General features: G+C 45.7%; 1 pseudogene; it reads left to right on the top strand.

Annotated features, from left to right (window-relative positions):
• The first annotated feature begins 11,804 nt into the window (after positions 1-11,804).
• LOC125517025 lies at positions 11,805-56,594 on the top strand (annotated as a pseudogene).
• Positions 56,595-72,089: the final 15,495 nt, after the last annotated feature.

The following is a 72,089-nucleotide window of genomic DNA, read 5'->3' as shown; positions in this document are numbered from 1 at the left end:
TTTGGGTCGTCTTCTTGGCGGCTATGGCGGCGGCTCTAGCCTTCTTGGCAGCTTCATGATCGTATTTTGCCTTCCAAAAGTCAGACTTGGCCTGTAGGCAAATAACGGGTTAAAGGTCAAGCAAGTACTTAATTACTGAAGAAAAAAAGGGAGTCAAGGGGACTTACCTCTGGTGCCGGGTTAAGCTTGCAGAAAGGATTCAATCCAACTTTACTGCAGTCCTCGTATTTACTGTTTACAAGGGTTGTTGACATTTCAACAATGGCCTCTTCCGTCAGTTGTGCAGAGCTATGACGCAGAGGGTCATCTGGGCCTCCGCCATATTTGTACATCAAGTTGGACCAGCGGCTTAGAGGAATGACCCGCCATGCGATCCAACAACGGATCAGATCAACTCCGGTTAGGCCGTTTCCCAATAAGGCTTGAATCCTTTTGATGGAGGGGATAAGCTTCTTACGCTCAGCAGCAGTCAGCTTGTCAGGGAGCACAAACTTAGAGTCAAGACGCTCCACGCGATAACCTGGCAGTGGTCTTTCGTCAGCTGGCGACGTGTCTTTGCAGTAAAATCAAGTTTGGTTCCAGTCCTTGGGATGGCTTGGTAAGACTACTAAGGGAAAGACAGCGCCCTGTCGACGCTGAATCGAAATTCCACCAAGTTCCAAGCTAGGGCCGTTGGTGCATTCATTCTGGCGGTTCAGATAGAAATACTCTCTGAAGAGTTCAACGGTCGGTTCTTCTTGAAGATAAACCTCACAGAGAACTTGAAAATTGCAGATGTTGGATATGGAGTTGGGTCCAAGATCTTGTGGATGAAGCTTGAAAAAATGCAGAACGTCTCTGAAGAACTTTCAGCCGGGTGGTGAAAAACCCCGATTCATGTGATCAGTAAAAATGATGACTTCACCGTCTTTGGGCTGAGGCCGTTCTTCAGCCGGGTCAGGAGCACGATAGGACATAATATTCTTCTCCGGCAAATATCCGATGGTGAAAAAATCTTTCAAAGTATAATCAGTAACTGTGGAAGGGACCCAGTTGCAGACTGTTGGCGCTTTCGAGGGCATGATGAAAAAGGACAAGCTGAAAAGAAAGCAATTTGCCGGTTCAAATTAATTGGTGGAGTTACAGGTTAATGATTATAGTACAGCTGAATAATGGCGGCTTAAGTAAGGGCTAATTATATATGAAAGAAAAAATGAGCCGGCATGATAAGCCGCCATGGTTAAAGATATTCAAAAGTTGCCAGGGACAGAATTGACTAAGTACTAGGATAAACAGGTTTCATAAGCTGTTGCTATTATTTTGGATCAAGATGGTTCGAAAAAGAAAAATAAATCTAGACCTAAAAAACTAGTGCAGAGGAGTTCATCAGTCTGGGGAGGCCCTTGTGCAAGAAAAGAAGATCAACTAGTATCCGAAATGGATGCAAAACAACTACCGCAGGAGTTCCATATTTCTTTTGGATCGAACGAGGATGCGGTGGAGAAACTGCAAGGAATCTGCGATGAACAACGAAGAACACAAGAAAGAAACTCGCGAGCCCTAATGCAGATCTAAGGTGTGAGAAAGCGAGATCTTACAGATGCAGATCTACTGCGGAGGATCACCGTCGTTCTCTGGACGAGCTCAGGATGATGCAGCGGCCAAAGTTGAGGACGACGGTGAGCGCTGCGGCGGCGGCGGAGCTCGAACGACAGAGAGGTGGCGAGAGAAGGAAGAAGAAGAAAGAGGAAGGACCGGTCGTGCCTTTTTATAAGGAGATAGGTGAACAGACAGGCGCGAAAATCGAGAAAGGCTAAAAGTAATGATTATTCAGCTAAATGGACGCCTCGATTCTCGGAAACCATTTAAGATAAGGATCCGTTACAGATGACGTCGTGGCGGGTTCCAAAGCTTTTGTAAAACAGCGGAAGATGGATTTTATCTAAGTGTTGAAGATTGACAAGAACAAAGTTCAAATCAATCTGGGGCCTAATGTTGGGGATATGATTACCAGGAATGACCCGCCCAGGAGGGGCCGGGTCAATAGCAATGGCGGGTTAACTAAAGGAAGCCCGAAGAGTACACAAGGTGACGGTTTATGATAAGGTTTGTAGTAGGCTGAAGCCCAGAGGCAGCTTAAGGCTCATGAGTATAAACCGCCATGTATGATAAGACTTGTAAAGTAAGGCATGTAAAAGACGTCACCGAGCCGGATACGTTGTATGAGCCGGCCGGGACTCTGTAGGCCGCAGGGCGTCAACCCGTGTATATAAGGGGACGACCCGGCGGCGGCTTAGGGCAAGAGACAACAGATCGAGAGCCAAGCTAGCGTATTTCGCTCCTTGGTCATCGAAACCTAGCAATACCACAACAACTGGACTAGGCTTTACCTTCACCGCAAGGGGCCGAATCAGTATAAACCTCTCGTGTCCTTTGTCCCGATTAACATCTTTAATCTTCCTAGTTACGATGGCTCCACGACTAAGTCCTTTTACTAGGACATCTTCCGTGTCAATTCTACGACAAAAGTGTTTATGGCGGAAAACAACAGAGAGACGTCTTCATCTCATGTCATAGATGAGGGAGGTTGAACCCACGCAGAAGCGCCGGCTCTCCATGCATCCACTGACTTGATCCGCCGACAACGACTCCCCGACATTGAGGAAGAGATTGGAGACGTTGGCGGCGACCCAGGAGGCCAGGACATGTCCGGCTGCGCTGACGGTGAGCGGGAAGAGTGTCTTTGAGTGTCAGGTGGTGAGCATGCCAGCCCGTGGCGACGCATTGTCGGTGGCTATCTCTCTCTGACAGCAGCTCCTTCTTGGAGACGCGTGGCGAGTTTTGGCGAATCTTCATTTTTCTTCTTTTGTTTTGATTGAAGAACACGATAAGATTTTCTTTCGTGCCCCCACACACACACGTGCGCTGGCGATCTGCATGCGGCAACCAGGAGCGAGAGAAGGGAAGCGACCAACGCCACAAAAAGAGTGTGAGCTTGAGGGCCGCGGGCCTTGTTTCGGCGGCTACCCATAGCCATAGGACAGGAGGTCTTCACCATGGCCGGCGCCGGCGACCAGGCAGGCAGCCGATGGAGGAGAACAAGAGTAAGAGAAGACGAGAGATGGCAACCCGTCAGGGTTAGGCTGTATGCCGCAGTTGAGGTGCCCTTGAATACGGGCGTCCGTCGCCGGCGAGGCTCGTCCGCTTGCATCGTGGGCGTGGTATATCGATTCTTTTTCATTTTCCAAAAACAAAAGTTTCTTCATTTTTTTTTGCGGGGTCAAAAACAAAAGTTTCTTCATTTCTTTAGAGAACAAGAAGAAGGAAGGAAGGAGAGAGAACAAAGTGTTTGTGGGCGCACACGGCCGGCCGGAGTGGAGGAAACAAAAACAGGGACGTCCTCATCTCATCTCATCCCATCTCATCTCATGGATGAGGGAGGTTGAACCCACCCAGGAGCTAGCTAGGATCCATACGTACGACTCCAATCCAAGACAGACGTGTGCCGGCGTGACGGTCGCCGACAACGACCCCGGCCGGACATGGAGGAAGAGACATGGAGATCTTGGCGCTGAGAGAGAGAGAGAGAGAGAGAGAGAGAGAGAGAGAGCGCAGAGCATGCGTGCGAGCTCAGGGGCGCGGATTCTCAGGGGATTGTATTTGTGCGAGTAATCCATCGGAGAAAGGCCGCTGCTTTGCATGCATGTTGGTCGTAGGTGGGGAAGACAAGACAGTAGCAACACCGGCGATTCCTCGGCTGGCTTGGCTTGGTCGCCGGGGAAGGATAAGAGTTGCGGAGCCTCCGGTGGAACGCCGAACGCATGCATGTTGGGTGGCATGCAGTTGGGAGCAGGAGGTTCTGTCTGTCTCCCGTACGTGCGTTGCCTCCGTGGATGCGCGGCCGCACGCCGGCGAGCTGCAGTACCCAGGAGCGCGGGCGGACGCCGCACACAAAAGAGGTTCGTCGGCGGCGACGACCGAAAGGATCCTTCTCTTCATGCATCCACTGACTTGATCCGTACAACCCCAAGACGCGTGCCGGTGCGACTGTCGCCGACAAGACTCCCGGTCCCGGACGGACATGGAGGAAGAGATGGGAGACCTTGGCGGCTAGGCAGGTCGCAGGACATCTCCGGCTGCGCCGACGGTGAGCGGGGAGGAGTGTCTTTGAGTGTCCGGTGGTGAGCACGCCCGTCAGGGTGCATGCCGCAGTTGAGGTGCCCCCGAATACGGGCGCCGGCGAGGCTCCTCCGCTTTCATGCATGCATGCATCGTGGACGTGACTGGTATATCATCGATTCGTTTTCGTTTTCGTTTTCCAAAAACAATTATTTTCTTCATTTCTGTTGAGAACTAAGAGAGATCTCCAATTGTGCATGTGCGCGCGCACGGAGCGGAGGAAACAAGACGCCACGAGCGCCGGCCGGCCGGTTCTCCAATCTCCATGCACGATGCACTTGACCTGATCCATGCCATGCGTACGTACGAGTACGACCCCAAGGCGGGGCGGGGCGTAGGTGTGCCGGCGGTGGGCTGCCCAACACCAAACCAACAGAGGAAGGAGAGGAGGACGCCGGCGAACGAGCCGTCTGTCTCCGGGGACGGACAACTCCCGGTGCCGGCCGGCAATGAATTTGGATGGCTTCGGCCTGGAGAGGCAGGCACGGCAGGGGATGGTATTTGTGCGAGAAAGGCCGGTGCTTTGCTTTTCTTGCCGGCCGTCCATGGCCATGGCCATGCATGCATTCATGTTGGTCGGAGGCGGCCGGGGAAGACGCACAGCAGAAAATCGATCGGGTGGTTGGGTCGGAATCGGAAAAGCATTCGCCGGCGACGGGGTCTTGGGGTGGAAATTGGAGGACGTACGGCTTTGGGAGCGGAGCGGAGGTGAATGAGTGAATGGAGGCAACGAACGTCGCGGGGGGATGAGGAGGGATGAGGTGCGCCGTTGGTGGGCGGAGCGGGAGGCTCCGTCTTCCGTCGTCTCTGTGCTGTGGCACGCCGGCGACCTACAGCAGTGAGGACGCCGCACGCAAAAGAGCGAAATTAAAGGAGGATGGATCTCGTGAGTCCATGGGCGACGGCGGCGAGGAACTGAGGAAGACGGTCAGACGGGAGGCGGGCGATGGAGGAGATGGAGAAGAGGAGGAAGAGATGGTCGGGCTGCATGCCGCAGGTGAGGTTCTCTTCTCCCGAAGGACGTCGCCGGAGTGGAAAGGAGGAGGAGAGGGAAGGAGATAGAGGTCGCCGGCGTGGAAAGAATAGGATAGGAAATAATATATTCTTTTCCAATCCAATCCAAATTCAAAAAGAAAGAAAGAAAGAAAGAAAAGTCGTGCGGAGAAAGAAAAGACGGGTCGAAGGAAACGTTTTTTTTCTGAGGTAAATACGCCGGTGGTCATAGAACTTTCATTGGACGGTTAGTTTGGTGTATAAACTTGTAAAATACATGTTTAAAGTCATTTAACTTGAGCCGGCGTGCAAATACGGTCACAAATTATGTATCCAGACGTATCTCACGCTTGTGTGACATGCTAGTGTTGTTGGAAATATGAGCAAGTTACTATGAGATTTAATCCGAATAATTAGAAGATAAATCATGACTACAGTAGCAGAGATTAAACTAATCATACGAACTAGCATAACAGATGAACAGATCACATCTAGGGCACATACTAAAAACATGAATTCTATCACGATCTCGAACAGGAAGGATAGAATCACATACGGTGCAGCGGGAGCAGCACCGGCGGCGTTGACGTTGTCGCCCATGTTGTCGAGGATGAGGTTGCCGAGGTCGGGGAAGAAGTCGTCGTTCGCGAAGTCGTCGCTGCCAGTAGTCGCGCGAGTGCGCTCCCCAAAAACCTGATCGCCCCTCTCCCGTATAGGATCACGAAAGGCGGGGTTCCGGAGGCCTGCTGTCCCTTCTCCCGGTGCACGCCGAAAGGAGGGATGGAGAAGACTTGCTTGGCGGCGCAATGATCTGGAACGGTGGTGAGAAACCATACGAAGCGGCGGCGGCTAGGGTAGACGTCTGCCTGACTATATAGTGCGGGCCGGGTAGGTCGTGGGAGTAAACCCCATGTCCGAATCATCACGATAACACGTCCGTTAATTATTAATTAATGACTCATTAATTTTTTTCGAGCAGCAAAAATATAGACAACGTACATAGCTCTGTCCTCGGCTCGGCTCAATCCCGCGGCGCGTGTGGCGAGGCGAGCAAGGAGGAGGAGCGCGCGTGTAGGTCTCCTCTTCTCATGCTCATACAAGTGGTAGAAAAGCTCACCTTATAAAGAGGTGCAACTCTCTCTCAACTCCGGGATGGGACTAAACTTTAGCCTAACTCACTCCACTCACATGTGTGCATGAATAGGCCAAGAGAATTTCAAAATTTTAGTTGGGCTTTGGGCCAAAGGCCTACTAGCAAAATTCCAACATGGCACATCTCATCATTTAGTTTCAAAACATTGTTCATATACCGATACTTAGTGGAGACTGTGAAATTGAACTTCCACTTAGAGATCTATACTACATTAGATCACAACTTGAATAGTGGACTATGCCTTGAACTACAAGTTTTCTGCGAGACTAGTTTCACACAAATTCTTGACCGATACTGGGCTGCCGCAAGGCTTCCTCGCGGGTGGAGCGTATACGTCATACTCCAGGGCCTTTTCATGAATTTATTAGAGAACACCCAATTCTCACAGACTGCGACGTTAACAGTCAAATTCATATATGTGTGTTCCTCAGAAGATGTTCTGCAGGACAACATCTCTACTTACCCAAATAAGCCACTTGGAACACATTAAGATAAGTATCAACCTGCCATGCAGATCAGGAGAGTATTGCATCTTCTGGAGTGAGATAGGTAATATAGGGATACTCTCCTCCCAGCTGACCAACATCTTCTCTCCCACTTCTACTTCATGGGATCTCCGATCACATAGAGTGGGTTACCATTATGGACAACTCATGCGGTGGGTCTCAGACCCATCTCCATCGATGCATTATCTATCACATTACGTGATAGACCCTTTGTGAAGGGATCTGTCAAATTTTTCGATGTTTGGATATAATCCAACGTAATAACTCCGGAGTTCCTCAAATTTTTCACAGATTTCAGTTTCCTTTTAATGTCTCATTAATTTTTTCCGAGCAAAAAAAATATAGACAACATTGGCTCAGCTCAATCCCGCAACCCGCGGCGCGGCGAGCGAGGAGGAGGAGGAGCACGCATGTAGGTCTCCTCTTCTCATGCTCATACAAGTGATAGAAGAGCTCACTTTATAAAGAGGTGCAACTCTCTCTCAACTTCGGGGGTGGGACTAAACTTTAGCCTCACTCACTCCACTCACATGTGTGCATGAATGGACCAAGAAAATTTCAAAATTTTAGTTGGGTTTTGGGCCAAAGACCTACTAGCAAAATTCCAACAAGTGTGGCTATGGTTCATTGGCAGTGACTAGAACAGGCCGGAGTGATGCGCACATGTTATTTTTGGCAGAAACACCCTCATTTTCAATTTAGTTATGTAAAAGCCTGCGTTGCCTATTTTTTCCGCACGTGTTGGGACGGGAGAAATTGTGAAACATAAAAGAGGGCCTTGTGGATTCGCACTATGATGCTTGAGCATTAAGACGCAGAGCTTGCCACTACACCACATGCATGTTCCAGTATGCAGATAAACTGAAGTATTTACTTTGACAACAATTCCGATTAGTGTACAATGAAGATATGTTGGTTTTGTTCCTGCCGTCATGAAATTTATTTCCTCCAACCCAATAGTTAGAGATCGGCACAGTGCAATTCAATTCAAATATCCTCTAGAACGAGCGGCGTGACATCCCTATTAAAAAAATGTCCATGACCTGCGCGCTAAAGATGATGCCAAAATGTCGCTCACCCACAAAATGGTCCAATTTTCATAATTTTTTAGAGACAAATCAACAAATATTTTTTTGAACTCTAATAAATTTAAAATTTTATAGTATAGATAAAAATAAATAGTGTTGAGTTAATGTACATAAATTCTTCTAGGCAAATCACTGAATGTTTTCCTTTTTGCGGCTCACTGAATGTTTTGTTTGAATTCAAATAATCTTAAATCTAAAAATCTAGATAAAAGTAAATAGTTCAGAATGATGGTACGTAAATTCTTTTAGACAAATCAACTAAATTTTTGTTTGAATTCGAATAATTATAAATTTATAAATGTAGATAAAAATAGATGGTTTGAATCAATGTACGTAAATTATTTCGGACAAATGAATGGATTTTTTGTTTGAATATGAATATTTAAAATTTAAAAATATAGATAAAAATATATGTACATTCTTTCAAAAAAAAATTGTTGCTTGAATTCAAAGAATTTTCAGTGTAAAAATCTAGATGCAAAAATAGGTTTGAATGAATGAACATAAATTCTTTCGGACAAATCAACCAAATTTTTGTTTGAATTCGAATAATTTAAAGTTGAAATATCTAGATAAAAATATATGTGCATTCTTTCGGACAAATCAACCAAACAATCCCCCGTCATTTTTGCAGTTTTCTGAAGGCCGGCCCGAGGCCCGAGGCCCGGCGGGCTTTTGCATGTTCGGGCCGGGCTTGGACCCAAAAACTAGGCCCAATGGCCGGGCCGGGCCGGGCTAGGGCCCAGGTTTTTTGGCTCGGGCTTGGCTAGGCCCGGCCCGAGGTTTGGCCAGGTATAGCGGCCCTGTTTGGTTCATAAGTTCTAGACTTTTTTTAGTCCCAACTTATAAGTCCCAAGTCCCTAAAAAGTCTCTACCTGTTTGGTTCCTGGGACTTATAAGTCTCTATAAAACCATATTACAACTATAAGTCCCTATAAGTCCCTCCTTGAGAGTCTTATTTAATAAGTCTCAAATGCCCACTTTAAGTCTCTATAAGTCCCTTCTATTTGGTTTAGATGGGACTTATAGGGACTTATTTAAGTTCCTAGACCAATAAGTTCCTGGAAACAAACACCCTCTTAACAGCTCATCTCATAACCTGTCTCTCGTACAAATCGTCCGTAGGTGTAGCGTTGTCCGTAGGTTTGCAGCATCAAGGCCATGTAGGTCAACACGCACCGGCGTCAGCAAGTCAGCGTCAGCGCTCGCCATACTGGCTCGGCGAAGCGAAGCTGCTTCCTCCATGACCGACCCCCTCGTCTCTCTGTTTCGCTTGGTTGCCCCCTCGGCCCCTCCATCTCCATGGACGTGCCACAGTCTGCTCCCGCCACTGCCTACCAGTGCTGCCGTGAACCTTGTCAGCCCGTGCCTGCCATCGTTTTCCAGTTCCTATCGGTCAACAGTCATTGCAGAAACCGATACGGCACCGTATAACAACTTGTGTACACCGGGGCTGGCCGACCAGCCGGAACAAGCTGGCGGGCGGCAACCTCTCGGTCGGTGCACGTACGAGACGTCGCGGCCTCGCGTGCAATGCATGCCTTCGCCGTACTATCTAAGTGTGCCTTCTCCTTGGGCGGCTATCAACTTATCATGATAATGCAGTGCACTTAGTAGTGGTTGGTCCTTGTGTATGCGCGCGCTTCTTTCCGTGCAATCGCACTATACATTTCTATATGGAGCTAGATATTAATTCCAACTTTGCTTCACTACACCTCCTAGAAAAGTTTACAAATTTTGATGCACATCAAAGGTGAAGATTAGAATTTAGAGCGTCTTCAACGCCAACCCGCAAAAAACCTCCCGCGTCTGTCCGCGGACACGGATGCGGGAGGCCGACATCCAACCATAGCCGCATACATCCGGCCTTTCTCATTTTTTTTTCAAGTCCGCACGATCAAATAGCCGCATGCAAAGGGTACATATGTTCAAATAGCCGCATGCAGCACAAGTTCAAATATTACATCCCAACATTGTTGTCCCCTTTCACCGTCCATTGATACTCACTCAAATCTTCCTTCAGCTGCTCGTGAGTTGGTCGATGCCGAATTTGTTGACGCATTTGAATAAACTCAAATGTGGCTAGATTCTGGTCCGGAAGTTGGATAGGATCGCCATGTTCTGAAATTCCAGAGTTGCTACAACATTGTCACGCTCATCCTCGACGATCATGTTGTGCATGATCACACAACATGTCATCACCCCCCACAAGGTCTCCGAGTCCCATTATTTTGCAGGTCCACAAACAATTGCAAAACTGGCCTGAAGAACTTCAAATGCCCTCTCAACATCCTTTCTAGCTGCTTATTGTCTTTGCGCAAAGTGAGTCTTTTTCTGGCCAACTGGGTTTGAGATGGTGCTGACAAAGGTACCCATGGAGGATAGATACCATCAACCAGATAGTAGCCCATGTTGTTCATGTCCATTGACGGTATAGTGGCAAGGACGAGCTTTTCCTTCAGTCAGCCTCGCAAACAATGACGATCGTTGCAACACATTGATGTCATTGTGAAAACCGGGCATGCCAAAGAAAGTGTGCCAAATACAAAGATCCTGTGATGCAACTGCTTCAAGAATGATGGTGGGCTTCTTAACATGACCATGATATTGCCCTTGTAAAGTCTTCGGGCAGTTCTTCCATTTTCAATGCATGCAGTCAAGAGATCCAAGCAAAACTGGCCACCCACTTTCTTCTCAGATTGCCAGGAGCCTCTCCGTGTCTGCCACAGTTGGTTCTCTCTGGTACTGATGTCCGAACACCTCGACCACGGCAGTTCCAAACCTGACCATGACATCTCCACATGTGCTCTCAGACATCCGTAGGTACTCGTCCCACGAATCAGCGGACGTGCCATATGCAAGCATCCGGAGTGCAGCCGTGCACTTCTGGTAACCAGAGAAGTCAATCGTTCCCACGTCGTCCTTCTTCAAGATGAAGTAGTCATCGTAGGACCAGATGCCATGGTACAAACGACCAAAGACAGTTTTGCGCATCCGAAAACGCCGGCGAAAATGGTCAGCAAATAGTGCATCAGGGGCAAAGTAGTTGGCCATTAGTGTCAAATGCCCGCATGCTCTGTTCCTGTTGAGCACTCGATGACCCTTGATCAAGCCCTTGAAATTGACAACATGCTTCTACGCATGCTCCACGTTTTGAAGGACCACCTACATCATCGCAGTCTCATCGGAGTACTCCTCGTCCAACGAGCCGTCAGACGACTCAACATACTACTCATATATGTACTCCAAATCAGCATCCATTGCTACAAAGAAGAAGGGACAACTGTTTTCAGCTCCGGCAATTCATCAATCAGTTGTCGGGCACGGTAGAGGATGGTACCTGGAGGGGCGGTCGGAGGACAGGGGGTTGAACGGAGACATACAAGAAGCGGCGGGGAGCCCTGTTGGATCGTCGGAGGTGACGGAGACGCAGATTTCCGACAGGGGTGTGGCATGGTTGCTGGGGTGGTGGAGTGGCGGCGACGGCAAGAGAGAAAGAAGGAAGGAGAGAAAATAGGAAGGATGGAGTCGCAGGGTCGGGGAAGGGTTTTGGGTGGGCCTTGGGTGTCGGATTCGTACGTTTCGCGCGTTTGGACTCCCACAAACCTCCCCCACTTTTTGTCTCCGTTTTGCGGGAGAAATCGCGTCCATACAGCCCCGCAGACCGATACATAACCGCGTTGAATGGCTTCGGCGGTCCGGGCAGCGTGATACAGACGGTTGCGGGAGGTTTACGGGTCCATCTTGGAGATGCCCTTAGGCCTTCAATAAAACAGGATAATATTATGTTTTATATCCAAATCCATATACTCAATACATTTGATCTGGAGGCTAATATGGTGATAATCCTTTTAAGTTACTTCAAGATTCCTGCAAACTTTGAAGGGGTACGTCCAAGCTAATAAGATGCCCAACCGGCATAGTTCTGTGACTTCTGTCCATAAGATGGAAAAGAAGGGGAAAGGACCAGCAAATGCAAAGGAAAGAGGAGGAAGAGGTATATTTATCATGTCCGCTTGGGTAAATTAAGGAAGATGTGTTATATTTAGTGATAGATCTTCAAAAGTATTTCTCTTGCTAAAATGAAGGAAGATTTTCAGAAGGAGGGTAGGGCATCGCCATTGCCTGGGTCTTCTGGACGCCATTATAAGCTTCATTATCGGTACATTTTAGGTTGTTTTCCTATTGAAACATGTCTACATTTTCATTGTATTTTGTTATTCATTTGTAGTGTGCATTGTTAATGTGTATTGACTCCTTTGATTCGCATAAAAAAAATCTTAGTGAGACTTCGCCCAACCTTAATTTTTTTTCGTGGTCCGCCTCTGAGTAGAGTCATACTACAGGTCTGTAGTACAATCTCGAGCTCATTAATGGCACATCAATGAGTGATTTGCAAAGATCTTAGCATTACACACAATCATTTATGAGAAGATTTTTCGTTAAACGTTCGGTTGAATGAACCCATCCAAGAAATCCGAAAGGGGAGAGGAACAATATAGTACAGTCATACTATAGGTGTGTACTACAATCTTGAGCTAATAAATGACATAACTAGCCATGAGTGATTTGCAAAGATCTTTGCATTACACAATCATTTATAACAAGATTTTTGGTTAAACATTCAATTGGATGAACACGTCCAATAAAACCGGACGAAGAGTATTTTCAAAAAAAGAACGGATGGAGAGTCTATGGCAGTAGTAGTACTGTCGTACTTCTGGTGTGTAGTACAAAAATCTTGAGTTAATAAATATTGGCTTTCCTCGAAAGAAATAAATTCAAACTTATATCCATCCATTCACTCGCCAGGGACAATACAAGAAATACCACTTCTGCCAAGGGACCAACACGCAAGATTCCCTTGAGCAGAAAACCTCACTTTCGGAACCTGCCTTGTGCCTTTCGCCTGCCCCACGACCCCTTGCTTATGTGTGGGCCCCACAACATGCTCTCTCGCACGGCCACACGACCACCGTGTATATAGGGGACTGGCCTCGCCCCCACCTGCAAACCCACACCTATTGCCATGCTTCATAAAAACCTCTACCCATTTACCAATTCCGGCGGGCCCCTCCCCCTGGCGATAACTGTGACAAGGTACTAGTGGCCATCTTGTACGGCGGAGCGGCAGTCGCGGACGTCGAGGTTCCCACGGTGACTCAGAAGGTGATGAAGGTTTGGTCCGAGAAGAAGAAGCCTCAGCGGGGCGGCGGCGAAGGTTGGCGCTTCACGGGGCAAGGCGGGCACAGAGGACTCGGGCTGGACAACGATGAGGAGGACTTCAAGAAGTTTGAGGCCGACTCCGTGGGCTATGACGTGGAGCCCAGGCACGATAGGGTGACTGAGAAGGATGAGGACGATGAGGTCATCGAGATCAAGCCCTTTGCCGCTGTCAAGAGGTCCCTCTCTCAAGGTATCGACACTAGTGCAGAATCGAGCAATAGCACCGGTTCGTAAGGCCCTTTAGTGCCGGTTCCATAACCGGCACTAAAGTGTGGTCACTAAAGCCCCCCTCCCCTTAGTACCGGTTCAGCACGAACCGGTGCTAAAGGGCAACCACGTGGCACGAGCCAGCTCCGGGGGTCGGGAGCCCTTTAGTACCGGTTGGTAACACCAACCGGTACTAAAATGTTTGGGGTTTTTTTGGTTTTATGATTTCTTTTTCATTTAATTTTGTGTTTTCCATTTTAATTCTTTTTCGTTTGCTGGTATTTTACGATACTACGCATTGTACACGTTATGCATATATATATATATATATATATATAATTTCTAGTAGAACCAATCATATATATATCATCAATGTCTCACAAACCACCATATTAATTCACACATACACACATGTATATATAGCTATATACAATTTCTCCTACATATGCATGTTGCCTTTGGAGCCAGTGGCATTAGCCTAATTGGTGCCTTCGGAGCACGATGACAATTGGAAGTGGTTCATGACCTGGTCGATGGGGGCGGTAGCGGGTAATAGTATTCTCCCTTCGGATTTATGACCTGGTCGAGCAAAAATCCCGCTATTTCCTCTTGAAGTGCTTCTACGCGCTCCGTTTCTAGGAGCTTGTCCCGCACCTCTGTGAACTGTTAAGAAGGAGATCAATATGCATGTGTATTAGTTGTGTGACTAGATATCGATAATGGTGTAAAAATTGTGAATAGTGTTCTGACAAGCGTACCCATTCCTGTCTTTGAGATCTGCTCCTTTCGGACGCCATCATGCGAATGTTCTCGCAAACGCAGAATGCACACAGATTAGTCCCCTGCGCCTGCTTCAGGGCCTTTATTACGAGAATGGAATTTAATTTGATCAGATAATAATTAATCAAGCATGATAATTAAAGAGATGGCAGCTAGCTAGCTAGCTAGTACTACTTAATTACTTACCTTGGGTCGAAACCATTTCAGCTGTGGTTTCCATTCGCCTTCCGTGACGCTGATGAACCTTGCCCAAGCCCTGCCCGCCGACAAAGAAAATGAATAAAGGGGTTATTAAATAGTTCATATCATGAAATGACGAACTAAATAGGCCGAGATATATAGTTAATAATGATTGAAATTACCTGTTGACTATCCCAAACAAGATGTTATAGTCACTATTTGCTTTGAGTAGTGAGTCCAGTATTTTAACTGTTCCGGCGTCAACTTTAATGATACACAAGATCCAGTGAAATCTGCATGCACACACGTTTGCATGTCTTAATTAAGCGGGCATATGTAAGCAAAAACATGTAGCTAGCTACTAGGCAAAAACAGAGAATTTGTAGTACAAGAAAGTGTGACTCACTGGAAGTTATAAGGAAGTAGTATATCTTCATTGTATTTGAGGCACTTCAAGAACTCTAGCATGCTGTCCTCTACCTGCTTTTCGTGATGCTTGTTTATTTCCCATGTGTATTCATTAACGGTGTTTGGGTCAATGAACCCAATGCCATAGCGTCCACCTTTTCTCATTTCATACATCTTCATCCTGCATAATACCACAGAAAAGAATATAGTGAGGATAATTACATGTAATGATTGATCAAAAGGATCACTACAGCTAGCTTGAGACTTAAATTACAGAAAGAAATCACTTACAGACAATAGCAAGTGACGATAGATTTGTCGAGTGCGTCTTGATTGTATAACTGAAACAGTTCATAATACTCAACGGTCACAGGTTTCTCATGGTAGTAATGATCCTTCTTGACTTGCACCACGAGGGACTCTCGATCGGATCTCTTAGTAATGTCCATGTACCATTGATGCAATTCATACATTCTCGTTGGGAGCTTCTTGACCTCTTCTGGCTTGACCAAAGGTTGGCCCCGGGCATATTTTCGTTTTATTTCCTCCTCTGTAAGCACAGGCATGTCCTCGATCTTGAGGAGTTGTCCAACAGTGATGTTGAGAGTTTCAGCCTGCATTATATGCTCCTGGGTTATTACCACATCGCCCACCTCTGCAATGTAAACTGTTTGCCCACAATAATATTGGGCGCGCGTACTGTCACGTGTTGTTGGCGGCACAACAAACGGGGGGATCTATTGCGCCGCCTATTCTCCCAGCTGGGCAATGGTTTTCCCGCATTTTTTGACAGCTGCTTGTTGTTTGCTCGAGCTCGAGCTCGCCTCCTTCTGTAGACGTTGTCGATGTAACTTCCTGATGTGGCGCTCATAGTCTGTGTCAACAGGCTTAGGAGCTGGTGGTTGAGCCATACGAATGAAGTGGTCAACTACTTCCACAGGCACTTTCTCCCTTGGCGGCGGTGGCGGTTTCGGTCCAAAATGGGCGTCGACTTCTGCCCGCACTATGGCATTGGTTTGCTCCTCGGTCCTGTCGTAAGCCCTCTCAGGAAGAGGAGTAGTGAGGTTTGGACCATACTTATATCGCTTGCCTCCGCCTGTACTTCCTGTACTATGACCTCGACTCGTACCGCTACGCACCATAGCTGCGGGGTGTCTCTTCTGCGATTGCTGAGGCGGCGGAGACGGCTGACGGGGCTGAGTTGGACGAGGAGGAGTGGCCTGAAGCTGTGCCGAACTTGGAGGAGGGGTGGCCTGAGATTGTGCCGGACTTGGAGGAGGAGTGGACGTCTGACGCTGTGTCGGATTTGGAGGAGGAGTGGCCTGACACTTTGCCGGACTTGGAGGAGGAGGAGTGGCCTCACGCGTTGGTGGACTTGGAGGAGCGGGAGTCTGCTGACTCGGTGGCAGACTTCGATGAGGAGTCGGGTGACGCGGTGTCGGTGGCCTTCGAAAGATGATGCAATCCTTTCTCCATAGGATGATACGATGTTTGGCATCTCCGAGTATGTGCTCCTCGTCACCTCCAGGAATGTCAAGCTCTAGCCCCGAATATTGGTCCACCACCTCATCAACCACGACACGAGCATAGCCTGCTGGAATCGGGTTGCAATGGAAGGTTGCCTCGGGGGAATTTGTATAAGCAACGCCGTCCGCCACCTTCAAGGATATGTTCTTAATTTTGAAGTGTAGCTCGCAGTTAGTGTTCTCTGCGATGTCATCCACGGGGTATCTATCCAGCATTGCGTCAAACGGGGCGGAACCCACGCTGCTTCTCGGCATGGATGGGGCGGTGATATCCAATGCTGGATCATCCGCTAGCTGCTGCAGCTGCTGAGACCCCCTTTGCTGGCTAAGTGAGTCGATCTGCTACTGCTGCCGCTGGAATTTGACTACCAAGTCCGCGTGAGCTGATTCTAGGCCTTGAAGGCGTTCATAGTCTAGCTTCCTCTTCTCCTCCTCCATCTTCCTCTGCTTCTCCTCCGCAATCTTCCTTCTTGCACGGGTTCTGTAGTCGGCGTTCCAGTCCGAAAACCCCTCATACCACGGAATAGCGCCCTTGCCTCGTGTTCTTCCCGGGTGTTCAGGATTTCCCAGGGCACGCGTAAGCTCGTCGTTCTCTCTGTTGGGCTGGAACACCCCCGTTCGAGCCTCTTCTATTGCAACAAGTATATTATCGTCGGCTCCGTTCAGACATGCCTTCGTCGAAACTTTGCCTGTCTTCGGGTCCAACTCCCCCCCATGCGCATAGAACCAAGTCCCGCACCTGGGGGCCAGCTCTTAGTAACCGGAGTGACACCTGCATCCTCCATCTCTTTCTCAGACTTATCCCACTTAGGCATTGCCACCGCGTAGCCACCTGGCCCCAGCTTATGGAACTTATCCTTTTTTCGGCATTCTTCTTGTTTATTCTCGACCGTTCCTTAGCTAATTCTGAATCCTTGAATTTCATGAAATCGTCCCAATGAGCACTTTGATTCTCTAGTGTTCCCTCGAATACTGGAGTCTTCCTTCCTCCCTTGACGTACTTGTCCCATTCACGATTCTTGTGGTTCTTGAATGCAACCGCCATCTTCCTAAGAGCAGTGTCCTTGAATTTCTGCACATCTGCTTCTGTGAAATGATCTGGTAGGGTGAAATGTTCCATGAGAGTATCCCAAAGCAGACTTTTTTGTCTGTCGTCGACAAAAGTAAGATCTGGACGTGGCTTTGCTGGCTCTCTCCATTCTTGAAGGGAGATCGGGAGTTGGTCCTTCACAAGAACTCCGCACTGACGAACGAACTTGTCCGCAATCTTCTTAGGCGCTAATGGTTCGCCATTAGGTTTGATTGCCTCGATATTATACTTTACGCCCTCCTTCAACTTTTTCTTCGGGCCTCGTTTCGTCCTGTTGCCTAAAGATTTGCTCGATCCGGATGGCTGAAAGAAGAAAGATCGATTCGTTAATATATCTTCAACTCATTTAAAACATGTGATGATCACCAGATGCCTGCTTATATAAATATACATACCTCGCCGGTCATGACTTCATCAATTCGGTCGTCGCGATCGAATATCATATCACCCTCTCCGGTCTTGTTTAGAAATTCGGAGCCGTCATAATCTTCTTCATTCTGATCATCATCTAGCCCGCGTATTATATCGAACATGGTCTGTTCTCCCTCTCTGTTGGTATTGTCCGCCATAGCTTTTATTTAACTATGCCAAAGAAATATAAAACAATTTAGTATTCAAATTACATCGTCTCGAATAATAGATATAATCTCGAATACATCGTCTCGAATAATAGATATAATCTCGAATACATTGTCTTGAATAATAGATATAATCTCGAATACATCGTCTCAAATAGTATATAATATTGAATAGTACATCACTGGCTAGGTAGCTAATTAAAGATCGAATACTACAAAAGAATCTAGGACACTCGCGGTTCCTGCGGCGCGGGCGGTGGACACCCAAAGAGAAGGAACCCTCACAGGATCATAGCTGAAGTGAGATCCCTGAAGAAACCGCCAGGTATTGGAGAACATGCCGCCCTCTAACGCAACCATGTAGCGATGGACGTGCTCGTCCTCCTCCCTGACACGGCGACGTACCACCTCCGGCGGGGCCGGCTCCCTCCGCACCGAAACTGGCCCACGCGAACGCCACCAAACGAGATCAGGGTCGACGACGGGACCCGGGGCCGGGTTCCTCATCAAGCTGCGCGCCCCTCCAGGGAGCACCTCCCAGTGCCAGCCCGGCGGAGCCCAGTCCCAGACATGGGTCAGTCGGACGTCGTCGCGGACGGGTCGACGGCGAGGATGCCGGCCAGGCATCGTCGAGAACAAATACTAGCTATATGCCCGCAAAAAGTTACATTTTTTTAATGATTGGATTTTGATAACTAAAATTTCTAACATTTCTATATAACACTAATTATGCTATCATTGCATATGTCAAAATTCTATATGCTATTTCATACTAATTAAGCATCTAACACTAAAAACAGAAAACACAACTTTTATACATCCATTAAAAAACTGAAAAACAACATTATATAAAAAAATTCCATACTAATTAAACACTAATTATATCCATCTAACATGCATTCATACATATATACTAGTGAAAAAATAATAATCTAAAAAATCTAAACTAATTAAACATACAAAATACGTATATACTAATATATACATGCATTAATTCATACATATGTACGTGTGTGTGTGTGTGTGTGTTCATCATGCTTGTGTGTGTGTGTGTGTATGGGCTCGGGGAGGGGCGGCGCCCATGGTGGCCGCCGGGGGCGAGGGAGAGGGGTTAGAGGGGGAGAGCTCACAGCAGGGCGACGGCGACGGCGAGGCGACAGCCGGGGGCGGCGACGGGCTGGGGCGTGACGCGGGGGCGGCGACGCAGGGACGGCGCGACGGGGACGGGCCCGGGGCGGCGACGGAGACGAGGGCGGGGACGGGGATGGGGGCGGCGACGGGGACGAGGGCGGCGACGGCGACGGCGTCGATCGACCGGGGCGCGCGGGCGCGCGGTGCTTCAATGGGGAAACAGAGGGAGAATGAAATTTTCGTAAGTGTTGTATATATAGAAGGCACCTTTAGTACCGGTTGGAGCCACCAACCGGTACTGAACCGCACCCCCTTTAGTACCGGTTGGTGGCTCCAACCGGTACTAAAGGCCCCCCTTTAGTACCGGTTAGTGCCACGAACCGGTACTAAAGGGGGTGCGCTGGCGCAGGTGCGGTGCGCAAGTTTAGTCCCACCTCGCTAGCCGAGGGGCGACTGCACTGATTTACAAACCCTCGTACGGTAGCTCTCTCGAGCTCCTCTCCAAAGTAGGCCTACTGGGCCTACATGTTCTGTGCTGCCCTGTTGGCCTACTGGGCCTTTGCGGGCCTGCATCCTGGCACAACAACAGGTTGGGTTTCTAGTCGTATGCAGGCCGCTCTGGCCTAGTAGGCGAACTTTTTTAATTTTTTTTGCTTTATTTATTTTTGAGTTGTTTTTTTGTGTATTTAGAGTTTCTTTGTGAATATTTTTGCTTTAGGTACAAAAAATTACAAACTTTCTATTAGTGCCCGTAGTTTTCAAATTTGAATAGTTTAAATTTTGAATTATTTGAAATTAGTGTGAATCACTAGTTTGTGAATAACTTAACTTTAAAAATCAGTAAAGGCATGAAAGAATTTGTTTGCACATAAAATTTCTTCGCGTTTCAAATGCCAAAACACATAATTAACTACCCTAACTATTACAGAGATTCCCTTCTGGGTGTGAAACACAGAAGAAAGTGATGATAGTGAAGCCGATCACATCCCAGATCTTTGGGTGTGAAACTTTTTCTTCGCGTGTGTCCCTTTGCGCCGTAACCATGGAAAATCTTCATCATTTAACGGGATGCTCGGGTCAATATTCACTGTGAATGGAGCAATTTCATCAAACTTTTCATAATCTTCTGACTTGTCTGTCTTGTCATCCACTCCCACGATGTTTTTCTTCCCAGAAAGAACTATGTGCCGCTTTGGCTCATCGTACGATGCATTCGCTTCCTTATCTTTGGCTTGGTAGACATGTCCTTCACATAGAAAACCTGTGCCACATCATTGGCTAGTACGAATGGTTCGTCTGCATACGCAAGATTGTTGAGATCCACTGTTGTCATTCCGTACTGCGGGTCTTCCGTTACCCCGCCTCGTGTCATATTGACCCATTTGCACCGAAACAAAGGGACCTTCAAACCACGTCGATAGTCAAGTTCCCATATGTCCTGTATATAACCATAATATGTTTCCTTTCCCGTCTTGGTTTCTGCATCAAAGCGGACACCACTGTTTTGGTTGGTGCTCTTCTTATCTTGGGCGATCATGTAAAATGTATTACCATTTATCTCGTACCCTTTGAAAGTCATTATATTCGAAGATGGTAACTAGGACAGCAAGTACAGGTCATCTTCAATAGAGGTGTCATGCATGGTACGTGTCTGCAACCATCTGGCGAAACTCCTGGTTTGTTCACGTGTAATCCAGTCATCAGACCGCTCCAGGTGTTTGGAGCGTAGCAAATTCTTGTGTTCATCCATATACGGAGCCACCAAGGCGGAATTCTGTAGAACTATGTAGTGTGCTTCAGTGAGAGAATGTCCGTCCATACATATTATTTGTTCCCCTCCTAGCGTGCCTTTTCCATCCAGTCTGCCCTTATGCCGTGATTCAGGAACACCAATCGGCTTAAGGTCAGGAATAAAGTCAATACAAAACTCAATGACCTCCTCATTTTGACGGCCCTTAGAGATGCTTCCTTCTGGCCTAGCACGGTTATGAACATATTTCTTTAAGACTCCCATGAACCTATCAAAGGGGAACATATTGTGTAGAAATACAGGACCCAAAACGTTAATCTCTTCGCATAGGTGAACTAGGACGTGCGTCATGATGTTGAAGAAGGATGGTGGGAACACCAACTCGAAACTGACAAGACATTGCACCAAATCATTCTCTAACCTTGGTATGATTTCTGGATCGATTACCTTCTGAGAGATTGCATTGAGAAATGCACATAGCTTCACAATGGCTAATCAAACGTTTTCCGGTAGAAGCCCCCTCAATGCAACCGGAAGCAATTGCGTCATAATCACGTGGCAGTCATAAGACTTTAGGTTCTGGAACTTTTTCTCTGCCATGTTTATTATTCCCTTTATATTCGACGAGAAGCCAGACGGTACCTTAATACTGAGCAGGCATTCAAAGAAGATTTCCTTCTCTTCTTTGGTAAGAGCGTAGCTTGCATGACCCTGATGTATGTCGTCTTTTCCGTGCATACGTTGCTGGTCCTCTCGTGCCTCAGGTGTATATTTTGTCTTCCCATACACGCCCAAGAAGCCAAGCAGGGTCACACAAAGATTCTTCGTCACGTGCATCACGTCGATTGCGGAGCGGACCTCTAGGTCTTTCCAATAGGGTAGGTCCCAAAATATAGATTTCTTCTTCCACATGGGTGCGCGACCGTCAACGTCATTCGGAACAGGTTGTCCACCAGGACCCTTTCCAAAGACCACCTTCAAATCCTTGACCATATCATGTACATCAGCACCAGTACGGTGGCGAGGCTTCGTCCGGTGATCCGCCTCACCTTTGAAATGCTTACCTTTCTTTCTTACGGGATGCTTGCTCGGAAGAAATCGACGATGTCCCAGGTACACATTCTTCTTACAATTAGCCAAATATATACTGTCGGTATCGTCCAAACAGTGCGTGCATGCGCGGTATCCCTTGTTTGTCTGTCTTGAAAGGTTACTGAGAGCAGGCCATTCATTGATGGTCACGAACAGCAATGCCTTTAGGTCAAATTCTTCCCCCATGTGCTCATCCCACGCACGTACACCTGTTCCATTCCACAGTTGTAAGAGTTCTTCAACTAATGGCCTTAGATACACATCAATGTCGTTGCCGGGTTGCTTAGGGCCTTGGATGAGCACTAGCATCATAATGAACTTCCGCTTCATGCACAACCAAGGAGGAAGGTTATACAAACATAGAGTCACAGGCCAGGTTGTGACGCCCCGAGACCGATGTGCCAGGTGTCCTCCGCTTATTTGCTGATGTTGCCTTGTCATTTGATTGCGTGTTGCATCTTGTCATGTCATCATCCGCATTGCATCATCATGTTTTCAAAACTTGCATCCATCCCAGTCTCCTCGTTCTGTCCGTTGTTTGTTCTGAGCCCAGACACACTTGCACGCGCCCGCGGCATGTCCGAAATATTATTTTATAAGTGTTCTCGGAAGGGGATGAAAGTTGGCGTGCGGTGTTGTTTTGTTGCTAGTAGGCCGCCTTCCAAGTTTCATCGCATTCAGAGTCCGTTTGACGCCCCAATGGATAACTATAGCGGCAATAGTAGCCGGTCTAACGTCGGACGTTTTCGGTCTCCGAAAACAGTTGCCGGGCTGCACTCCTCTCCTCTCATCTCATCCCAACCTCTCTTCACAACCCACTAGCCCACCTATCTAACCCCCTCCGCTGCGGGTCGTCCGATCGAGATCGAACGGCTCTGAAACGGCCTCAAACCCCCTAATCCTAGCCCCTTACCTTATATAGACCCCCTCCATGCCATTTTGGGCCTTCTCCTTCCTCCTCCTCGAAATCCGTGCCCCCAATCATCAGCCAGCCGCATCCCACCTCCTCTACCTCGTTTTCCGCATCCCGGCCAACCTCCCACCACCGCCAAGCCCGCCAGGACCCGCTTCGGGCCCTGGGAAGCCCATCGGGGCCCAAGCGCTCCGCCGCCGTCGCCCGAATGCTCCGCCCCCGAGCGGCGCCGTTCCTGCAAGGAGAGCCCCGACCTCCCTTTCGCCCTCGTCGCTGCCTCCCTGCCAACGTCGCCGGAGCATGGCCGCCCACGAGAACCTCCGCCAGGAGAGCCCCGACCCCAGGCAGATCCGCTGCCGCGCCATGTCTCCTTTCCCTTCTTTATCTCTCTGCCTAACCCCCTCGATTTTCCTTCCCCGCAGGCCCGCCATCGCCATGTTCAACCATCGCCGGATCTCTGCATCGTCATCGTCGTTGGCCAGATCCGGGCCAGGCGCCCCGGATCCGAGCTCCACCACCGCAGATCTGACCTCCCTTTTGCCTCCCCAAGCGGATCCGCCACCCCATGTCGTCGTTGGCCGCCGGAGCCGCCGTCGCTGCCTTCCCGTGCAAGAGGAGGACGAGCCCCTCGCCCTACGTGCCTCCTCTGCCCGCACGTGCATGGGCTCCCACGCCGCAAGGCCCAGCGCACCACTCCTGCAGCCCGTCTTGCTTCTCCTTGGACCGGGCCGAAGCCCACTGGGTGAGGCCACCCCCCTGAGCGCCTTCCTTTTTTTTCCTTGCTGTTGGGCCATGCTCTATACGCCCAGTTTCGGCCCGTATAGTGTTTTTCCCTGTCTGCGAAATTTACCTATTATCCTGAGACTGCAGTTTTACAGAAAAGACCCTCATGTTCATGCATATAATAACTCACAATTCGTGCATCGGATTAAAATGATTTATATATGAAACTTGCTCAGAATTTTGTCTAGTTTAATAATATGTCACTTTCATCCATGTTTAAAATGTCTAAAATGTTGTTTGTTTAAATTTGCTCCTATGCCATGCTAAAATATTTAATTCATAACTATTCAACCGTAGCTCCGAATTTAATAAACTTTATATGTAATTGGGGCAGAAAAATGCCTAGTTTAACATGGTGGCTTCATTTTGCATGCTTAACAACTCTAAAATTATGTTTAGGGCAGAACAGTACCAAACCTAATATATGCATATGAGGAGTTTCCGGAATTGTTGTTTGTTGTTCCGGCCTCATTTAAATTTTCCTAGATAGGTAGTTTTTCATTTGCTTCACCCCTTGCCATGTTAATCAACATTTAATATTGTTGGGTACAAAACGAGAGTGAACTAAATAAGTCATGTGGTGTTTTTCTTCAATATGCAACTCGTTGCATATTGAGCTCCACTTAATTTGTAGGATTGTTTGTGCACTTTGCCATGCCATGCCTCGCTAAACCGGACATGCATCATACTTGGTTGTGCATCATGCCATGTTTATGTGTTGGTTGTTTACTATGTTGTGTGCTTCTTTCCGGTGTTGCTTCTTCGGGTTGGTTCTGATAACGTCGCGTTTGTGAGGAACCGTTCGACTACGTCCGTTTGTCTTCTTCATGGACTCGTTCTTCTTCCTTGCGGGATTTCAGGCAAGATGATCATACCCTCGAAATCACTTCTATCTTTGCTTGCTTAGTTGCTCGCTCTTTTGCTATGCCTATGCTGCGATACCTACCACTTGCTTATCATGCCTCCCATATTGTTGAACCAAGCCTCTAACCCACCTTGTCCTAGCAAACCGTTGATTAGCTATGTTACCGCTTTGCTCAGCCCCTCTTATAGCATTGTTAGTTGCAGGTGAAGATTGAAGTTTGTTCCTTGTTGGAACATGGAGATGTTGTTCCTCGTTGGAACATGTTTTCTTGTTGGGATATCACTATATATCTTATTTAATTAATGCATCTATATACTTGGTAAAGGGTGGAAGGCTCGGCCTTATGCCTGGTGTTTTGTTCCACTCTTGCCGCCCTAGTTTCCGTCATATCGGTGTTATGTTCCCGGATTTTGCGTTCCTCACGCGGTTGGGTTATAATGGGAACCCCTTGACAGTTCGCTTTGAATAAAACTCCTCCAGCAAGGCCCAACCTTGGTTTTACCATTCGCCCCCTAGACTTTTTCCCTTGGGAGTCGCGCATCCCGAGGGTCATCTTTATTTTAACCCCCCCGGGCCAGTGCTTGTCTAAGTGTTGGTCCAAACTAGAGCCACTTGCGGCGCCACCTCGGGGAAACTGGAGGGCTGGTTTTAGCTGTACGTAGTGTTCATCCGGTGTTGCCCTGAGAACGAGATATGTGCAGCTCCTATCAGGATGTCGGCGCATCGGGCGGTCTTGCTGGACTTGTTTTACCATTGTCGAGGATGTCTTGAAGAACCGGGATACCGAGTCTGATCGGAATTTCTCAGGAGGAGGTCTATTCCTTCGTTGACCGTGAGAGCTTGTCATGGGCTAAGTTGGGACACCCCTGCAGGGATTTGAACTTTCGAAAGCCGTGCCCGCGGTTATGGGCAGATGGGAATTTGTTAACGTCCGGTTGTAGAAAACCTGAAGTTGACCTTAATTAAAATGAATCAACCGCGTGTGTAACCGTGATGATCTCTTTCCGGCGGAGTCCGGGAAGTGAACACGGTTATTGGAGTTATGCTTGACGTAGGTTGTTCTAGGATCATTTCTTGATCATACTTTTATCGACCATGCTTTGCCTTCTCTTCTCGCTCTCTTTTGCGTATGTTAGCCACCATATATGCTAGTCGCTTGCTGCAGCTCCACCTCATACCTTTACCTTACCCATAAGCTTAAATAGTCTTGATCGCGAGGGTGCGAGATTGCTGAGTCCCTGTGGCTCACAGATACTTCCGAAACCAGCTTGCAGGTGCCGATGAGTCCTTGCAGATGACGCAACCAAGCTCAGGAGGATCTCGATGAAGATCGTGTTCTTTATGTTGTTTCGTTCTAGTTGATTAGTAGTGGAGCCCAGTTGGGGTCGATCGGGGACCTTTGTCGCATTTGGGGTTCTTCTTTTATTTTGGTTCCGTAGTCGGACCTTGATTGTATTTGGTTGTTGTAATGCTTTATTCATGTAATTGTGTGAACTGACGATTGTAAGCCAACTATGTATCTCTTTCCCTTATGTATTACATGGGTTGTGTGAAGATTACCTCACTTGCGACATTGCTTTCAATGCGGTTATGCCTCTAAGTCGTGCTTCGACACGAGGGAGATATAGCCGCATCGAGGGCGTTACAAGTTGGTATCAGAGCCTTCCCCGACCTTAGGAGCCCCATTGCTTGATCGTTTTTAGCGGCCGAGTCGTGTCTAGAAAAATGTTTTGAGTCATTTAGGAATATATATCGGAGAGTTTAGGAATTCTTTTTACTCCTCAGTCTCCTCATCGCTTTGGTAAGGCTTCCTGACATAGAGTTTTGACTCTTCTCTTCTCAAATTTCACTAAATTTTTTTTTAGGATCACGCGGGTATCTTGGAATCGTTCCGATGGTTTTGTGATGAGAACATTGTCTTGGTGCCTCCTGTCAGGGGTTTTGTGGAAGTGACCCGGGGAGTTGAGCTCTGAGGTGTTGTCGTCATAATTTTATCATTGCAATTCTGGAATTCCTGAGTTTAGTACGCCGACATCGAAAATCTCTTTTATGCAGTTCGTTGGTGAGATAACCTCGACGCCACCCAGTACTGGGGCGGGAGTTCGGGAGTATCGCCATAACTTGTATAACGGATGCTTTTCGAAGGTTGAGGTAGATGATTTCCGAAGGTTTCTCAGTTATGTGTTGAAGGATCGATACAGCTGGATGTAGGATTTGCTAGTTTTGGGTGAGATATTATGCTTCCCCTGTATCCCCAACACCTGATTGCATAACTGAGAAAATTTCGGGAGTTTACAAGTGGGAAATCAAGTAGCTCCTAGGATATCTTTCCAACAGATGTATGATATGAAATTGGGGTTCGACGTCTAGTGGTCCACCTATTCACGGTCGGTTTACAGTGGTCTCGTTGTGTCTTAAAGAGTCGTTGGCTATGCCGACTCGGGGACGCTTCGTATGTCATGTGCACTGCCTTGTACATGATGGTGCTGTACGATCGAGCCCGTGTAGGCCCCACCATGAAAACTTTGGACGAAATCTCTATCATATGTTTGTTCCGGCTTATTCTGTAAGCCAATCCTTTGTTTTGTTTTGAGTTGTGGTATTCGAGTTGCTTCAAAGTCAAGTGTTGATTCCATACCTTTCCGAAACGGTGTTCTCATACTTCGATGTGAATACCAATCCTTCTTGTTCATCAAGATTGTTTTATCAATCCTTTTTAACCGGTGTGTTTCTCTTCTAGTGGATCCGACCATTTCAACTTCCGCAAGATCAATTATCAGTTCTTCTCAACGGTGTTTGTTTCATCCGTCTCCAAGTTGCTTTTGTTTTCCCTCCCACCCACCCTTTTTCTTCAATGATTCAGATTTCTTATACAAGTATCCTTTTATTGATGGGAAATCTCTCCATTCTTTTTCGTCAATGCTCTTATCCGGTGATTCTCATGAAGATCCTAACGGAACCTCAAGTTAATCTTTCTTCATTCTTTTTCCTCTCCGGTGGATTCAAGTCAAGCTTTGTTGATCATATTATTTTTCCTCATTTCAATGCCTTCCCACACCGGTGCACCTCATAACCATTCATTTCCTGCTATTCATTTATTCCGGAGTGCTCAAGATATCTCGAAGATTCGTGCTTACACTCTACTTTTGTTCAAGCTCTTTCGAGGATGTCCCCTCATTCAAGTCTTTTAATTCTACCGGTGCATTATCTCTTTTCAAGTAATCTTTTCAACGGTGTTTCTTTTCAGTGGGCCCTAACCCACAGGTCTTTTCCCAGGATCTTACCTGACTCTTCTCTTTTCCCCGGAGTTATCCTAAATTCTTGTCAAAGTTTGACGTAAGAATGAATTGTCATCAGTCAAATGCCTTTCTCCAAGATCTTTCAAATTCTTTCCATAGTTGGCTCAACCTCTTCGCTTTTGAGTCTCCCGGAGTGTCTAAATTATTCTTGGTGGTGTTTCTCGTCGTCATTCTCGGAAGTTGAAGACCGAAGAAGAGTTTCTCTTTAATCTTGCTCCATTCTCTTCAAGATTCGTGATTCTAGCTTGTTGCCATCCTCTCATAATTGTTTTGATTGTGGGTATTCTTTTCACCTATCCAGAGCTTTTCATGAGTTGTTTCCATTTCTTTACTAAGAAGGCCACCATTTCGGGATTATCCATTTCAGCTTTCAGCTCTCGTTCTTCAAAATTTTTACCGGGGCATCATTCAAATACTCTCTATTCAGTTCGTGATCCCCTCGTTCTCATGTATCTAGTTTGTCTCAAGTGTCTTCGTTCATTTCATAATTTTTCCCGGTGTTTCTTTATCTTCTCTTCGTTCAAGATTTCTTTTCCTTATCAATTTATTCGTTGTCAATCCTACCGGTGGTTCAAAGAAGACCTTCCCAAGTTGGCGCTATATCTCTCTTAATCCTTCCTACGAGAATAAGTAGTGTGCCAAATCCGTTGCTTGGCATCAATTTAATTGATGAAGGATAAGCATAATGTAATTCTTATTCTTGTTTCATCCAAGTGATTAATTCCTTATTCCGGAGGTGTTGGAAATATGCCCTAGAGGCAATAATAAAAGCATTATTATTATATTTCCTTATTCATGATAAGTGTCTTCATTCATGCTATAATTGTGTTATCCGGAAATCGTAATACATGTGTGAATAACAGACACCAACATGTCCCTAGTAAGCCTCTAGTTGACTAGCTCGTTGATCAACAGATAGTCATGGTTTCCTGACTATGGACATTGGATGTCATTGATAACGAGATCACATCATTAGGAGAATGATGTGATGGACAAGACCCAATCCTAAACATAGCACAAGATCGTATAGTTCGTTTGCTAGAGTTTTTCCAATGTCAAGTATCTTTTCCTTAGACCATGAGATCGTGTAACTCCCGGATACCGTAGGAGTGCTTTGGGTATACCAAACGTCACAACGTAACTGGGTGACTATAAAGGTAGACTACGGGTATCTCCGAAAGTGTCTGTTGGGTTGACATGGATCAAGACTGGGATTTGTCACTCCGTATGATGGAGAGGTATCACTGGGCCCACTCGGTAATGCATCATCATAATGAGCTCAAAGTGACCAAGTGTCTGGTCACGGGATCATGCATTACGGTACGAGTAAAGTGACTTGCCGGTAACGAGATTGAACGAGGTATTGGGATACCGACGATCGAATCTCGGGCAAGTAACATATCGATTGACAAAGGGAATTGCATACGGGGTTGATTGAATCCTCGACATCGTGGTTCATCCGATGAGATCATCGTGGAGCGTGTGGGAGCCAACATGGGTATCCAGATCCCGCTGTTGGTTATTGACCGGAGAGTCGTCTCGGTCATGTCTGCTTGTCTCCCGAACCCGTAGGGTATACACACTTAAGGTTCGGTGACGCTAGGGTTGTGAAGATATGTATATGCAGTAACCCGAATGTTGTTCGGAGTCCCGGATGAGATCCCAGACGTCACGAGGAGTTACGGAATGGTCCGGAGGTAAAGAATTATATATAGTAAGTGCTGTTTCGGCCATCGGGACAAGTTTCGGGGTCACCGGTATTGTACCGGGACCACCGGAAGGGTCCCGGGGGTCCACCGGGTGGGGCCACCTATCCCGGGGGGCCCCATGGGCTGAAGTGGGAGGGAACCCAGCCCAAAGTGGGCTGGGGCGCCACTCCCCTAGGGCCCATGCGGCTAGGGTTGAGGGGAAACCCTAAAGGGGGCGCCCCCTTGCTTGGGGGGCAAGCCCCCCACCCTTGGCCGCCGCCCCCCCTAGGAGGTTCCATCTCCTAGGGCTGGCGCCCCCCCTAGCACCCCTATATATAGTGGGGGAGAGGAGGGACTTCATACACCAGCCCCTGGCGCCTCCCTCTCTCCCCGTTACGTCTCTCTCTCTCTCGTAGTATAGGCGAAGCCCTGCTACTGTGACGCCCTGCATCCACCACCACGCCGTCGTGCTGCTGGATCTTCATCAACCTCTCCTTCGCCCTTGCTGGATCAAGAAGGAGGAGACGTCTCCCGTCCCGTACGTGTGTTGAACGCGGAGGTGCCGTCCGTTCGGTGCTTGGTCATCGGTGATTTGGATCACGTCGTGTTCGACTACATCATCACCGTTCTTTGAACGCTTCCGCACGCGATCTACAAAGGTATGTAGATGCATCCGATAACTCGTTGCTAGATGAACTCCTAGATGAATCTTGGTGAAACGAGTAGGAAAATTTTTGTTTTCTGCAACGTTTCCCAACAGGAGGCTCTTCAAATTCTTGATTTCATTTGTTCATCTTTCTTTTCTGGAGTTCCAAGCTTTTGCGCATTATCTTATGACGGAGATCCATCTAACTCATTACAAGGTTTCGCCTTGTGTGTTCAACTTCTCTCTCTCTTCGTTATCTTTTGTTTACCGGAGTTCTTCATGAAAGTTCTACATGATGGTTCATCAAGGATTTATATTTCTTCTCGAAGTGTTCATCGAGATTCTTTTCTAAGAAACTCAAGCATTCTTCATATTGTTATCCGGAGTGCATTTCTGTCTATCGTATCATTGGAGGTGGTATTATGTCATTCTTGATAATTTGAGTTCATGTTTCACAAAGTTATCGAGAATGGGGTATTTTAAATCCATCAATCTCGTCATTGGAGTTATCTTGGGTTATATTTCACCTAAAGCTTTCCCTAAGGATCTTGCTATTGTGAGGCGTATAATTGACCCAAGTTCTTCATTTATTCCTCCCAGTGAAATAGTTTCTTGTCTCCTTGTTCATATCAATCCAATTCTTCTTCCCGTGAGTCGCAGGTTCTCACCTCATAATTTGAGATGTATTCCATAAGACCATATCAAGTTTATCCTTTTCGTTGTTGTTTTTTCCAACAATTCCGTTCTAGCTTTTGGTGTCAGCGTGCTCCCTCAAGATCGTGCTTCCCTTCGTTCACTCCATTCCATTCTTACTTTTGCTCCGGAGCCATTGTGTTGTTGCTCTCTTCAACCCATCTTCTTGTTTTGTCAGGATCGTGTTCTTTTCTTGGCTTATCCATTTAACCGGAGTGTTGTGTCCTCGGCTCAAGTTCTTTCATCTTAACAAGTCTTTCATCTCTTTTAACCGGAGTGCTACCCGAATTGGTTCTTTCTTATCCCTCTTTCTTAACGGAGTGCTTTCAACTTCGTTCATCGCCGTTGCGTCTTTCTTTCAATTTGCTCAACCTTGCAAGGTTCTTTGGTTTCACTCGTTTGTCAAAGAAGCAACTTAGTTTTACCTCTTCTATTTCTTTTCCGTTGTCCCTCCGGTGCCATTCTAGATCTCGGGACGAGATCCTCTCGTAGTGGTGGAGTGTTGTGACGCCCCCAGACCGATGTGCCAGGTGTCCTCCGCTTATTTGTTGTTGTTGCCTTGTCATTTGATTGCGTGTTGCATCTTGTCATGTCATCATCCGCATTGCATCATCATGTTTTCAAAACTTGCATCCGTCCCGGTCTCCTCGTTCCGTCCATTGTCCGTTCTGAGCCCAGACACACTTGCACGCGCCCGCGGCATGTCCGAAATATTATTTTATAAGTGGCCGGAAAATGTTCTCGGAAGGGGATGAAAGTTGGCGTGCGGTGTTGTTTTGTTGCTAGTAGGCCGCCTGCGAAGTTTCATCGCATTCAGAGTCCGTTTGACGCACCAACGGATAACTATAGCGGCAATAGTAGCCGGTCTAACGTCGGACGTTTTCGGTCTCCGAAAACAGTTGCCGGGCTGCACTCCTCTCCTCTCATCTCATCCCAACCTCTCTTCACAACCCACTAGCCCACCTATCTAACCCCCCTCCGCTGCGGGTCATCCGATCGAGATCGAACGGCTCCGAAACGGCCTCAAACCCCCTAACCCTAGCCCCCTTACCTTATATAGACCCCCTCCATGCCATTTTGGGCCTTCTCCTTCCTCCTCCTCGAAATCCGCACCCCCAATCATTAGCCAGCCGCCTCCCACCTCCTCTGCCTCGTTTTCCGCATCCCGGCCAACCTCCCACCACCGCCAAGCCCGCCAGGACCCGCTTCGGGCCCTGGGAAGCCCATAGGGGCCCAAGCGCTCCGCCGCCGTCGCCCGAATGCTCCGCCCCCGAGCGGCGCCGTTCCCGCAAGGAGAGCCCCGACCTCCCTTTCGCCCTCATCACTGCCTCCCTGCCAACGTCGCCGGAGCATGGCCGCCGACGAGAACCTCCGCCAGGAGAGCACCGACCCCAGGCAGATCCGCTGCCGCGCCATGTCTCCTTTCCCTTCTTTATCTCTCTGCCTAACCCCCTCAGTTTTCCTTCCCCACAGGCCCGCCATCGCCATGTTCAACCATCGCCGGAGCTCTGCATCGTCATCGTCGTTGGCCAGATCCGGGCCAGGCGCCCCGGATCCAAGCTCCACCACCGCAGATCTGACCTCCCTTTTGCCTCCCCAAGCGGATCCGCCACCCCATGTCGTCGTTGGCCGCCGGAGCCGCCGTCGCTGCCTTCCCGTGCAAGAGGAGGACGAGCCCCTCGCCCTACGTGCCTCCTCTGCCCGCACGTGCATGGGCTCCCGCGCCGCAAGGCCCAGCACACCACTCCTGCAGCCCGTCTTGCTCCTCCTTGGACCGGGCCGAAGCCCACTGGGTGAGGCCACCCCCCTGAGCACCTTCCTTTTTTTCCCTTGCTGTTGGGCCATGCTCTATACGCCCAGTTTCGGCCCGTATAGTGTTTTTCCCTGTCTGCGAAATTTACCTATTATCCTGAGACTGCAGTTTTACAGAAAAGACCCTCATGTTCATGCATATAATAACTCACAATTCGTGCATCGGATTAAAATGATTTTATATATGAAACTTGCTTCAGAATTTTGTCTAGTTTTAATAATATGTCACTTCATCCATGTTTAAAATGTCTAAATGTTTGTTTGTTTAAATTTGCTCCTATGCCATGCTAAAATATTAATTCATAACTATCAACCGTAGCTCCGAATTTAATAAAACTTTATATGTTAATTGGGGCAGAAAAATGCCTAGTTTAACATGGTGGCTTCATTTGCATGCTAACACCTCTAAATTATGTTTAGGTCAGAACAAGTACCAAACCTAATATATGCATATGAGGAGTCGGAAATTGTTGTTTTTGTTCCGGCCTCATTTAAATTTTCTAGATAGGTAGTTTTTTCATTTTGCTTCACCCCTTGCCTTGTTAATCAACCAATTTTAATTAGTTTTTGGGTACACAAAACGAGAGTGAACTAAATAAAGTCATGTGGTGTTTTTCTTCAATATGCAACTTGTGCATATTGAGCTCCACTTAATTTGTAGGATTGTTTGTGCACTTTGCCATGCCATGCCTCGCTAAACCGGACATGCATCATACTTGGTTGTGCATCATGCCATGTTTATGTGTTGGTTGTTTACTATGTTGTGTGCTTCTTTCCGGTGTTGCTTCTTCGGGTTGGTTCCGATAACGTCGCGTTTGTGAGGAACGGTTCGACTACGTCTGTTTGTCTTCTTCATGGACTCGTTCTTCTTCCTTGTGGGATTTCAGGCAAGATGATCATACCCTCGAAATCACTTCTATCTTTGCTTGCTTAGTTGCTCGCTCTTTTGCTATGCCTATGCTGCGATACCTACCACTTTCTTATCATGCCTCCCATATTGTTGAACCAAGTGAAAGCACAAGTGCTCCCTAGGTGGTTTTGATAATTGATGACAACATATCTCTTGTTGGACTAACATTTCTATCTAGTATGTTTCAGATAAGTTCAACAATGGAGTGGCATGGACTAAAGGTTGTGGAAAGTCCTCCAAGATGCTAAGGACGAAGGATTGGCTAAAGCTTAAAGCTCAAGACTCTTCATTTTACATTCTAGTGATCCAAGATCACATTGAGTCCATAGGAAAAGCCAATACTATCAAGGAGGGATGAGGTGTTGCTTAATGACCCTCTTGCTTCATGTGCTTAGTGATATGCTCCAAAACCCTCAACTACTTTCCCATATCCACATATGACCTAAACCCTAAGCCAAACAAGGATCTACCAATTCTATCTATCCGGCACCACCGAGTTTTACTTGTCATAGCCACTGCCAGAAACCCTAATCAGTTCGGTCTCACCGATGGGATCTCGGTCTCACTGAGATGGGCTTGCAAACTCTCTGTTACCTATTGCAATATTTTCGGTCCCACCGAGATATGCAATCGGCCCCACCGAGTTTGCTTGGCCAACTCTCTATTTCGCTTATTACCCAAATCGGTCCCACCGAGTTTGAGTAATCGATCAAATCGAATTTTGGATTTACCCTAACCCTAGCACATCGGTCCCACCGAGTTGATCCAGTCGGTCCCACCGAAAATCTCTAACGGTCACTAGGTTTCCTATTTCAGTCTGACCGAGTTTGTTGATTCGGTCCCACCGAGATTGGTGAATCATGTGTAACGGTTGGATTTTGTGTGGAGGCTATATATATACCCCTCCACCTCCTCTTCATTCGTGGAGAGAGCCATTAGACTAAGCCTACACTTCCAGCATCCTATTTCTGAGAGAGAACTACCTACTCATGTGTTGAGACCAAGATATTCCATTCCTACCATATGAATCTTGATATCTAGCCTTCCCCAAGTTGCTTTCCACTCAAATCTTCTTTCCACAAGATCCAAATCCTATGAGAGAGAGTTGAGTGTTGGGGAGACAATCATTTGAAGCACAAGAGCAAGGAGTTCATCATCAACACACCATTTGTTACTTCTTGGAGAGTGGTGTCTCCTAGATTGGCTAGGTGTCACTTGGGAGCCTCCGACAAGATTGTGGAGTTGAACCAAGGAGTTTGTAAGGGCAAGGAGATCGCCTACTTTGTGAAGATCTACCGCTAGTGAGGCAAGTCCTTCGTGGGCGATGGCCATGGTGGGATAGACAAGGTTGCTTCTTTGTGGACCCTTCGTGGGTGGAGCCCTCCGTGGACTCGCGCAACCGTTACCCTTTGTGGGTTGAAGTCTCCATCAACGTGGATGTAGGATAGCACCACCTATCCGAACCACGGGAAAAACATCCGTGTCTCCAATTGCGTTTGAATTCTCCAAACTCTTCCCCTTACATTCTTGCAAGTTGCATGCTTTACATTCTGCTGCTCATATACTCTTTGCATGCTTGCTTGATATGTATTGTGTATGTTGAAATTGTGCCTAAAACTCCACTCAAACCTAAAAGATTAAAAATTGCAACTTTAGCACTAAGTGTCTAATCACCCCCCCTTCTAGACACACCTAATTCTAGATCCTACAAGTGGTATCAGAGCTTTGGTCTCCATTGCCTTGGTTTAATCACCATTGGAGGAAGATGGATGTGTCTACTTTAGGGAGTCTTAGACATAGAGTGCCTATTCTTGATGGAGAATATTTTCATGAGTGGAAAAATGAGATGCTTGTAATCTTCAACCAATATCATTTGAACAAGTATATTGCTAACCCTTATGCACCTCATATTGATCCCTTGCATCCTACCCTAGATGAAGATATTGACATGATTCACAATCTTAGAACTATCGAGCTCATCATTAGAGGATTGCCCAAAAATTTGATTGCTAGTTTGCCTACTCTTAATTGTGCCTATACTATATGGAAATTTCTTGAGGAACGATTTCCCGACCATTCCTTGAAAATTTTGGATGAAATTCTCCATAAATCTATTTCCTTGAGTAAGATGAACTCTAGTGATCCTAGTTTTGGTGATTGTCTATTTGAGCTTGCCAATCTCAAGCGAGCTAAAGGAGATGTTGGAATCATTAGTGATATTATATCCGAAGCTATAAGAATTCATAAAAGTGACCACTTTGATGATCATTTATCTAATGAATTACCCTCTCTAGGAAATGATGAGTCACAAGATCATGGTGAACATGGATACAATGATGATGATGATAGTGACTTCGATCTTGATGATGCAATGAGACACTTTGGTCTTACGGCAAATCTTCGGGGATATGCGTCAGGAGGAAAGGAATGGGTTCTTGATAGTGGATGTACTGATCATATGACCGGAGATGAAGAGATGTTCCGTGAGCTTGCTGAAAATGACGGCCCTCGAAAATATGTCACCTTTGGTGATAATTCAAAGGGTAAAGTGGTTGGCCTTGGTAAGGTGGCCATCTCACATGATAGTTCCATTCAAAATGTCATGCTCGTTGAATCTCTCGGCTACAACTTACTTTCAGTATCTAGACTTGCTGATTTCGGTTTGAATGTCCTATTTACTGAGGTAGATTGCCAAGTGTTTCGTCGAGACAATCATAAAATGGTCTTTACCGGTATGCGTAGAGGTGATCTTTACATTGTCGATTTCTCTAAAAAGGCACAACCTAAAACTTGCTTTATTGCTAAATCCTCAAAAGGTTGGTTGTGGCATAGACGACTAGGACACGTTGGCATGAGAAACCTTGACAAGCTTATTAAAGGAAATCATATCCTTGGAGTTAACGATGTCATATTTGATAAGGATAGACTTTGCAGTGCTTGTCAAGCAGGTAAACAGGTTGGAGGAAGGCATCCCGTGAAGAACATCATGACCACAAGGAGGCCACTCGAGCTACTTCATATGGATCTCTTTGGTCCCAACGCCTACAAGAGTCTCGGTGGAAATTCTTTTGGTCTAGTTATAGTTGATGATTTTTCAAGATTTACGTGGGTGTTCTTTCTTAATGACAAGTCGCAGGTCCAGAAGATCTTCAAAAACTTTGCTAGGAAGGCCCAAAATCAGTTTGACGTGAAGATCAAGAAGGTTCGGAGTGACAATGGAACGGAGTTCAAGAACGCAAATGTGGACACCTTTCTTGACGAAGAAGGGATTTCACACGAGTTCTCGGCTACGTACACACCTCAACAAAATGGAGTTGTTGAGAGGAAGAACCGGACGCTCATCGAAATGGCAAGAACGATGCTTGATGAATACAAGACGCCGAAGCACTTTTGGGCAGAAGCGGTTGAGACAGCTTGTCACGCAACAAATCGCTTGTACCTTCACAAGCGACTCGGCAAGACGGCATACGAGCTCCTCACCGGTAACAAACCCCAAGTTGGATACTTTCGAGTATTCGGCTCAAAGTGCTACATTCTTGATAAGCATCGTCATTCAAAGTTTGCTCCTAAATCTCATGAAGGTTTCCTACTTGGTTATGGCTCAAACTCTCACACTTACCGCGTCTACAACAATTTCACCCAAAAGGTTGAAGAGACGGTAGATGTGAAGTTTGATGAATCTAATGGCTCGCAAGTAGAGCAATTGCCAATTGATGTAGGAGAAAAAGACCCTTCAGAAGCAATCCAAGACTTGTCCATTGGCAAAATTCGTCCAACGGAGGTGAAGGAGAGTACCTCGTCCGTCCAAGTGGAAGCTTCTACTTCACAACAAGGTGAACCAAGAATTGATACGGAAGCATCCACAAGTGGAACACACCAAGATGAAGAAGACAAAGAAGTGCATCAAGACGAACATCAACAACCTCCTTCTCCACCACGACAAGAGAACGACAACGTCAACAATGAAGAAGGCCAAGAAGAAGAACAAGATGAAGAAGATGTTCAACGAAGACCCAAGCAAAAGCTCTCATGAGTTCGAGCAAGAATCTCCAAAGATCATCCCGTCGAGCAAATCTTTAATGACTTACAAACCGGGAGAATCACTCGCTCAAAAACTCGTTTAGCTAACTTTTGTGAAAACTATTCATTCATCTCTAGCATTGAACCTATGAAGGTCGAAGAAGCATTGGAAGATCCGGATTGGATAAACGCTATGCATGAAGAGCTACACAACTTTGAGAGAAACCAAGTTTGGACATTGGTTGAGAAGCCCGACAACAACCACAACATCATTGGTACCAAATGGGTGTTTCGCAACAAGCAAGATGAAGATGGACAAGTGGTTCGCAACAAAGCACGTCTCGTCGCCCAAGGGTACACACAAGTGGGAGGTATGGACTATGGTGAGACATATGCTCCCGTTGCTAGACTTGAGTCCATTCGCATCTTACTTGCTTATGCTAATCACCATAATATCACCTTGTACCAAATGGACATTAAAAGTGCTTTTCTAAATGGTGAAATAGAGGAGGAAGTTTATGTCAAACAACCTCCCGGCTTTATCAATCCTAAGAAACCAAATCATGTTTACAAACTTCACAAAGCTCTTTATGGTCTTAAACAAGCTCCTAGAGCATGGTATAAATGCTTGACCAAGTTCCTTCTTGCAAGTGGTTTTGAAATTGGTAAAATTGATTCTACTCTTTTTACTAAAAGGGTTAATGGAGAACTATTTGTATGCCAAATGTATGTTGATGATATCATATTTGGTTCAACTAACCCTCTCTTTAGTGAAAAGTTTGGAAAGCTAATGTCAGAGAAGTTTGAGATGTCTATGATGAGTGAACTCAAATTCTTTCTCGGTTTGCAAATCAAGCAAACTAAGGAAGGTACATTTGTATCTCAAACGAAGTACACCAAGGACTTATTCAAGAAGTTCAATATGCAAGAATGCAAAGGTATGTCAACACCCATGCCTACGAGTGGACATAATGATTTGACCAAAGATGGTGAACCGGTTGATCAAAAGGTTTATCGCTCTATGATTGGTTCATTGCTATATCTATGTGCTTCATGTCCCGATATTATGCTAAGTGTGTGCATGTGTGCACGATATCAAGCTGCTCCTAAAGAATGTCATCTTAAGGCCGTGAAAAGGATAGTGAGATACTTAATTCACACACCAAACTTTGGCATTTGGTATCCTAAGAGGTCTTCTTTTGATCTTGTTGGCTATTCCGACTCGGATTATGCCGGAGACAAGGTTGATAGAAAGTCTACTTCGGGTACTTGTCAATTTCTCGGTAGATCTCTTGTGTCTTTGTCTTCCAAGAAGCAAAACTCGGTATCCTTATCCACCGCCGAAGCGGAATACATTGCCGCTGGTTCATGTTGCGCTCAACTACTTTGGATGACCCAAACTCTTAAAGATTATGGGATCTATGTGAAACATGTTCCACTGCTTTGTGACAATGAAAGTGCTATTAAAATTGGTCATAATCCTGTACAACATTCTCGAACTAAGCACATTGAAGTTCGTCATCATTTCATTCGAGATCATGTTCCTAAGGGTGACATTGATCTTAAGCATTTTCGCACCGATAAGCAATTAGCGGATATATTTACTAAACCACTTGATGAGAAAGTGTTTTGCAGGTTGAGAGGAGAATTGAACATCATTGATGCTTCGAACTTGGAGTAGAAACTCCATTGGATACATGCAAGACATGAGCTTATGACTAATCCATGATATATCTCTTATGATGACTATCTTATGTCTTGGATATATTTGTACCTTGCATGTTGTCTAACCCATGTAGGTGCTTGGTTGAATCTAATTCCATGAGATTGCGATTCACTCACATCTTGAGCAATCTCTACATCACCAAGTCTCGACACAATGGTGGTTGAAGACAAGGAAGCACAAAACCATTCAAACATATCCTTTGACAAATTCTATGTTGAGCTTCATGATTGTCATTTTTTTTGATACACAAGTGCTCTTCCTTGCAAAGAACTAACCCATGTAGGTAGATGAACTCAAACTCCAAGTGGTGCTCCCAACTCTTGATGAGCTACATCAACCTTGAGCACCCACACAAGTTCAACTACATGCGCAAGAACCACACCACTACCCAAGGTATGTTATTCCATCTTAGAGAAGCTTTACTCCAAGACATGAGTCAAAGCAACTCAACAAGATGTGAATACACCAAGATGCTTAAACGAAAAATGGTAACCCCATTTTGAGCTTAAACAATGAGTATGACCTATGATCAAGTGTTCTCACTTGACTCCTAAGTCAATATACTCTAACATAGGTGACTATGTCACCGCCCAACTCTAGATGAAGTTCTCTTGTGTTCTTTTTGTGTTATTGCATTTGTCTCATGCATGTTTATTTTCTTTCTCTTTTTCAACTTCATCTAGTCCCTTCAGTTTCTTTTCTTTTCTTTTTGTTTTTGTTCTACATTTTCTGCATCCAATTCCTTGTAAATCCTTCAGGTAATTCATTGCAAATCTTTGTGCGATCCTACATGTCTAGTGAGCTGAGGTGACAAGTGTTTTTCTCTGTGTGAACTCGGTTTCACCGACTTGTAATTTTCGGTCCAACCGAATATTTTCGGTACCACCGAAACATGCCACTCGGTGCCACCGACTTCGCAACAGGAAAAACAGTTTGCCACTTGTTCTTTATTTCTTCTGATCCAGCTCTACTCAATGAATCTTGTCCTCTACAAGCATCACAGTTTTATCTATTGCTTTGTGCTGAGTCTCAACGACCAAACCTATACGACGGATTCCAGAAAGACCTTCTTGGAAATTGATGTCAAAGGGGGAGAGAGAGATCACATCAAAGCTCAAGGGAGAGAGAAAGTCTGAAAAAGTATTAAGGGAGAGAAAGAGATTTCCAGGGGAGAGAATACTCAAGGATCCCAGATGTCCCAGATGCTTGATGTTCAAGAGGAGAGATGTCACATGTCTTCTTGGGGGAAAGACATGTTCATATGTGCTTATTTGCATTAAGTTCTATCCATTTGTATCTTTCAGCTCTGATTTTCTGTTCCCTATCTTCTCCCAATATCCCATGTAAGATTCAGGGGGAGCAAGACACCTAAGGGAAAGAAATCAGTCAATTTCATTGCATATCTTTACTCTTGGGGACATGTTGAATCAAATGTGGTACCTTGTACTCACTCTCTACATGTCATCCCAGTCTTGGTATTCTTGTGGTTTCTTTTGTTTGCTCTGACTAGTGGATGTACCTGTGTTATCTAACTTTGTTTGTGCAGGTTCATTCCATCCTAAGCCAACCAAAGACTACAAGGTAAGTGTATGCATCAAAATCATGAGTATGAGGAATTCTTGCTTATGTACATACTGTTTGCAAGAAGGACTCATGAGCATGAAGGTATTTTCCTTGACAATCTTTTGCTCTGATGCATATGGCCAAGATACATGTAACACATTGCCTACTCTGTCATGATTATGCTCTCACATGCCTCTATATTTCATATTTACATGAGTGCATACATGTAGGGGGAGCCTATGCTTGTTACATGTCCTTCCAAAGCTTTACTCGCTATTCTTTATATCTTGATCTAAAGCTTTCATGTATGTTGCCATCAATTACCAAAACGGGGGAGATTGAAAGCACAAGTGCTCCCTAGGTGGTTTTGATAATTGATGACAACATATCTCTTGTTGGACTAACATTTCTATCTAGTATGTTTCAGATAAGTTCAACAATGGAGTGGCATGGACTAAAGGTTGTGGGAAGTCCTCCAAGATGCTAAGGACGAAGGATTGGCTAAAGCTTAAAGCTCAAGACTCTTCATTTTACATTCTAGTGATCCAAGATCACATTGAGTCCATAGGAAAAGCCAATACAATCAAGAAGGGATGAGGTGTTGCTTAATGACCCTCTTACTTCATGTGCTTAGTGATATGCTCCAAAACCCTCAACTACTTTCCCATATCCACATATGACCTAAACCCTAAGCCAAACTCGGATCTACCGATTCTATCTATCCGGCACCACCGAGTTTTACTTGTCATAGCCACTGCCAGAAACCCTAATCAGTTCGGTCTCACCGATGGGATCTCGGTCTCACCGAGATGGGCTTGCAAACTCTCTGTTACCTATTGCAATATTTTCGGTCCCACCAAGATATGCAAACGGCCCCACCGAGTTTGCTTGGCCAACTCTCTGTTTCGCTTATTACCCAAATCGGTCCCACCGAGTTTGAGTAATCGGTCAAAACGAGTTTTGGATTTACCCTAACCCTAGCACATCGGTCCCACCGAGTTGATCCAGTCGGTCCCACCGAAAATCTCTAACGGTCACTAGGTTTCCTATTTCGGTCTGACCGAGTTTGTTGATTCGGTCCCACCGAGATTGGTGAATCATGTGTAACGGTTGGATTTTGTGTGGAGGCTATATATACCCCTCCACCTCCTCTTCATTCGTGGAGAGAGCCATTAGACTAAGCCTACACTTCCAGCATCCTATTTCTGAGAGAGAACTACCTACTCATGTGTTGAGACCAAGATATTCCATTCCTACCATATGAATCTTGATCTCTAGCCTTCCCCAAGTTGCTTTCCACTCAAATCTTCTTTCCACAAGATCCAAATCCTATGAGAGAGAGTTGAGTGTTGGGGAGACTAGCATTTGAAGCACAAGAGCAAGGAGTTCATCATCAACACACCATTTGTTACTTCTTGGAGAGTGGTGTCTCCTAGATTGGCTAGGTGTCACTTGGGAGCCTCCGACAAGATTGTGGAGTTGAACCAAGGAGTTTGTAAGGGCAAGGAGATCGCCTACTTCGTGAAGATCTACCGCTAGTGAGGCAAGTCCTTCGTGGGCGATGGCCATGGTGGGATAGACAAGGTTTCTTCTTCATGGACCCTTCGTGGGTGGAGCCCTCCGTGGACTCGCGCAACCGTTACCCTTCGTGGGTTGAAGTCTCCATCAACGTGGATGTAGGATAGCACCACCTATCCGAACCACGGGAAAAACATCCGTGTCTCCAATTGCGTTTGAATTCTCCAAATCCTTCCCCTTACATTCTTGCAAGTTGCATGCTTTACATTCCGCTGCTCATATACTCTTTGCATGCTTGCTTGATATGTATTGTGTATGTTGAAATTGTGCCTAAAACTCCAGTCAAACCTAAAAGATTAAAAATTGCAACTTTAGCACTAAGTGTCTAATCACCCCCCCTTCTAGACACACCTACTTCTAGATCCTACACCAAGCCTCTAACCCACCTTGTCCTAGCAAACTGTTGATTGGCTATGTTACCGCTTTGCTCAGCCCCTCTTATAGCGTTGTTAGTTGCAGGTGAAGATTGAAGTTTGTTCCTTGTTGGAACATGGAGATGTTGTTCCTCGTTGGAACATGTTTTCTTGTTGGGATATCACTGTATATCTTATTTAATTAATGCATCTATATACTTGGTAAAGGGTGGAAGGCTCGGCCTTATGCCTGGTGTTTTGTTCCACTCTTGCCGCCCTAGTTTCCGTCATATCGGTGTTATGTTCCCGGATTTTGCGTTCCTCACGCGGTTGGGTTATAATGGGAACCCCTTGACAGTTTGCTTTGAATAAAACTCCTCCAGCAAGGCCCAACCTTGGTTTTACCATTCGCCCCCTAGCCTTTTTCCCTTGGGAGTCGCGCATCCCGAGGGTCATCTTTATTTTAACCCCCCCGGGCCAGTGCTTGTCTAAGTGTTGGTCCAAACTAGAGCCACTTGCGGCGCCACCTCGGGGAAACTTGAGGGCTGGTTTTAGCTGTACGTAGTGTTCATCCGGTGTTGCCCTGAGAACGAGATATGTGCAGCTCCTATCAGGATGTTGGCGCACCGGGCGGTCTTGCTGGACTTGTTTTACCATTGTCGAGGATGTCTTGAAGAACCGGGATACCGAGTCTGATCGGAATGTCTCGGGAGGAGGTCTATTCCTTCGTTGACCGTGAGAGCTTGTCATGGGCTAAGTTGGGACACCCCTGCAGGGATTTGAACTTTCGAAAGTCGTGCCCGCGGTTATGGGCAGATGGGAATTTGTTAACGTCCGGTTGTAGAAAACCTGAAGTTGACCTTAATTAAAATGAATCAACCGCGTGTGTAACCGTGATGATCTCTTTCCGGCAGAGTCCGGGAAGTGAACACGGTTATTGGAGTTATGCTTGACGTAGGTTATTCTAGGATCACTTCTTGATCATACTTTTATCGACCGTTCTTTGCCTTCTCTTCTCGCTCTTTTTTGCGTATGTTAGCCACCATATATGCTAGTCGCTTGCTGCAGCTCCACCTGATACCTTTACCTTACCCATAAGCTTAAATAGTCTTGATCGCGAGGGTGCGAGATTGCTGAGTCCCTGTGGCTCACAGATACTTCCAAAACCAGCTTGCAGGTGCCAATGAGTCCTTGCAGATGACGCAACCAAGCTCAGGAGGATCTCGATGAAGATCGTGTTCTTTATGTTGTTTCGTTCTAGTTGATCAGTAGTGGAGCCCAGTTGGGGTTGATCGGGGACCTTTGTCGCATTTGGGGTTCTTCTTTTATTTTGGTTCCGTAGTCGGACCTTGATTGTATTTGGTTGTTGTAATGCTTTATTCATGTAATTGTGTGAAGTGGCGATTGTAAGCCAACTATGTATCTCTTTCCCTTATGTATTACATGGGTTGTGTGAAGATTACCTCACTTGCGACATTGCTTTCAATGCGGTTATGCCTCTAAGTCGTGCTTCGACACGTGGGAGATATAGCCGCATCGAGGGCGTTACACAGGTGCTATGGTTGCTGCTCTACTCCCCAAAAGGATTAATGCCATCTGCGCTTAGACCAAACCATACGCTCCTTGCGTCATCTGCAAACTCCTTCCCGTACTTTCTTTCGATTTTTCTCCACTGCGACCCGTCAGCGGGTACTCTCAACTTTCCGTCTTTCTTACGGTCTTCTCTGTGCCATCGCATCGCCTTGGCATGCTCTTTGTTTTGGAACAAACGTTTCAACCGTGGTATTATAGGAGCATACCACATCACCTTGGCAGGAATCTTCTTCCTAGGGCGCTCGCCCTCAACATCACCAGGGTCATCGCGGCTGATCTTATAACGCAATGCACCACATACCGGGCAAGAGTTCAAATCCTCGTACTCACCGCGGTAGAGGATGCAATCATTAGGGCATGCATGTATCTTCTGCACCTCTAACCCTAGAGGGCAGACAACCTTCTTTGCTTCGTACGTACTCTCGGGCAATTCGTTATCCTTTGGAAGCATATCCTTTATCATTACCAGCAACTTTCCAAATCCCTTGTCAGATACACCATTCTCTGCCTTCCATTGCAGCAATTCCAGTGTGGTGCCCAGCTTTTTCTTGTCACCTACACAATTCGGGTACAACAATTTTTTGTGATCCTCTAACATGCGCTGCAACTTCTTCTTCTCCAAATCACTTGCGCAGTTTCTCTTTGCATCGGCAATGGCCCGACCTAGATCATCAACGGGCTCATCTAATGCCTCTTCTTCAGCTTCTCCCCGCATTGCCGACTCAGCTTCTTCCCGCATTACCGGCTCAGCTTCTTCCCCCATTGTTGTATCATCGTATTCAGGGAACCCATGGCCAGGATAGCTGTCGTCGTCCTCTTCTTCTTCATTGTCTTCCATCATAACCCCTCTTTCTCCGTGCTTGGTCCAAACATTATAGTGGGGCATGAAACCGGACTTAAACAGGTGGACGTGAATGGTTCTTGACGTCGAGTAATTGTGACCATTCTTACAGCCAGCACATGGACAAGGCATAAAACCATCCGCCCGCCTGTTTGCCTCAGCCGCAAGCAGAAAAGTATGCACGCCCTCAACGAACTGGGGAGAGCATCGGTCATCGTACATCCATTGCCGGCTCATCTTCATTACACAACACTGAATAGACCAAATTAATACAAGTTCATACATAAAGTTCATAATACACTTAAATGCAACAAACAAATAACTCTCTAGCTAAAGCATTTAAATGCAACAACAAATGCGATCAAGATCGCAACTAAGGTAATAATGGATCCAACAGCATGATGATACCAAGCCTCACTATCGATGGCATATTTTCTAATCTTTCTAATCTTCAAGTGCATTTTCTCCATCTTGATCTTGTGATCATCGACGACATCGGCAACATGCAACTCCAATTCCATCTTCTCCCCCTCAATTCTTTTCAATTTTTCTTTCAAGTACTCGTTTTCTCTTTCAACTAAATTTAACCTCTCGACAATAGGGTCGGTTGGAATTTCCGGTTCACATACCTCCTAGAAAAAATTTCTATGTCAACTTGATGGGCATAATTTGTCATAAACACGAAATGCAACTAGTTTTAAAAGAGAATATATATACCACATCCGAATCATAACAAGGACAAGGGCCGACGAGGACGGATATCAAAACCATGGCACTATATGTATAACAAACAACGTACCGGTAAGATAATTATACGAGTAACTATATATCCAAATCACACAAACATCAATTTTTATATAGAATTTCATGAACAAGAGGCTCACCACAAGGTGGTGCCGGCGACGGGACGGTGCGGGCGATCGACGGTGGTTACGACGGAGATTTAGAAGGCACTAAGTAAACCACACCTACATATGCAAACTAAGTGTTATTTTTGACCTCAAATTGCATATAAATCAAATACTAGCACACACACACACACACATATATATATATCCTCCCAAATTACTAAACTCACAAATTAATCACTATATAAAGCATTGCAAGAGCTAATCTAGCAATGAGAGATGAAAGGATAAAGTTGCTAACCTTTGTGATCATTTGAATGGATGGGGGCCTTCAAATCTTGACAAATTTTGGGCAAAATGTGTGATGAGCTCGAGAGGAAGAGGGGAAGAACAGAGAGAGGAGAGGGGAAAGGGGAAGAACAGAGCGAGCTCGGGTGGACGAAGGGTTTATGTAGGACGACCTTTAGTACCGGTTCGTGCCAAGAACCGGTACTAAAGGGGCTGGAGGGGCCCCAGTCTGACAATATCCTGCCACCACTCTCATTAGTATCGATTCGTGGCATGAACCGGTGCTAAAGGTTTGCCACGAACCGGTACTAATGAAAGCGGCCCGGCTAGCCGTTGGAACCGGCACTAATGTATACATTAGTGCCGGCTCAAATACAAACCGGCACTAATGTGCTTCACGTTTGACCCTTTTTCTACTAGTGCGACCCTGGGTCACTTGGACTAGTTTGTAATCTACGTAGCATTACCTTTAGCGATTCACTGTGTATTACCTTCATCTTAGTTTATTAGTCTTCATAGTATTTTGGGTCAAAGTTTAACTAGATAATTAACTAGTAAAATGTTAATGCATGTCATAAAAATTAATATTGTTGGATTCTCATATCGACAAGTGTGGACTAGGTGTTGCATATTTGGTTCATTGTAACCTCAAAAGGTCACCACACAAATATAGCTATTCATGAGTCATACTAAATCAGATTTGTTTAATAAATCGTAAATCATATTGTCATTTCATCGTAATGTTTCCTCCCATTTGTAAGTGTTGTTTCAATAGTATTATGATAAGGTTTGAGAACTAAAATAAATACCTTATCATGTCTATTATGTAGTGACCTCAGAAAATATACTACTATGTTACTGAGATTCTAATTAGATTTATTGTACGACATGTAATATTTCAAAGTCAATTGTGTAAACGCTGAGAGTATGTGCAGTCAAAGCCAGCAAAAGAAGACAATTTGTTTAGTTAATTTGAGCAATGTACTTTACATTTAAGGCATAATACTCGACATTCTATTTTTCTTAATAAATCAATGTCTCTAAAACATTGTATGCACTATCCCGTGCAAATGCACGGGTTAACAACTAGTTCTTTTAATTCCAGACCATTTGTTATTCGGATATGCACATTTGTTGCATGCGAGAATTATTGTATTCTATGATGTTCAAAAATTAATAAGTTTGTTATTTATTACCTTTCTTATTTACATTATGTTGTCTGAGATCATGATTTGCGGTGTGGTTTTGTGATACCATGGGTATCAGGTGGAACAGATGCTGCAACCCGGTACCACAAAAATTTGGGGGGGGGGGGGGGGTCGTAAGCAACTCCTAGATAGGATGCGAAGGCGATAATGTGTCATAGGTGAGTTGCGCGTGCCCTCGGCGACTATACCTAGCCATTAGTGAGACCCTAGGTTGTCTCGCTGAAGCGACTACAGTAGTCGGGGTGGCCCATTTCGCGCACAGTTAAGAAAACGAGAAGAAAAAAAGGGAGAACGAGGGATCAACCGTGGAGCTCCCGGAAGACAGCAAGCGTTGCTAGCCATTGCACCCGCCAACTGTTTGTGTTATGTAGCGGGGGCTCAACCTACTTGTTTTCTTTTTCCGTTTTCTTTTGTTTCTTTTTGTTTTATTTTTGCTTTTTCTTCTCTAGTTTTTTCATTTGTTTCTTTAGGTTTTTATTTTCTTTTTTCCTCTTTTCTTTTTTCTTTTTTTTTTTCATTTCTACATTTTTTTTATATATCAACAAAAAAATTCTAATATACATTTAACATTTTCCAATACAAATTTAACACTCTTTTAATACATGGTCAACATTTTTATACACATTTTATACAATTTTAAAATGCTTGATTAACATTTTCTAAATGCAATATTAACATTTTTTAACACATGGTCAACCTTTTTTGTGTAAACATTTACATTTTCCAAATGCTTGATTAACATTTTTGAAATACTTGTTCAACATTGTTTCAAATGCTTGATTAATATTTTTATATACATGATAAAATAGAATCATCTTTTTTAATGCATGGTCAACATTTTTTCTATACACTGGTTGATCAACATTTTACAAACAGTTGTTCAACATTTTTTTCAAATGCATGATTAACACACACACACACACACACACACACACACACACACACACACACACATATATATATATGATCAAATAATTTCACCTTTTTTAATACATGGTCAAGTTTGTTTCTATACATATTTAACATTTTTCATATGCTTTATCACCATTTTTGAATTACTTAATCAACATTTTTTGTCAAATACTAGATTAACATTTTTAACTACATGATAACAAAAAATCATCATTTTTTAATACATGGTCAACATTTTTTCTATACACATGTAGCATTTTTTAAATGCTTGATCAATGTTTTTCAAATACTTGTTCAAAAAATTGAAATGCTAGATTAGCATTTTTAAAATACATGATCCAATTTATTATACATTTTTCGTATTCGTGATAAACATTTTTACTATACACATTTAACATTTTTCAAATGCTTGGTCAACATATTTCTAATGTTATTTTATAGACTTTTTTGTAATTTATATGTTTAGAATATTTTAAAGTATAAAAAAAATAAAAAATAAAGCAAAAAACGAAATAGAAAACGTAAAAGTAGGAGGCTGTGGCCTCCCACGCTCCTGGGCAGGCTCATCTCGGTCTCTTCTTCAGTGAGGGTTCCTACCCTCTCGTTGAAGGCAAGATATAGGGGCGCCCGTGCGTCCCGGTCGGCATCAGAGTGCTTTACAGGCCCAAAGCAAAACTTCGGGCCGGTCAGGACTCAGGAGAGCCCAGCTGGGCCGGAACGTCTCTCAGCCCATTAATTTGGCCAGGCCCCCTGAGAGGTAGTGGGCACGGTTTACCAGGATCGGAGACTGGTTATGGCGAGCACGTACATGTATCGATGGCATGCAAGGGCTTTGGCTCCACGTATGTTGACAAGGCAGGACCAGTAGGGGCAAGGTGCAGATCGTCATCCATGGATTCAGGAGCATCGAGTAGTGTGCCTATCATTGGCAGGCCAATCTGCAGCTCTACCCTCTCTCCTTGTATGGTGACCGAGGCAGCAGAAGGAGCATGCTGCTCCTCGGCGGCCAAATTCACTTTTTTGACCCTTTTTTTTCGAAACTTCACTACGATCTGACCCCATTTTAAAAAAATCAGAATCTGGCCCCTTTCCTACCGCCCTTGGCCTTGGCGGTAGCATATCACATCATACCGTCAGGGTCTCTGACGGTAGGACTTACCTGCGTCGTCACGCCCGTTCAGTGTGAAAAAGACGCTATCGTCATGGTCCTTGGTGATAGGTTCTTCACCGTTGTTTATTGCATGCATGACCATATAAAAATTGTATGCATGTCCCTACCACTAAGGACCTTGGAGATAGGGTGTTTTTCGCACCGAACGGGCGTGACGGTGTAGGTAGTCCTACCACTAGTGGCCCCGGTGATAGGATGTGCTACCCTGCCGCCAAGGACAATAGCGGAAGCAAAAATAGTCAGATATGAAATTTTTACAAAGTGGGGTCAGATCGTGGTGACGTTTTGAAAAGGGGTCAAAACACTGAATGTGGCCCTCTTGGCTGGCACTGGATGGGCAACTCCATCACGTGGATGAGAGGAGCCGCATCGGTGCCATCATGCGATAGGACTATACATAAGTTTATCTGTTAGATTTAAAATTGCCCGTTTGCTTGCACAATTTGTACCGTAAAGGTGAGGTAAGAAAAACCTTTTTGATATTCTATGGGACAACACTGATTCTATCTATTCACTTCAAGCTTATGGCAACCTGTACCAAATTTGAATTTGTTTTCATAGTAGCTGCATGACCATTTGGAGTTGCTTTTATGTGTTTTTAGGGATGCTTTTTCTATGTGTAGTTCTTAATTTCATACAGATGTATTTTATCTTGTATAAATACTGGTGCAACTATTTCATGATTTGAGGATCTATTTCATTTCAGTGCATTCTTAAATCATTACCTTTTCTACCTTTTTGATGTGAGCAGCCACGTGAACAAAGGATACATTTCACTTGATTTGGTTGGTGTTACTAGAACCTTCGCCAAATTGGTGGTCTCATGTCAATGTCATGTTAGGTCCTTGATTTGACAATCACATATGCAGTGGACATCACCGTCTTAAGATGAGCATGCTATTGTTACTCACCAATCACGTGGCGGTATTTACCCAGGTACTCCCTCCATCCCATAATATAAGAATGTTTTGGACACTACACTAGTGTCAAAAACGTTCTTATATTACGGGACGGAGGGAGTAGCTTCCACGAAGGCAATTTTTTTATTTATGTGGAGGTTTAGTTATTCTTGTCCACAATTTATGAGGAAGTGTGTCCCTACTGTAATCAGGTTTCACTCAAGAACTAGTTGTCACTTCCATGCTCTTCTCAAGCACCTACTTCTACTTTTATTAAAAAGAGGAGTCCATGGCTCAGGCTCGAGATGGTAGCAAAGCGAGGCGTGAATACGTGTTCTGAGCGTGTAGCTCCATAGCTACGCCCAGTGCACATGAACATCAAAATAATTACGGTGAATTCTGCTACCATTGCAGGAGAAGCCATCCACAACTCCTCCTCCGGAGCCACCCGTTGCGCCACTGGCACAAAGACCAACTGCATTGGGAAGTTAAACAAGTTATATCACGCTTAGCGATCACTCGTTTTATCAATTATCCCCATAGGGCGTTATCATGAATAGAACCCTCGAGGCGCAAAGACCAACTACACCAAAGAAGAAAAGCAACCAATAGACAACATGTCGGGTGGTGTTTTTTTCCATCTCTATCGGCATTTCACCGTTGCGGGCGCTACAACAAGAAACAGACAACTACATAGAATTTCTTTCATGACTATGAACAAACACGAATATAACACTCCATACAATATGCCCGACCACATTAGGAACTCGTGGATGATTTCCCTGTACGCGTGGGTATATATGGAGTAAACTGAAAGCACCCACATCGGCGTTGTTTGTCATCCAGTCGAAGTGGCGATGAGCCCGTGACAATCCAGGAACGTCTAGCTCCTCCACTTTCTGGGACGCACATCACCATTTCTTTGCTCGCATTAGCGCTTGTTCTTTTTCTCAACGAGAGCAGTACGTTTGCTCCTCGAGCGCTTAGAGACATGGGAGCCCTCTGCATTCTTCTTGAAAATTTTCTTGCCACCACCACCGGCAAACAAAGCACCCAACACCGAGAAAGCTCCCTTGTCCCTCAACCATCGAAAAACGGAGAGATGCTCCATGATCGGTGCCGGCACTTGTTCCGCCTCATACACCTCCTTCATCATCCCGTCGTAGCGCTCCTTGGGCTCAAGCTTGTTGGCCCGGACACTGGCGGCTTGCCGGCACAGGCATGGGCGCATGCTCTTCCTCTATCGGCTCAGTAAAGAAGCTCGCCGAGGGAGAGATACCAGAGGAAGCTCACCGGCTTCAGCAGATGAGGAGGATATGGAAGGCTACGCCAAACGAGAGAGCACGCAAGGCGCTTTTGTAAACAACCAGGGGAGGGCAACCGACGTTGCACGTCCCATCCATGATAGCCGGTCAGAACCATGGACGGCCCGGGTCTGGGCAGGACAACCACTACGTGACCGAGCGGACCAAGCCCCTCCATGGTACCCTCTATATAGCGGGGTGGACGCAGTGCCGACGCACGCGGGCGTTGCACCACGCGTGCCACACATGCGTACCACATGGGGACCAATGAAACAGCCGGAAAAAGGCCCCGCGCGCGACTCAGCGCTACTACCGCCACGCGCCCCGAACCATCCCGACGCAGGATCCGGCTCTCGTGCTCTCATCCGTGCTCCCACATAATCCTACGGTTGTCCTTTTCCCTTTTTTCTTTCTAATTTAATCATCTCCCTCCTGATTTTAAGAGGATGGGGCCGGACCTTATTTTATTTCAATCAAATCAAGCCACGTAGACGGGAGCATGGATGGGCACACGACGGGGGAGCAGGTAAGTCTCATCCCCCGACGCAAGGCAAAGGCGCCGATAGGCGAGTCTGACTGAATTGTTGTGCGCACGGCAGCAAACGAAAGGGCTCTCGCTGGCGCGCCGGAAGCTGCCCCGTGCTGATGGTCCCGAGCGCGCCCGCGTCCCACCCGTCATGGACCACCAAGGTGGGTCGCCCGGTTGCGCATCGTCGAGGTAGATCGGACGGCACAGAGAACCCCCGAAAGACCCACGCGGCACGCAACCTGGAAATGGACGGCATGAAGGGTGGCACTCTTGCCCGCAAAGCCCCCTAGGAGGTGGGAACTTTGTTATACTTTAAAGGAGTGATAAAATAATGCAACATGCAAAGAAGAAAAATCCTAGCTTAAAAGTTCCTAACAAACCAATAACCCACAACAATCTAACCCACCAAAGGCTCGGCCCAACAAACAAATGATGTCATTTTGGTTGTGACATAACTCATTCACACATCTAGACTTGCTGTAGACAAACCCATTCATATAACTTACGTGTATAATGATGACGCTAATGATTTCACACACATGCTACGAACTCAATGAAGTAGTGTTTCCAGAAATAACTTAGTGGACTAGTGGCCATGAGTGATTTGCAAGGATGAATTAGAGATCTTCCCTTAATATCTTTATTGGAAAATGCTAGTGAGTACAATACGAGTATAATATAGTAGTACATGAGTGTCGTACAAACTTTTTCTCATGGGAGGGGTGTCGTACAATCTTGAGCAATTAAATGGCGTGCTACTAAAGATAAATAATCAATTATCCACCCATTCATTTCCTAGGGGCATTACTAGAAATACCACTTCTCTCAAGGGGCCGGCCCAAAAGATTCCCCCGAATGGAAATGCTCACTTCCAGATCCTACATCATGCCTTTCACCCGCTCCACGTCCCCTCACCAATGCGTGGGCCCCACCACGGAAGCCCTCGCAAGGGTGAAGTTGTCATGTGCCTCCACGTATATAGGGGACTGTCCTCAACCCCATCTACCAACCTACACACCCGCTTCCCCCACTTCATTAAAAACTCTGCCAATTTCGGCGAGGCTCCATTCCCCCAATGACTACGATGAGGTACTAGCGGCCATATGCGGCGGTGTGATCCTCGCGAGCCTCAGGACGCTCGCGGTAACGTGGAGGGTGACGGAGGCAGCACGGTGGCTTGAGAAGAAGAAGCCCCGACAAACGACGCATCCTTGGGCTCAGTAAGTTTGGGAGCAGGCTCAGGATGGAGAACCACTACGAGGAGTTCGAGGTTGAATCCGGGGACTCCGACTTGGAGCTCGGGCGTGATGGGGTCGCTGATAAGGATAACAACCACAAGGTTGTGGAGATTAAGTCGTTAGCTGCCGTCAGGATGTCCCTGTCCAAAGGTATCGGTCCCATGTCGTGATAACTGCTTTTAATCCGTGTATTAGGGTTAGTTTTCATCCTGTTTGCTGTAGAACATATTGTACTACAACAATTTCTTCTTCTTAGGTAGGACACAAAGGTTTGAAACCGCATATAAGCCTGGCCACAATAGACATTTTCTATTATCATGTGGTTTACACTTATGTTTCCTGCTTTTGTGTGGTTTAAGCTTGTATGCTTTTTAATTTCACACTATTTACACTCCTTTTCTCTCTGTAAATTGAGTGCCGACAAAAATTTATGTATTGATCCCATGGTAACAATGCAATATATGCATCAATCAGCCGAGAAAGACTTGCAGCCCCATTGTTAGGTAGGACAAAGGTTTATAAGCCATGTGCATTGTTAAATCTTGGATATTCATAAATTTTTGTATTTATGGTTTGCAAAATGTTAGATCTCCATACACATGGTTAGTTCAAGGATGTGATGAGAAATTTGCAATGCTAACTTACAGTTTATATAACTACCATATGATAATGCTGTCAATTGCACATGAAGTACATGCAAGTAACTCAATGGAGTAACTTTTTGTTTCTTTGAGAATAATGGAGTGACTAGCTATAGGTGATGTACAAAAATTCTAAAGTTATAAACAATCATTTACGAGAAGATATTGGTTCAACTTTTGGTTGGATGAACTCATCCAACAAACCCAGACGGAGGGAGTATGAAAGTAGTAATAAAGCCATACTATAGGTGTGTACTACAATCTTGAGCTAATAAATGAAATAACTAGCTATTAATTATTTGCAAGTATCTTAAAATTACATAAAATCATTTATGACAAGATTTTGGTTAAACATTTGGTTGGATGAACCCGTCCAATAAACTCGGACGGGCGGAGTATGACCGTAGTAGTACACTCATGCTAGAGGTGTGTAGTATAATCTTGAGCTAATTAATAAATGGAGTAAGTAGCTATGAGTGATTTGCAAATACCTTAGCATTACACACAATCATTTATGAGAAGATTTTTTTAGCATTACACACCATCATTTATGAGAAGATTTTTGGTTAAACGTAGGTTGGATGAACCCGTCCAACCTACACAGACGGATAGTGTACGACAGTAGTAGTACAGTCATACTGTAAGTGCGTAGTTCAGTATTGAGCTAATAAATGAAGTAACTAATTATGAGTTATTTGTAAGGATCTTAAAATTACATGCAAACATTTATGAGAATATATTAGTTAAACGTCCACGGGGGAGGGGCGATGACTATGAGAATATATTGGTTAAATGTCACAAGTGTGTAGTACTATCCTCACGACCCTCAAGCCGTCGACGGTGATGCGGAGGGCGGTGGAGGCGGTGTTGTGGCCTGATAAGAAGGAGCCCTGGTGGCGTGGTGGCGGAAGTCGAGGCTTCATGGGGCTAGGCGGGCTTGGGGTCGAGCTCGGCTTCGACAACGACGACGTGGGCTTCAAGGCCAATTTCAAGGAATTAGGTTAAGGGCTAGGCCATTTTTGTTTCTCAGCCATGTTTGCCTGATTAGGCTGGTAGGCTAGTTTCGGCACTATTCCTTCAGAGAATCAATTTTGGTTGCTAGGTTGTCGATCTTGTTATTTATATTTTTTCGTGAGATTTGACGGTGATTCTTATGCTTACTATTTATAGTCAGAAAGGATTGAAAATCTATAGAGAAGGGGTTGAATCTCTCCGTTTTGTATGGAAGTCTTGGCCTTTTGGGTTGTTGCCTTGTTTTAGATGGTTGTAGATTTGCATGGGGATTTTTCTATACTAATGCTTTTACCCAAACCTAAAGAGGACTGCACCAATGATGGTTCAATGTTCATAATAATTGTGATATCATACATATGAATTCATGTCCATGATGAAATTAATTACTTTTTGTGAGACAAGCTTGTCTTTCTTCCTCTCTCTTAGCAATGACATCGATCTTCCATTGCAGATGACTTAAGCACCATGACTACAAATGATGTTGATGGTTCTGCACAAAGGTCAGCAAAGAGGAAGAGTAAGAACCAATTCATGGGTATCCGGCAGCGCTCCCGGGCTAGGTGGGGTGCGGAAATTAGAGATCCTATCAAGGGTGTCCGTCTCTGGCTTGGTACTTTCAACAGTGCTGAAGAAGCTGCAAGAGCTTATGATGTTGAAGCACGCAGGATCCATGGCAAGAAGGCCAAGATTAACTTTCCAGAGGAACCAAAACTTCCTCAGAAGAGTCGTGCTCCCCCTGCTTCTCCCAAAGTACCCAAGCCAAGTGCAGCACAGGAACATAGTTTCATACCAGCATTCAACAACCTTGTCAACCAAAATGCTTTTGTCCACCCATCTGCTCACTTTGCATCAAAGCAGCCGCTTGTTCAGCCTGAGAATGTGCCATTTGTTCCTCCAATGAGCACTATTTGCCCTGTTGAAGCTCCTGTTATGAATATGTACTCTGACCAGGGAAGTAACTCCTTTGGCTTCTCTAAGTTGGGTTGGAAGTATCACACCAAGACTCCTGATATATCATCCATTGCTCCCATTTCTACCATTGCTGAAGGAGCAGAACCTGTGCTTGTCAAGAATAACACCTACAACTCATTGGCGCCTCCTATTATGGAGAATAATGTTGTCAATTTCGAACCTTGGATGAGATATCTTATGGATGATAGCGTGGATGAGATGATTGATAGCCTACTTAATTTTGATGTGCCTCGGGATGTCATTAGCAACAGGACCTTTGGAGCTTCGATGCCATGCCCATCCGTGGCCAATTTTTCTATGGGAAGCAAACCTTGTATATCGGGACAAAGGGTAAGCCTTCAATTTTGGATGTTCAGTCCGAGATGATAATTTTTTCATTGCTCTGAACTTTTTGTTTTGTGTTTCAGGAATAAGGCTATGAAGATTGGAAAGCACCCTATTGTCCCCTCTGGCTAGCATATGCTTATGTCCAAGCTTAGATGCAAAAATGTTGCATCACAATTCTCTATTGTAATCGACCCATTACCTAGTTGACTGTCGCTATGTGGCAACCATTTATGAGTCCGATGAACCGTTGTCTTGTCTTTTGCCAACTTTTATGTCGTCGCTACCATTTCTGAATTTGAAGAACATGAATCTGTGTCCAGTTTGCTTTAATCTGTGCACTTCTTCGCATTTTCTTTCCTTCTGGATGTTTATTTATTTTTGGAGATAAAAGTAGTACTCGGCTTATATTGAATTTGGTGTCAAGTTTGCTTTAATAGGTGCACTTGATTGCCTTTTCCTAGTTCTGGAGTACCAGATTTACTAATCCTTGATACTAGATGTGTATGTGTGATCATACGTGGAGTCATTCCTTCTACATGTAGTTCTTCTCACCGATATAGTTAACTTACACAAACATTTAGTGCGCCTACTAATTCAAGATTTGATGGATCTGTTCCATTTCAGTGCATTCTTGATTTATTGCTATAACCTTCACAAACTTTTAATGCATTTTAGTTCCCTCAACACCTCTCAATGTGAGAAGACAGATGAACCACATATACGTTTCACTTGATTTATTGCCATAACCTTCACCAAATTGGAGGTCTCATGTCACTATCATGTTAGGTCCTTGATTTGATTTAACATCAGCATAAGTAGTGCATGTCGCCTTCTTATGATGAGCATGTTATTATTACTCGACAATCACATGGCGCTCATCATAGATAGTTTACACGGAGGCTATTTTATTACTCACATGGAGGTTGGTTTTCATTATCCGCGGATTATCAGGAAGCAGGTCCCTTCGGTGATCAGGTCTCTGTAAAGAATTGGTTCTCACTTACATGGTTCTCTAACATGTATAATTCTACATGAAAGGAGAAGGTGAATGACTCATGGTCGAGATTAAATCAAAGTGAGGTATGAAGACAACTTCCATTAGTGTGCTTTTACAACTACCAACCGTGCAAACAAGCTCCAAACTAGTTCGAGCAGGCCAATAATTATTCAAATCTTCTTGTTGTTTTGATGATTCATGGCTAGAGCTAGCTGGAAGCTGTTATGGAGAGCCAATTGTTTTCTTCCTGATGACTCCTAATTCTAGTCCAATCATCCAACTATGTGGGGCTACCATTTTATCATTGCACTTGTCTTGTCCCCGTTTTAAGGACAACAATTGTGTTTTTTGAGTTCCTTGAGAAGGGCATTTTGGTGACCGGGCTCCATGGAGCCCGGAATTTTTGAAAAAAAAATCAAAAGTCAAAATTCACGATTGAAAAACAACTAAAAATATATGTAAGGATGCAAAGCTGAAATTTATATGTGTGTGAAAATTCAGGAGGAAATACCTTGAATGTACAAAAAAAATCATGGACTTTGAGGATGAATAGTACCATGTGCAAAAAAAGTCACTCAATGCATGGATGTGCTTTCTTTGCTGGTGGGTTTTCCATCCTAATAGATACCAAATTATATTAAGCTAACAATAACAAAGTAGATTTTATTTTTCATAATATAGTTTCATTATAATCAACATATTTGATCTGTGTTGACTTTACACATTCTTAAGTGCACTATGAAAAAAATAGAAACTTGTCTTATAAAACTATTCAAATTTCATTGTATGTCGAGTGTTTGTTTGTATGCCTAGAGTCAAAGCATGGGCTCTCGGCTAAGAGATATACTCCGAGAGTCATACTCGGATAAGTTAAGCACACGGGAATGAGATGTTGTTGCTGAGTTGAAGTAACAAAGAACACAACGAAGGAAGCATACTCAACAAAAACAACACACGCCAAGAGCTAAACACGGCAAATAGATGCCACGTGCCATGTCTGTTTGCGCTTGATTTGCCGCGACCTCAGCCCGGGCGCTCTGCATATATTCTCAAAAAATAATTCCTCCCGTGTAATTTACATCAATCGATGTGCAGGCCTCCTTTGTTAGTGACTGCTACTTGTGAGCTGTGTTGGGATTTTCCCCCAAAGAGGAGGGGAGATGTAGTACAATAGAGATAAGTATTTTCCTCAGCGAGAACCAAGGTTTATCGAACCAATAGGAGAATCATGCAAGGCCTCATGAACATCACCTGCACACACAAAAACAAATGTTTGCACCCAACGCGGGCAAGAGGATTGTCAATCCCCTTGAATTCGTTACTTGCAAGGATCAAATTTTGTAGTGGTAGATAGATAAATTGCAAAACAAAATAAAAAAAATAAAAATGCAGCAACAATAATTTTGTTTTATATTGTGATAAAGGTAGACCAGGGGGCATAGTTTTCACTAGAGGCTTCTCTCGAACACATAGCATACAATGGGTGAACAAATTACTGTTGGGCAATTGATAGAAAAGCACATATTTATGACAATATCCAAGGCAATGATCATGTATATAGGCATCATGTCTGAGACAAGTAGACCAATCCCTGTCTGCATCTACTACTATTACTCCACCAATCGACCACTATCTAGCATGCATATATAGTATTAAGTTCATAAAAACGGAGTAACGCCTTAAGCAAGATGACATGATGTAGACAAAGTAAATCCAATCAATATGAATAAACCCCATTGTTTTACCCTTAATGGCATGAATACAAATACGTGTCTTGTCCCCTTCAGTCACTGGGATATAGAGCACATCAAGATTGAACCCATTACAAAGCACCTCTCCCACTGAAGATAAATCAATATAGTTGGTCAAACCAAACGGATAGATCAGAGAGTAGTGCAAACTTATAACAATCATGCATAATAAAGTTCAGAAAAGACTCAATTACTTCTCATAAATATTCAAATCATAAACCCACAATTCATCGGATCCCAACAAACACACCGCAAAAATATTACACTACTAGGAAAAACCTTATACATAAAATTTTATCAGTAGCATTGTCTAAAAGGACCCGCTACTGCTAATTAGCAGTAGCACGTTCTCGCAAAGAGCGCTACTGCTATTTGGATAGTAGTAGCGTGGCCAGGTGAAAAAGCGCTACTACTATAATTGCCACACCGTTGCCGGTAGGCTAGATATAGTAGTAGCGCCCTTCGGCAAACCGCGCTATAGCTAACAAAGTAGTAGTAGCATGTTTTTAGGTTAAGGCACTATTACTAAGTTTGAACTTGGCCACATAGTAGGCCCAACATAGCAGCAGCGTGAATTAATAGCAGGCGCTGCTGTTACGGCCAGTAGTAGTTGCGCTTGTCCCTAAGCCGCGCTACTACTAAACCAAACTTATCGTCTTCCTCCGCGCGGCCGACCCTCCCTCTCCACTCTCTCCCTCTCCCTCTCCACTCTCTCCCCACGCCACGACCTCGTCACCCGCCGCCACCGGAAGAGATCACCTGTGCTCCTGCTCCTCTTCCACCGAGGTATCTCCTCCCTCCCACCTCTCTCCCTCCTTCTCCTTCCACCTCCCTCTCCCTCCCTTCCTCCCTCCTACCTCCTCCCTTTCTGGCCTGCCTCGTTCGTCCTCCTCCTACCTCTCCTTCCCTCCAATCCCTCCCTCCTGCCTCCTCCCTCCTTGCCTTGTTCGTCCTCCTCCTCCCTAAACCTCCCTCCTCCTGCCTCCTTCCTCCCGGTCACCTCCCTCCATGCCTCTGTTGGGGAACGTAGTAATTTCAAAAATTTCCTACACACACGCAAGATCATGGTGATGCATAGCAACGAGAGGGGAGAGTGTGTCCACGTACCCTCGTAGACCGAAAGCGGAAGCGTTAGCACAACGCGGTTGATGTAGTCGTACGTCTTCAGATCTGACCGATCAAGCACCGAACGCATGGCACCTCCGAGTTCTGCACATGTTCAACTCAATGGCATCCCTCGAACTCCGATCCAGCCGACCTTTGAGGGAGAGTTCCGTCAGCAAGACGGCATGGTGACGATGATGATGTTCTACCGACACAGGGCTTTGCCTAAGCACCGCTACGATATGATCGAGGTGGATTATGGTGGAGGGGGGCACCGCACACGGCTAAAAGATCTAAGAGATCAATTGTTGTGTCTCTAGGGGGTGCCTCCCTCCCCGTATATAAAGGAGTAGAGGAGTGGGAGGGGGGCGGCCACCCTTGGCGTGCCCCATGAGGAGTCCTACTCCCACCGGGAGTAGGACTCCCCCCTTCCCATGTTGGAGTAGGAGAGGAGAGGGAAGGAGAAAGAGGGAGAACGGAAAGGGGGGCGCCGCCCCCTTCCTAGTCCAATTCGGACTGGGGAGGGGAGGGGCGTGCGGCTGCCCCTTGGCCACCTCTCCTCTTCCACCAATTGGGCCCATGAGGCCCATTAACCTCCGGGGGGGTTCCGGTAACCCCCCGGTACTCCGGTATATATCCGACAACCCCCGGAACCATTCCGGTGTTCGAATATAGTCGTCCAATATATCAATCTTCATGTTTCGACCATTTCGAGACTCCTCGTCATGTCCGTGATCACATCTGGGACTCCAAACTACCTTCGGTACATCAAAACACATAAACTCATAATATAACCGTCAACGAACTTTGAGCGTGCGGACCCTACGGGTTCGAGAACTATGTAGACATGACCGAGACACGTCTCTGGTCAATAACCAATAGTGAAACCTGGATGCTCATATTGGTTCCTACATATTCTACAAAGATTTTTATCGGTCAAACCGCATAACAACATACGTTGTTCCCTTTGTCATCGGTATGTTACTTGCCCGAGATTCGATCGTCGGTATCTCAATACCTAGTTCAATCTCATTACGGGCAAGTCTCTTTACTCGTTCCATAATGCATCATCTCATAACTAACTCATTAGTCACATTGCTTGCAAGGCTTATAGTGATGTGCATTACCGAGAGGGCCCAGAGATACCTCTTCGACAATCGGAGTGACGAATCCTATTCTCGATCTATGCCAACTCAACGATCTCCGTCGGAAACACCTGTAGAGCACCTTTATAATCACCCAGTTGAAGGAAATATGCCCTAGAGGCAATAATAAAGTTATTATTTTTTTCCTTGTATCATGATAAATGTTTATTATTCATGCTAGAATTGTATTAACCGGAAACATAATACATGTGTGAATACATAGACAAACAGAGTGTCACTAGTATGCCTCTACTTGACTAGCTCGTTGATCAAAGATGGTTATGTTTCCTAACCATAGACATGAGTTGTCATTTGATTAACGGGATCACATCATTAGGAGAATGATGTGATTGACTTGACCCATTTCGTTAGCATAGCACTTGATCATTTAGTTTGTTGGTATTGCTTTCTTCATGACTTATACATGTTCCTATGACTATGAGATTATGCAACTCCCGTTTACGGGAGGAACACTTTGTGTGCTACCAAACGTCACAACGTAACTGGGTGATTATAAAGGTGCTCTACAGGTGTCTCCGAAGGTACTTGTTGGGTTGGCGTATTTCGAGATTAGGATTTGTCACTCCGATTGTCGAAGAGGTATCTCTGGGCCCTCTCGGTAATGCACATCACTTAAAGCCTTGCAAGCATTGCAGCTAATGAGTTAGTTGCGGGATGATGTATTACAGAACGAGTAAAGAGACTTGCCGGTAACGAGATTGAACTAGGTATTAAGATACCGACGATCGAATCTCGGGCAAGTAACATACCGATGACAAAGGGAACAACGTATGTTGTTATGCGGTCTGACCGATAAAGATCTTCGTAGAATATGTAGGAGCCAATATGAGCATCCAGGTTCCGCTATTGGTTATTGACCGGAGACGTGTCTCGGTCATGTCTACATTGTTCTCGAACCCGTAGGGTCCGCACGCTTAACGTTACGATGATAGTTTCATTATGAGTTTATATGTTTTGATGTACCGAAGGTTGTTCGGAGTCCCGGATGTGATCACGGACATGATGAGGAGTCTCGAAATGGTCGAGACATAAAGATTGATATATTGGAAGCCTATGTTTGGACATCGGAAGTGTTCCGGGTGAAATCGACATTTTACCGGAGTACCGGGAGGTTACCGGAACCCCCCGGTAACCTAATGGGCCATAATGGGCCTAGTGGAGGAAGTAGAGAGGAGGCCAAGGGGGCAGCTGCGCGCCCCCCCCCCCCAAGTCCGAATTGGACAAGGGGGGGGGGGCGCCCCCCTTTCCTTTCCCCTCTTTCTCTCCTTCCCCCAAGTCCTAGTCCAACATGGAAAAGGGGGAGTCCTACTCCTGGCGCGCCCCTTGCCTGGCCGCACCTCCTCCCCCTTGCTCCTTTATATATGGGGGCAGGGGGCTCCTAGACACAACAATTGATCATTGATCTCTTAGCCGTGTGCGGTGCCCCCCTCCACCATAATCCTCGATAATATTGTAGCGGTGCTTAGGCGAAGCCCTGCGACGGTAGAACATCAAGATCGTCTCCACGCCGTCGTGCTGACGGAACTCTTCCCCGACATGCTGCTGGATCGGAGTCCGGGGATCGTCATCGAGCTGAACGTGTGCTAGAACTCGGAGGTGATGTAGTTTCGGTGTTTGATCGGTCGGGCTGTGAAGACGTACGACTACATCAACCGCGTTGTGCTAACGCTTCTGCTTTCGGTCTACAAGGGTACGTAGACAACACTCTCCTCTCTCGTTGCTATGCATCACCATGATCTTGCGTGTGCGTAGGAATTTTTTTGAAATTACTACGTTCCCTAACAGTGGCATCCGAGCCTAGGTTTTATGCGTTGATGTTGTGCACCAGTAGAACACAAGTGAGTTGTGGGTGATATAAGTCATACTGCTTACCAGCATGTTATACTTTGGTTCGGCGGTATTGTTGGATGAAGCGGCCCGGACCGACATTACGCGTAAGCTTACGCGAGACTGGTTCTATCGACGTGCTTTGCACACAGGTGGCTGGCGGGTGTCAGTTTCTCCAACTTTAGTTGAACCAAGTGTGGCTATGCCCTGTCCTTGCGAAGGTTAAAACAGCATCAACTTGACAAACTATCATTGTGGTTTTGATGCGTAGGTAAGAACGGTTCTTGCTAAGCCCGTAGCAGCCACGTAAAACTCGCAACAACAAAGTAGAGGACGTCTAACTTGTTTTTGCAGGGCATGTTGTGATGTGATATGGTCAAGACATGATGCTAAATTTTATTGTATGAGATGATCATGTTTTGTAACCGAGTTATCGGCAACTGGCAGGAGCCATATGCTTGTCGCTTTATTGTATGCAATGCAATCGCGCTGTAATGCTTTACTTTATCACTAAGCGGTAGCGATAGTCGTGGAAGCATAAGATTGGCGAGACGACAACAATGCTACGATGGAGATCAAGGTGTCGCGCCGGTGACGATGGTGATCACGACGGTACTTCGAAGATGGAGATCACAAGTACAATATGATGATGGCCATATCATATCACTTATATTGATTGCATGTGATGTTTATCGTTTATGCATCTTATCTTGCTTTGATTGATGGTAGCATTATAAGATGATCCCTCACTAAATTATCAAAGTATAAGTGTTCTCCCTGAGTATGCACCGTTGTGAAAGTTCTTCGTGCTGAGACACCACGTGATGATCGGGTGTGATAGGCTCTACGTTCAAATACAACGGGTGCAAAACAGTTGCACACACGGAATACTCAGGTTAAACTTGACGAGCCTAGCATATAACAGATATGGCCTCGGAACACGGAGACCGAAAGGTCGAGCGTGAATCATATAGTAGATATGATCAACATATTGATGTTCACCATTGATACTACTCCATCTCACGTGATGATCGGACATGGTTTAAGTTGATTTGGATCACGTGATCACTTAGAGGATTAGAGAGATATCTTTCTAAGTGGGAGTTCTTAAGTTATATGATTAATTGAACTTAAATTTATCATGAACTTAGTACCTGATAGTATCTTTCTTGTCTATGTTTGATTGTAGATAGATGGCTCATGCTGTTGTTCCATTGAATTTTAATGCGTTCCTTGAGAAAGCAAAGTTGAAAGATGATGGTAGCAATTACACAGACTGGGTCCATAACTTGAGGATTATCCTCATTGCTGCACAGAAGAATTACGTCCTGGAAGCACCGCTAAGTGCCAAGCCTGTTGCAGGAGCAACACCAGATGTTATGAACGTCTGGCAGAGCAAAGCTGATGACTACTCGATAGTTCAGTGTGCCATGCTTTACGGCTTAGAACCGGGTCTTCAACGACGTTTTAAACATCATGGAGCATATGAGATGTTCCAGGAGTTGAAGTTAATATTTCAAGCAAATGCCTAGATTGAGAGATATGAAGTCTCCAATAAGTTCTATAGCTGCAAGATGGAGGAGAATAGTTATGTCAGTGAACATATACTCAAAATGTCTAGGTATCATAATCACTTGACTCAACTAGGGGTTAATCTTCCTGTTGATAGTGTCATTGACAGAGTTCTTCAATCACTGCCACCAAGCTACAAAAGCTTCGTGATGAACTATAATATGCAAGGGATGAATAAGACTATTCCTGAGCTCTTCGCGATGCTAAAAGCCGCGGAGGTAGAAATCAAGAAGGAGCATCAAGTGTTGATGGTCAATAACACCAGTTTCAAGAAAAAGGGCAAAGGGAAGAAGAAAGGGAACTTCAAGAAGAACAGCAAACAAGTTGCTGCTCAGGAGAAGAGACCCAAGTCTGGACCTAAGCCTGAGACTGAGTGCTTCTACTGCAAGCAGACTGGTCACTGGAAGCGGAACTGCCCCAAGTATTTGGCGGATAAGAAGGATGGCAAAGTGAACAAAGGTATATGTGATATACATGTTATTGATGTGTACCTTACTAATGCTCGCAGTAGCACCTGGGTATTTGATACTGGTTCTGTTGCTAACATTTGCAACTCGAAACAGGGGCTACAGATTAAGGGAAGATTGGCTAAGGACGAGGTGACGATGCGCGTGGGAAATGGTTCCAAAGTCGATGTGATCGCGGTCGGCACACTACCTCTACATCTACCTTCGGGATTAGTATTAGACCTAAATAATTGTTATTTGGTGCCAGCGTTGAGCATGAACATTATATCTGGATCTTGTTTGATGCGAGACGGTTATTCATTTAAATCAGAGAATAATGGTTGTTCTATTTATATGAGTAATATCTTTTATGGTCATGCACCCTTGAAGAGTGGTCTATTTTTGATGAATCTTGATAGTAGTGATACACATATTCATAATGTTGAAATCAAAAGGTGTAGAGTTGATAATAATAGTGCAACTTATTTGTGGCACTGCCGTTTAAGTCATATCGGTGTAAAGCGCATGAAGAAACTCCATACTGATGGACTTTTGGAACCACTTGATTATGAATCACTTGGTACTTGCGAACCGTGCCTCATGGGTAAGATGACTAAAACGCCGTTCTCCGGTACTATGGAGAGAGCAACAGATTTGTTGGAAATCATACATACAGATGTATGTGGTCCAATGAATGTTGAGGCTCGTGGCGGATATCGTTATTTTCTCACCTTCATAGATGATTTAAGCAGATATGGGTATATCTACTTAATGAAACATAAATCTGAAACATTTGAAAAGTTCAAAGAATTTCAGAGTGAAGTTGAAAATCATCGTACCAAGAAAATAAAGTTTCTACGATCTGATCGTGGAGGAGAATATTTGAGTTACGAGTTTGGTCTACATTTGAAACAATGCGGAATAGTTTCGCAACTCACGCCACCCGGAACACCACAGCGTAATGGTGTGTCCGAACATCGTAATCGTACTTTATTAGATATGGTGCGATCTATGATGTCTCTTACTGATTTACCGCTATCGTTTTGGGGTTATGCTTTAGAGACGGCTGCATTCATGTTAAATAGGACACCATCGAAATCCGTTGAGACGACGCCTTATGAACTGTGGTTTGACAAGAAACCAAAGTTTACGTTTCTGAAAGTTTGGGGCTGCGATGCTTATATTACTAGGAAAAGGCCTACTAATGGCGCACCTAATTTGGCCATTAATGGCGCATCAGCGGTGCGCCATTAGTGCCATGCCATTAGTATATTTTACTAATGGCGCACCACTGGTGCGCCATTAGTATCTGGTATACTAATGGCGCACCTCAGATGCGCCATTAGTATATACAACAGTGCGCCATTAGTATGCCTCCCAGGGGGCCATGTATACCCAGGTGCTTTGGCATACTAATGGCGCACAACAACAGGATGCGCCATTAGTAACTTCAGCATACTAATGGCGCACTGCTTAACGATGCGCCATTAGTATCCTTTGGCATACTAATGGCGCACTATGATGTGATGCGCCATTAGTATGAATATTAGGTTTTTTTTTATTTTTTTATTTTCTGTTTTTTGCACAGGTTACCAAATGTATAATTGGACAAAATATAGACAGCACACATCAACAACAGATTCATCGAATAAAATAGAAGATTAGTCTCTGAATACAATTCATCATTTTAGTCTCCGAATACAATTCATCATATTAGTCTCCGAATTGAAAAGACCGAACAAAGATAGAACATTATATTACAAGTCTCGAGACCGCGAGTTTGTCTTCACATTACAAGTCGATATCGATCATCTAAACTACCATCACATAGAAGAGAGCCGCGGTCATCACGATGAGCATCATCACGATGAAACTCGTCTTCATCCGGTTCCTCCAACGCTCCCTCCCCTCTCCCGCTAGATAGCGGGCGTATCTAGATTCGGCCTCGGCCCTAGTGGTGTACCCTTTGTAACTGTTACCGCTGAATCGGTGAACCTGTCTCCGACACTCCTCCCAGTCGTTGTAGACTCCGGGAACCTTACCCTTGTACACGACATACCACGGCATCGCTATGCAGTAGCCAAATGAAACGTTAGTACCAATTCACAGACAATACATAAGCAACATATAAGTATGCAACAGAACGATCGGAAGAGAAAAGCAAAACATTAATAGCATCGATTACATCTAAGTTGAACGACTCTCGAAACCAAAGAGACATACTACAAGTTCATTAAAGTTTAATTACAACATATGAGCCAATCGATGTTTCAGAACTAGACACAGCATCACTGTTTTTGACTCGACTCAAGGGACCGGAGCGTGGATGAAGCCACCGTCTATTGTGGGAGTCATGAAACAACGGGCGTTGTCAGCCTGCATTTGTAGGATTGTGTCGATGTCACTGTTGGACGATTGATTTCCGAGGTAGAACTGCCCCGAGGTACGAAGGACATCTTGATGGATGATTTCCGCAAACTCCGATTGGATGCGAAAGAATTCTTGTCTGATGTCCGCGTCCTGGATTGCCGACACGCTCGCGGCCCAATCTTTGAGTCTACTCGGAAGCAGAAGTTGATGATGGTCCCGTACGATCGCCCGCATGTGATGGATGGCGTAGTAGGCACCCTTCTGATCGCCAGTTGGCTGCTTGACGCAGCAGAACGTCGTATTGTGGGAGAACACGTGCTTGCCGTACTTACGAATAGGCCTGGTGAAGGTGCCTCCAGATTTGACGTAGCCGGGGAGAACATCATCAAGAACCTTCTTGACATTTGTGTAGTCTACGTTCGACTGACGGTCCGGGTCGAAATATGTGGCCATGGAATATTTGGGGCTTAGGAGGATGAGCGTGCAACGTGTGTCACTGCAGAAAACACGGAATGTTAAAAGAAAAATGATCGAAATCTAAGAATTCATATGTTACGGGGCGGTTGAGGGGAGGACTTACTCGGGAAAGTAAGGCACGAGGAAGTTATCCTTATCTTGGTTTGCCAGAATGACGCCTTCGAGGTAAGAACTCGCGACTTGCCGGTCCCCAGCGCTGCCCAAGATCTTGGCACGCATGTAGAAGGGGTCGACTATCACGATGTCCGGGGTCTTGTCACGAATGATCCGCATCTCCATACTCAGCGAAAATAGCCGAACGAAGGTGTAGTGCAGCGAATGAAGGTTCAACATAGCGTGGATGTCATCAAACTGTAGGACGATCGTACCCCCGATGGAGTTATCCACAAAGCCCTTGCCCTCTGGCACCTTGGCCGCGAAAACCGGGTATGCCACATCCTTCTCTCCGAGACGCCGCTTCTCCAAAGAAAGAACACTGTCATGCAGACTCCGCATAGCACCGGTTGCAGCATCGAGCATATTTCTCGGTAGCATCGGCCTACCCGCCACATGCACCCTCCTCGAGATATCCTCAGGTGCAGGTGGCCCGTCCTGAGCACGGATCATACTCGGTGCCGGCTGGCCCGCACCCTTGTTAGTCTTTCTTTTGCGTGCCTTCTTCTTCTCCTGTAATGGGACCGAGTTCTGCTCACAGACCGCCTTCTTGAGTCTATTGGGGCTGATAATATTTCGCACCTCGCCTATCTAAGGCTCGGTGAAGTCGGCAGCTGGAGGCGTCTCCTGAGAGCTGAACGGCAGACGACGCCTGTTGCAACTTGGCTTCTCCGCGGTACCAGCTAGATCTCGCACGTCTTTTGTTGGGTTGGGTTCTTGAAAAGGAGGCCCCATGAAGTCGCCACCGTACCCATGATCGGCAAAGTACTGATCGACGTTGGCAAATGTATCGTCGTCGTCGTCGTTCTGATCCTGTGCCATATGCATGTTTGAATCCAGTGGCATAGGGATGTCCGGCACCGTTGCGGTGGTCTTGCCATGGGGCCGACTTGGCGCCGGCACGCCTGGCGGTGTTGTCTTTGGGGTGGTGTCCCCTGCCCCCAAACAAATCTGGCTCTTTGGCCAAAGCAGGGGCCAGCTCAGGCAGGCACTGAGGGTCATCACGTCATCATTGTCGGCCCCGACGGGTCGAATCGGAGGTAACAACTCGTCGCAGCCTGGCAGCACCCGAACCAGTTGAACCCTAAACAAGTTGGGTGGCATCTGGGTACCGTGGAACAAGGGGTTGCCCGGTTGAACGATTTTGCCCTTGGCGACATCAACCAACTCGTTGTTCACGAAGTGCAGGAGAGTGCACGGAACGTCGGCGGCGCCCTGCGAAAACATGTAGGGCGTCAGGGATGCCCAGTCAAAGGCAAGGAGATGAAGTCCTCGACCGAGAGAGGCTTAATTAGTTACCGTGATGATGGCGTCGAGCTCGGCTAATGTCGAGGCACCGCCAACGGCGGGTGTGCAGTTGATGGAGGGGCCGCTTGCTGCAGAGGTGCCGGCCAGCGTACACCCGGGTGCATTAAGCTCCCGTGCCGGCGTCGGAGACACCAATGCCGCCTCCGCCGGAGACACCAATGGCCCCGCCATCGCGTTCTGCGAGTTGCTGGCCGTGAAGCTAGGAATCGGGGGTGGCCCCTATTGGCCGCCCGCAATCCACGCACTAATCCCCTGGATCAAGGTAGGCACAATGGCGGTGATCGTCCTTCCGAGTTGTTGTTCCACTTGCTCTTGGACCATCTCCGGAATCCGCGCCACCTGTGCCCTGAGTTCTTGAACCTCGCGCGCCTGGCTTTCCGAGCTGGTCTTTTCTCCTTTCGCCCACCAGTGTTATAGTATGACGACCATTTTGTCGACAAGCCTTTGCCGGCCACACGACCAGCTGACGTCGGCTTACTGAGCTTATCCTTGTTCTTCATTACATTCAACGCCCTATTTAGAGTGGTGTCCCAAGGGTTGCTCTTAGTCGACCCCGCGCTACTGCTTTCAGTCGCCTGCGAAAGGAATGTGAACCATTTAGAAATTTGGCTTCATTAATTAGAATGCAACCATACGAAGCTAATTACGCGGGGGTGTATTCCTTACCAGAACAAGCTCAAGCTCCCTGGTCTTCGGATCCGTGGTAAGCTCCTTTGTTTTCGGGTCCTTCTTGTACCGGGCCCTGACAAAGTTCCTGGTCTGCTTGTCACCGTATTTATCGAAGAGGGGCGGTAGGCCTTGCTCGGCACGGTCCACCTCCTCCTTGTCCCATATAGGCTCCGCCACTCTGTAACCGCCGGGACCGAGTGTGTGTTCCCCTAAGTTCAGCTCCCGCATTTCTTTCCCCCACTTACTTGATTCGGAGCTTGCGGTGCTCGAGCAATTGATCTTGAAGTCGTTGTAGTCATCTTCGGTGATCGAAGGATTTTTCTCCTTGATCTTCTCATAACTCTCACCTTTCTCGATCATTCTCTTCACATTGCTTTTCCAAGTAGACAGGGCCGTGCTCATCTTCGTGAGGGCAGCACTGTTCACTTTATTCCCTTTGAGGCTTGTGTTTTCAAATTCAGCAGGGAACTTGTATCGTTCGTGCAGCTTCGTGAATAGGAGGTTGCACAAATTCCCTCGGTTAGGATGCCTGAGGTTCTCGGTGTTGATCGAGACGGTGCTCCGAAGAATGCACCCGAGCTGAAGCGAGTACCCCTTGACTATTCGTTCGGGCGCCGTTGGATTCCCGTCGGAGTCCACTTCAGTAACTTCCTCCTTGAGGGTGCGGAGCACGGTCGGGCGCCGGTCCTTCCGTTGCCTCTTTGCTTGGCTGCCATCTGTGCGTGCGCCGCCATCATCAGTGGTGGCATCCTCGGCGGCACCATCAGTGGTGGAATCAGTGGGGTCATTCTCGGCGGTACCATCAGTGGTCTCAGGATCGGTGGGGAAGGCGGCGGCCTCATACAAGTGAGATTGTTCCTCCATCTCCTGGGACAGCTCCCAGAATGCCTTGACGCCCGAACCCCCGGCCTCATCGTTGTTGGCCATGTTTCTCTCTAAATAGGAACAAAGTTTGGTCAAAAAGTTGGTTATTGTCAAGGAACAAGATCTCTAAGTTGACCAAATAACCTAATTCTCGAGGAATGTCGCCAAAAAGTTGGTTATTGTCAAGGAACAATTGAGAGATGTTTGTGTATATTGCCTAGGTGTTTTGGGATAGAACCTGTTAGTGTGTTGTTGCTAAGGTCCAAGTCCACGTTCTCAGGGTAACCTAGTTCTTGAGGGGTGTGTCTAGAAAGTTGGTTGCTGCGAAGATACAAGGTTGTGAGTTTGGTCAAATTGCCTATGATGTTTGTGATATTGCCTTGGATCTTGAAGGCACTGTTGCATGATGCCTTCCTAACCCCCTTCTTCTTGTCTCCTCTCACTATCTCTCTCACACACATGGCAGCAGCAGCATCACTTGACAAAATCACAACTAGCAGCAGCAACTCGCAGATAGCAGCAGCATCACTTCACAAGTTTCAGACCACATAAATAGCACAAGTGACATGAAAATTCACTTGTAGTGTACTGATAGCACAAGTGACATGAAAATTCCTTTTACTGTCAAAAAACTACTAATAGCACAAGTGACATGAAAATTCAGGAGTAGGAGATCACAAAGGCCATGTCATGCTTGGCAATATTTGTTTACTGAAACTAAATGAACATTTTACTGTCAATAAAAATGTTTTACATATCCTGCAGACAAGTGCAACCACCGGTAGAGGAGTTTCAGTTGATACATGTCAAATAGTGCTAAAACCTTTTACTGTCAAATAGTGCTAATGTTTACTCTATGAAATAAACTACTTCTCCTCCTTTCAG

Source organism: Triticum urartu, chromosome 6 (genome assembly GCF_003073215.2).
Source record: "Triticum urartu cultivar G1812 chromosome 6, Tu2.1, whole genome shotgun sequence".
In the NCBI taxonomy this organism is placed as follows: domain Eukaryota; kingdom Viridiplantae; phylum Streptophyta; class Magnoliopsida; order Poales; family Poaceae; genus Triticum; species Triticum urartu.
Note: the sequence above shows the minus strand (reverse complement) of the source record. Positions and strands in the feature narration are given on the sequence as shown.